This window comes from Lygodium microphyllum, chromosome 9 (genome assembly GCF_053477565.2).
Source record: "Lygodium microphyllum isolate KBCC chromosome 9, Lygodium_microphyllum_v1.1.10, whole genome shotgun sequence".
In the NCBI taxonomy this organism is placed as follows: Eukaryota; Viridiplantae; Streptophyta; class Polypodiopsida; order Schizaeales; family Lygodiaceae; genus Lygodium; species Lygodium microphyllum.
This window is the reverse complement of record NC_141143.1, coordinates 25,206,086-25,278,174: the sequence shown is the minus strand read 5'-3', so window position 1 is coordinate 25,278,174 and position 72,089 is coordinate 25,206,086.

Below are 72,089 nucleotides of genomic sequence, written 5' to 3'. Positions count from 1 at the left end.
AGAGTTTCTTGGCATCATCATTATTATCTTCTGGCAGGCTTCTCTAACTGCCTCACTACTAACAAGAACTCCTAGAACGGCTGCCTAGCAGGCTAGCAGGACAGGGCCACTAGGACTTCCTTCTAAAACAGGTCTTTCGGTGTCTGACAATGTCTTTGCAGGAGGCAATGACTACTCCGACCTCCCTCAAACATACTCAACCTAAACCTGGGACTTCATGCCTTGGTTGCCGGTCCCCAACAAAAATGTATCCCCTCGACAAGTACAAATACACATATAACAGGAAAGAAAGGTACTCGTAAAGGAGAGGTATCACCTGGATTGGCCACAAGAAGCTTCCATCGCAGCAAAGGCTCCTCCAGGCTCCACCAAATTCCACAAACCACGAAACATGTCCAGTGCAATACTTAAAAAAACCCGATTAAACGTACCTGCACTAGACAAGGAAATGGCCCTCTTGGCCTAATGAAATGAAACACTTCACTGCAAAACTGAATCGGCCCTCTTGGCCTAATGAAATCAAACAATACTACACATAATATCCTCCTGGAAACAACTATGATAGACATCAAAGCATACCATTCCCAGGGGAACAAAGGCTCGTAGCCCTAAACTAGGTGCATTAGATTATGACCTATACCTCCTGCGTATATTGCAAGAGGTGTTCGCATCACATGTCGTCTAATCAGTCTATGGGTCCAAGATAATAAAGGCAGATGAGTCTTGCTTACCCTCTGCATCACCCAGATCAACCATCGCCTGCCAAAGAGGGCATGTTCAGAAAGCATACCCCACAAACGACCAGGTCCTGTCTCACCATCAATAGATATGTCGGGACAAGGCCCACAATTAAAGAAGAGGTCTTCTTCATACGCAAAATTAGCCAAAGAATCGGCAAACTGATTCCAATTCCGTGGAATCAGCTGAAAAGACACTCTATCAAATTCGTCTAGCAGGGCTATGGCAGTATGATGGTACATGCAAAGGATGGGGTTTCGCACCATGTACATCCCATTGAGTTGATTTAAAACCAACTGAGAGTCCCCTTTCACCAATAACTGGTGGATACCACCCTTCTTGGCAATATTCAAACCCATAATCAGGGCTTTGTATTCTACCATATTATTGGTAAAATTCGCCCCGAGATAAGCAGCTAACTTCATGACAATGCGTCGTCGGGGGTCTCGGATGACAACTACTACACTTCCTTTTTTGCATGCACCCCTGGACGCCCCATCAAAGTACAAGGTGTATGTCCATAAAGGGTTTACATATCCCGCCATCTGGAACTCTACTCGTAATTATGGTAATCGAAATTCAGCATATTCAACAGGTGGACTGTAGGCTCCATCCCTCCATCATCATTGAATTCAATAGGGATGCTCGTCAAAATTTGTAGGCAGTGATGGCAGAAGACCTTGATCTCCCAAATAAATGTCCCACCTTCTTGCTCAATCACCTTGTATCCTTTGCTCCACCAAATGAGCTTTCCCTGATGATACCTCTGTTCTAAATATGGGTGTTCTAAATAAGGGATCAGACGACCCATCAACCTCTATCACGATTTCCTTGCAGATGTTTGATCGATCTCACCTAGACCTGCAAGGCAGTCATATCATTAGTGCAATCAGAAGTAATAAGGTTTAATCTTATTAAGATTAACCTTATTTTTAAATTCTATCCCCTCAAGGTCAGCTAACAAGACTGTGGATTTATTCTTTCCTATTCTAACGATCCTATAGGGCCCATCCCATTTGGGCTCTAGCTTGCCTGGAAATAATTCACGTCATGCATCATAATACAGAACAAGCTATCCTTTCTTAAAGGTGTATTTCTTGGCTTTGAGGTCGTGTAGCTGCTTCATTCGGCGCTTCCCCACTTCTTGATGCAATAAGCTCTGCAACTTAAGCTCATCTAAATGTGCCAGTGTCGTCAAGCGCTCAAAAAGTGCGTCTTCATCGCTCAAAGAATGATTGATGGCAAACCGAATAGTCGGTAGCTCAATTTCTAAAGGCAAGACACACTCCTCCCCATATACTAACTTGAACGGGGTATGGCCAGTGGCTCGTTTGAAAGTCGTATTATAGGCCCACACTGCCACCTATAACTTTTTATCCCAATCCCGTTTCTTTTCCGACACAATTTTGGACAGGATGCCCACAAGCTGCTTGTTGGTGCTTTCAACTTGCCCATTGGCTTGCGGATTATATGGGGTTTTCTTGTTATGCTTGATTTGCCACATCTTTGTCAAACCTTTAATCACCTTATTCACGAAATGGGTTCTATGGTCCGACACTAATTCTTTCGGCGGACCAAACTGGCATATTATCTGCTCTAAAAGGAAACTAGTAGTTTCTTTAGCATCATCTTTCCTTGTTGCACGTGCTTCTGACCACTTTGTGAAGTAGTCAGTTGCTACAATAATGTACCTCTTTTGTGTAGTCGACGACGGAGTAATAGGACCCACAAAGTCTATTCCCCACTTCTCAAATGGAAGTATCGCCATAATAGGGGTGAGTGGTCGTTTCCTATTCTCTCGACTATCATGTCGTTGGCAAATATCGCATCTCTTAACATACGCAAACGCATCCTAGAAGATGGCAGGCCACCAATAACCTGCTCTTAAAGCCTTTTGTGCTGTAAGTCATCCTGCAAAATGGCCACCGCAAGCAGAATCATGGCACTCTTCCAAAATGAATGGCACCTCGTCAGGCATCACACATCGGCGATAGATATCATCAACCCCTTGCCAATATAATGTACCTGCGATCAAAGCAAACTTTAACGCTTGCTGCTTAATTTTCCTTCTCTCAGCTTTAGATAATTCGGATCCCGCCTCTCCTGTTGATAAATAATGCGTTATTGCAGCATACTAGGAGGGAATAGATGTCGTATCTATTTTAAATAACAACTCCATGTCACTACCTTCAGCCCCAGATTCTTTCGGCTCCCCAAAGTCCACAAGACATTCCACGATGCCTTGCAACCTTGGTGGCTTACTCCTGATTTCATAATCAAATTCCTGCAAAGTGATCAACCACTTTGCTAGACAATCAGGCGGCCGTAGCTTATTCATCAATAATCGAAGCCCCTCTGCCTTCGTATAAAGCACGACTTTCTCATAGAGAATATAATGCCTGAATTTCTTGGTCCCAAAGACCATCGCTAGACACAGCTTCTCCATGTAGGTATAATTGATTTCGGATACCCCCAGCTTCTGACTAGCAAAAGCAATCGGATGGTACCACTTCTCTTCCCAAATTTGGGCTAAACAATAGCTGATACTATACATAGTGGCTGGTGAAAATATATTAAACACCTCACCTCTTTTAGGTGCTTTTAAAATGGGCGCTCTTGCTAGCTCTTGTTTCACATCCTCGAATGCTACCTTACAAGGGTCACCCCATACAAACGAACAGCTAAAGGACAATAAATTTGTAAGCGGCAACATTCTTTCTGCTAAGGCATTGATGAATCTACGGTAGTAACCAACTGAAGACAGAAAGCTATGAACTTCTTTCGGAGTGCGTGGTGGACCCATGGCAACTATAACTTTAACCTTCTCGGGGTCTGTCGCAATTCCTACCGAACTGACCACATGACCCAGCAACAGCCCATAAGGTACTCCAAAAACACACTTTCGTGGGTTTAGAGCGATGCAAAATTGTCTACAGCACTCGAAGCATTTTCTTAAAATGATCAACTGCCTTCCTCTCATGGTGGCGGCCCCTAAGTCATCAATAAACACCTTCAACTCCTCAGGGGATATGTCACCGAATGTCTTATCTGCTGTTCGTTGCCACGAACCAGGCGCATTGCATAAACCAAAGGCCATCACATGGTACGCAAAAGTACCAAATACAGTGATAAAAGTTATTTTCAACTTATCCTCTTCTGCAATTGCCATTTGGTTGTATCCTGCAAAGCAATCCATAAACGAATATATCTCCCTACCCACTAATTGATCCAAAATCTAGTCAATAAATGGCAACGGGTAGTAGTCCTTAACTGTCTGCTTATTCAGCTCCCTAAAGTCTACACATAAACAGATTTGATTATTCTTCTTCTTTCTAATCACAACCGGCGAACACCATTCCGTGTGTTGCACAGGAAAAATCAAACCCGCTTTTCGAAGCTTCTGAAACTCTTCAAACAGGCCGTCCCTCAATTCGAAAGGCATACGCCTTACTTTCTGCCGTACAGGATGACTGCCCTCTTTCAACGGAATTGTATGAACAGCAAGACTAGGAGGGATGCCTCTCAACTCATCATCACTCCAGGCAAAGATATCACAGAATTCCTGGATCAAGGCCACATAGTCCTCCCTTTCTGCTAAGCTGAGCATAGAACCTAATTTGATTGGCCGCGAATCATCAGGCGTACCAAGGTCTAGCTCGATAACATCTGCATCTCTTATACGATCTTGGCCCTCTATCGGCTCATTCAAAGTGATCTGATAGATGTCTTCCGTGGTGGATCCCTCTTTGGACTCATCACTCGATGATGTCTCACTGGTAGATAAATCTTCTAATGTCTCCAATTCTATAGAAGATAGAGGAGCTTTCTCACTCTGCGGGGACTCAGGATAAGCATCAACTACCACACGCTGGGAACCTCTGCCGAATATTAGCCGACCGGCGGGTATATCCACTTGGCAGTCCGCTTCCAAGATCCAAGGTCGTCCGAGTAATACTTGGTAACTTGGACGGCTTGCAAAACGAATCACCCTAAAGTCCAACAGGCATTCTACATTTGCAACAGTGACATGGACCTTAGTAATGCAGCCTTCCGGTTGTCTCAAACTATCATCTGCCATTCTGAGAATTGTGGAGGTATCTTTCTGGATCGCAAGACCCAACCTTTCCATCAGTTCAGAACTCATAATGTTAACAAATGATCCCGTGTCGACAATGGCATAATCTACTAATATCCCATTGACATAGGCTACAACCCTTGGGCAATGCTTCTCAGCATGCTCGAACCAGTCATCACCAACTCGTGCAATACCCAAAGGTTCTATGATATACCCGGTACGTAGAATCTTTCTAAATTCCTTACGTACTCCTGGGGAAAGCTTAATAAGCTGTAAAAGATTCACATCCGGCTTGACTTCGCAAAGAGAGCTCGCCAAATCGAATTCATGATAGTTTGATAGAGCTCGCTTTTCACGCCAAACCATCCGCTCTTTAGGTCGCCGAACTGGCTTCAATGCCTCCTTTTTAACTTTCACCTTCTTCTTTGGTGGTTCCTTATCGACTTTACTTTCCACGGGCTTCAAAGGTCTCCTTCCATGGAAGGATCCAAAACTTGCGTTTCTTTGTCGCCTTGTTTAGGGTTTCCGTCGACAGGCTTATCCTTGTCGGCTTCTCTACCCTTTTGACCTCTTGTAAGAACAGCTCGCAGATTAGAGGTTTCAGCATCGTTCACTCGTACAGCCTCAATCAAACTAACCCCACTACCACTTGGTAGCTCCTCCAATGTAGTCTTTGGTCGTTGAAGTATTTGTTTAGGCCCATCTTCTCACTGGGAATCATTTCCTTGGGCACGATGATTAACAGGCCCTGGTTGCCGACTACCTCGTTGGAGGGAACTGATCTTACTCCAGCAAGTAGCTGCTAAATGGCCGGATTTTCCACAAATGTCGCACTTAACATTTGGGCAATTTCTTGGATAGTGCTGCCCACCAGACCATTTGCAACTAAACCTCGAAGGTGCACCCTCCTCTGGGTATCTACTTCCTATCAAATTTTGTTGTTTTTTAAGGAAGTTGACATCAACGGCTATTTGTTGATACTGCTCCATAATCATGTCGGTATAATGCTTCATCATGTCCTTAACCTCGCCAAGAACATTGGAAGAACTCGACTCATAGCCTTGGTCATTACCATGTCGTTCCATCGGCCTAACAATTCGATTAGGCACAGGTTGTTGAACCACAAGCATGGTGTTAGAATTGACCGCCTAGCCTCCACCACGTGAAGCCATTTGACTGCCCGTAGGCATCGACATGCTAGGGGGAGCTGGTAATAAAGGCACATTCTGTATCATGTTCTCTCTCCCATTAGGGTTAGCCATCGCTATCCCTTGACCACTACTGCCATTGGCCATTGCCATATTGTTTCCCAATACTAAACCCATATTTGAATTGCCTCGAGAAGCATAGGCTGCTTGTAGTCGGGATTCCACCTCTTGTGCTCGTGTAATGGTAGTATCTATATCCCCCAAGGGGACACTACTCAACTGCAATTGGATATTAAAGTCCAAACCATGTAGGAAATATTGCAATTGGGCAGCTGCGGGGATGGGAATAGAGGTGTCCAACTTACGGAAAACCTCTTTTATTTTCTTCGCATAAGCACGAATATCCTTGTGTGGTTCTTGACGGGTCACATTGAGTACACGCAACCAATATTGCCCACCCCTTTCGGGGGCAAACTCCCTTCGAAAAGCTCCATAAAATGCATCAATATTCAATATGGTTCCGGCTTCTAAACCATGATACCATATAGCGGCTCTTCCTTTGAGAGTCATATTGAAGAACATCATTAAATGTCCTTCTTCTTGAATGCGATAGTTGAACATCAGCTTTTGAAACTCCCTAATGTGGAGTTCCGCATCTTCCTCAACTAGCCCATTAAAAATGGGTAGCGGGTAACCTAGAGCCGGTAAATCCATCGTTCCTGCTGGAATTGCAATAGGCTGCGCCATGACGCGGATTGGATTTGCACTAGGAATAGGGGACGGTGGGGTTACACCTCCCGCAATTGACATGGACTGGCTTATGGCAGGAAGGGGAGCACTAGAGCTTCCACCTTCTCCTAACTTGCTGCTTGTGGCCCCAAGACCACTAGATCCACTCCCTCGTAAGGGTTTAGCACCGCTACGCTTAGGGGAATATCTCCTAAAAATTTCAGCACGTCGCCTAGCTCTTTCGTCTCTTTCTTGCTTTTGGATTTCTGCTAGACGATGCTTATCAATAAATAACGGATCAATCTCAGTATCCTTTGGCATAAACTGCTAGTTGGTCCCTAGAAAACCAGGATTCGAGGACCGCCACTTTTAAGCGGCTCCCGGCAGACGCACCACTGATGGACCTAAAAACGGGCCGGCACTGGCTCGTGCACTAGCCGGACCTCTATCTCACGCGCTCAACAACCCCACGGCCTCGTGGCCAGGAGCGTTGATGGCACATGCATTGCCTTCCTAGACATCTTGCGTTTGTATTACGTTGTTTGTAGTCCACTCTTCTCTCACCCACTACTCCTCAGAGGGAGTCCCTTACACATAGCCAAAAGGCTCGAATCACATACACATGGGGTTCCTCCTACGACTGAATGCCGTCAACCCTCTGCAACTCTCCTACACCTTGGGGATTGGCCCCTCGATGCGTCGCTCAACATATAAACATTTCGCACAAAAGTCCACTCAAGGCACCATTTAATCGTATACAGGAATGTACCATTGTCCTTACTTCTCTTTTCCCTAGACCCCACGACTAGCTTATGGCTTAGGGTGTCCTGTCTCTCACTCAACGTAGGTCAAGGTCCTAATGAAAACAATTGTTGTGCATCCAGGATTTCTGATACCTTTAAATATTTCCATGATTTATGCATAGTGTGGATGCCAAGTGCTCAAACAGTTATGGAATCAATATTGTGCACATGTGGAAAACATCCTTTTAATGACTTCCAACTACCGTTCTTATGCGGCGTTGCACAGACCTAGCACCGAGGAAACCCTCGTGCTACTAGGCCCTTATTTTATAATTATTATCTGTCCTAAATGCTATGCATAGAAATAAACAACGTTTCCATCATCTCACACAGCATTTAGACATATTTCAACTACTCTATCCTCCCATCGATCAAATGTTGCATTGTTGTATAGATTTATAGGGTATTTTGCCATCATTTTATGTGTAGAAAGCGGGAAAAATACACTAGAACAAGAAGGTGGGGTTGAATTGAGGCAAATCCTCATGCTTCAGTCCCCACAAACATTCACAAACATTGCTCTTAATTTTCATTAATTTTCCGCACCCAAAATGCATTTTTCTCCTATTTTTAGTGATTTTTCTCTATTTTCCTTATTTTTTGCATTATTTTATTATCAAAAATTCAAAATAGGTTATGGGCTGTGGCCCTTAGTTCCTTCTTGCAGCAAAAATGAAAATTTAATTGGTGTTCCTATTCATTTTTCCATTTTTATGCCCAAAAATATCATTTTTCCTTGATTTTCCATATTTTACGTGTTTTAGTGTATTATTTTGAGCCACAAGATGCATATTTTTCTGATTTTTTGATTATGATCAGCAAGTACTCATGGAAAATAGCAATATAAACAATTTTTAGCCCACATAAACAACATTTTATCAATCAAAAGCCATAAAATCTCAAATTTCCTTTGAAAAAATTGAATTACCGCTTATTTGCGTGTTTCGGGTTTCATGTCCATGGCTGCAAATCTGAAAATCAGCAGCACTTCATGTCCAGCATAATCACAAATCACCATTTCCAGCCCGTGGAGCAATTCGATCCATGCCAGACAAGCCTCCATCATTCTTTCTTCTTCCCACATGAATTCCCCCTTAGAAGAGAGAGAGGGAAGAGAGAGAAAGACTAGATTTCTATCTCAGCATTCAGGCCATCAATTGAGGAGCGAAGGACGGTGATAAGATCCACAGACAGGAGGGAATGAAGCCCCATAATCCATTAGGCAGGGTGTTTGTAACATCCATGATGCCCTCTCTCCATCCATGGCGAAAAAAATGGCGCTCTCTGTTGATCACGTTTTTTCATCCCTCTTCATTCTCTCTCCACGTTTTTTTGCTCATAAGGTGCATAAAATTTTTTTGGGGGGGGGGGGCTCCAAACTCAAAAGGCATGCTCAAATTTGGCCTCCCAAGTGTCCACCTTTTCATATCTTGACCATTTTGTGGCCATTTCCCCGTCCGGACTCGGAATTGAGCTCTGAAAAATCCTGGGCGTCCGGCTTGGCATCCCGCATTGGCCAGTAGCTCGTGTCAACCCGCACGACTGTCTGAAAATTTATGAAAAATCAACAAGTGTCGCTCGGGCACCTTTAAAGCACTTTGACGCTTAAAATCGTCCTAGATCGAGCCACCGCCTTTGATATTGAATATTTTTCCCTTGATATTCATAATTTTTAGCTATTTTTAAGAACTTCCGGTCACCTAAATTCCGCTCTCAAGTTTCGAGGGTTAGGACCTTTTAGAGTGTGTGCCATCAGTAGGACGAGCAATGTTGAACTTGAAACACTGGAAGGCGAGGGCATAGGCTTTTTCAATGGCAGTTGCATAAAGAAGTACTACCCTCCCACACATCCTTTACATGAGCCCCCTATGATAGAGGCCCCTGTCAATGTCTACGTGTTGCAACCATCACCGAGATAGAGGATGACGAGAAGCTATTGCTCTAGCTTATTTACGAATCATGGCCGCAGCCCAAAAGATATATTCTTTTGATGCTTTGATGGAGCTGACTTCAATATCCTAACACATGCTCATTGGACCCTCATTGGTCAACCCCAGATGTAGCCAACTAACGCTAAACTTAGCCCATTTGGGGGCGAATCCTATGCACTCCTTGGGAAGTGCAAAGTTGTTGTCTCTATTGAGTCTGAAAGTTTGCCAATCATCTTCTATGTGTTGCCCACCAACACAAAGGAGGCAGGCAAGGCATCGCTACTAGGACACACTCTCAAAAAACAAACCCATTGTTACGTCGATTACGACTTGCATTGTATCCACCTTGCCATAGGAAATTTATTTTCGTCGTGACAACTTTCAGCAAGGGCAATGCGGGTCCCTCCAAGACCGCCACTCCACCAGTAGAGAAGACCATGCCTAGGGCTAAGGAGGGGGGTCGTGATGTGTCACACCTCGCTCAGCCCACAAAAAACCTCCCCACCAAACCCACTCCTAAGGTTAAGCAACCTACATTTCAATGGGTACCTAAACATCAAGGCAAGCATTCCCACAATAAGCAAACACGACCCCGCAGACCTAGGAACTCTCATGCAAAGCCTAGAAAGCAGCCTAGATGCCAAAGCCGTAAACCCACCCTTAAGTTGCGATGGGTCCCCATAACCCTATTACGTGCTCAAGGATACGATGAGGGCAACAACTGGATCTGGGTGCCCAAGACATCATTCCTAAGAACAAACCCCTTACATAGCTTGCAGCCACACTTGCTTCAAGCAGTGTGTTTACTAAACAACCAGCCATAACTAAGACCCAAGCTGTCAAATCTATGACAACCACAAAGGCTGAAGCCCCGAAACCTAAGCCCATCTATCGGCCAAAGCCGCAACCCGTTGGTTCTAAATCAGCCACTACTGATGCTAGAGCAAAGTCTCTCGAGACTCGACCAATCAGTCTCATGCAGCCTGAACCCACTATGTCCCTCGAGATCTCACAAACCTATCAACTTACGCAATAGGTAGATGTCCCGCAATCATCTAAGGTGACCGAATCTTACATCTAATGCGACCGACTCTTGCATGCTCAAAGCAGCTCACGATGAAGGTTGCACATCTTCCAAGCCACAAGAAACACAACTAACCTTCCAAGCGGATGCTCATCCCAAGGAGCAATTTAGCGGAACATCATCGCTAATGCATCCATCTAGTTCTGTTCCACCGTAGCCACTAGCAAGTCTTAGGCCTTCATATGTGCGATGCTCATTTCTTGCTATGGCCAAGGACCTTGCTGCCAATTCAGGTGATGTCTTGGTTAGTTGCATTAAAATACTGGATATCACATTCATGACCTTCGCTGAAGTTATGAGTGGCTAGACCTTGGCCTTCTTAATGAGCCACTTGCTTCTGAAGTTTGTGCTTTACCATGCACCTCGGAAGAGTACGAGCTCATGACCATCAAATTTCCCAAGGTTGCAGCTGAGCTTATCGCTAGCAGTGAAGTCTCAAAGGAGCAAGCAATCATTGGCAGGATGCTAACCTCATAGCGAAAGCCTGTCAGCTCTCCACCAATCCAAAAGCTTGAAGAGCTCGTGAGTCTTGCAAACTCTACCTCTTCATTCTTACAGCAATGATACGCCTTACGCCTCTAATGGGAGTGAAAAGATTGCCAAATTATGACAAATGCCGAGCAAAGATGCGCAATCAAGGCTATGAAATATGACCCCATGTACGTAGCTCCTACTTCTTTTAGGGTTATTGACCATCATGCATAACAAATTGCTTGATGACCATTTATTGGCCCATCCTTACATCAACCAAGTCCTTACAGAAGAAGAGCTACACATTGCTAGCTACCTCAAATTTGGCGATTGCTACATGATGTCCTAACGTATATCATGCAAGCATCCATTAGATCGCATGAACTTGATTGTCATGCCCAATTGGAATACAACCCAAATTTCTACCAGTGATGACTGTTGTCAAATTAAACACACCACGATGTGCTTTAACGCCCTTGCCTCGTCCTATTCAATCCTAGGAAGGGTTTTCATCTTTCCACAAGGGGGAGGGGGTAAGGTGATAAAAAAAACATAACAAAAAGGAAAAACATAATGAAAAGTTGAACTACGCATAGAAACTTAAGAGCAAAGCACACTTGGAAAATTCATGTCTTTTCTTTCAGGTTGTTATTTCTCAAATTTCACGTTCTCCTGCAGCTTTTCTAATTGTTCAATTCTTTCATAATGCCATAATTCAGTCTTTCCTACCCCATCAATACTAATTAAGGGTATTGTTGCATGGCAGGTACCCACAATGGTAGGATAGGAAAAAGGCGGTAAGCTTCCGTTCACGGAAGAAGAACAAGCCAAGTATGGGATAGGTGTGGAGACACGAGGATTTAATCAGTTCACCTTCAAGCACACTCTCAACCTGGACGAAGCCATCCTAGAGGAGCCCGCAGTAAAGTAGTTGGTGGACAAGTGTACTCTTCGGAAGTATGTGGAGAAAGTGCGACAAGCGGTGGATTACAATGCTTGTGTAGAGTTCCTGAGTTTTGATGCTTGTAGGAACTATGGCACAATGACAGTAAGAAGAGGGGATGTTGCCCACCAGGTGGAGGTACTGCTTAACGCTGGTGGTGGAGAAGGCCCTTGGCTTGGCCCCCAAGGCTGTGAAGCATCATAGAAGAGACATATATGTCATGCTGGGGATGAACAGGAGTGAGATGCACACAGTGGATGGAGTAAGTTTGGCAGACATCCCAAACTCAGAAGTAAAGATGGTCCACACCCTCTTCTCAAGACAGAGATACAATGCTTTGATGAATAGGATCAGTGTCCTGGTGTTGGAAAGCATAGCGATAGGGTTCCTTGAGGAAGTGGATTGGAATAGGTTCGTCATAAAGACTATCGAGACAGCAGCAAAAGGCCCTTGCTACAGGTGCAACAACAGTTGGAGGAGAGTCCCCAGCCTCTACATCGAGATCAATCGGCAAGAAGTCCTCTCTGCCGCCAAGGATTCTACATCAAATATGGTGGTGTACTGATGGACATTATTCACGGGGCCACCAAGAAAGTAGGGGGAATTGAAGAGATAGTAGCACCCTCCCAGCCACTACACCATGAGGAAGATAGATCCAGTGAATGCACTATTAGTGATTGAGAAGAGCCTGAAGCACCATCCACTCAAGCTGAAGCTAGGGCACAAGGAAGGGCGAAGACTGCCAAGATCCAAAAACAGAAGAAGGAAAAGTTAAGCAAGGAAGAGAAAGTTGAGTTGAAAAGAGAACAAGAAGAGTCCAAAAGAATAGAGGAGGAACGAAGGAGAAAAGAAGAGGAAGAATTTGAAAGGATCAGAGAAGAGTCAAGAAGAGCCGAGGAGGAGAGGAAGAGAAGAGCTAAAGATGAAGCTGAATAAATAAGGAGGAAGGAAGTTGAGGATTTGGCAGAGGCAACTCACAGGTTCGTGGAAGAGACCCATGGAGAGTGAGAGATGAGCTCACTGAGCCCGCATCATGAGATTGGAGTTGGTGGTAGTGTAGAAATAGGCCCGGTGGTTGCAGGAAAGGGCAAGGCCCCACTGCACCCCCTCCCCTCTTCCCTTGTGCCACTCCCAACTGAAACCACACCCACCATGACATAGGAGTTGGTGCCAGTTGTGGACACAGCTCAATTAATGGCAATGATACAACTCCTAGCTAACAAAGTGGCAGAGATTGCCCCCAAAGTAGGAACAAAGAGGCCGGCTGCAACAGATGCAGAATCATGGCAAGAGGCCAGCCACAACAGATGCAGAATCATGGTAAGAGCCTAAGTGACAGAAGCTGGAAGCATCAACCACTACGGCCCCTCTCATAGTGTCACTAGCAGCAGACTACAATGCATATGTGGTTGAACTCCTCACTTAGTTGAGCAATGCCAGAGAGGAAAAGAAAGTGGCCTTGGCAGAGCTAGACATTGAAAAGGAAACCTTGGCAACTTTGAGGCTCAATGTGTCCAAGCAAGCCGTAGATCATCAAAAAGAGCTTAAGGCCCTAAAAGAGCAGTTGGATGCCAAGACCAAGGAAGCTCAAGAGAATGAGGATCATTTGAGGCAAAGATTGGAAGAGGAAGAATAAGATATACTAGCTCATCTAAAGAGTCAAAAAATGTTAATTCAGCAGTATGATGAGCTAATGGAAAGGATTGCTCGCTTGGAGAAGCACTGATAGGAAGAAAACCAGGAGTCGAAAGAGCAATTTCAAGAGCAAGAGGACACCTTGGCATTCTGGCTGTGGTATGAAATAGAGGAGAAAGAAAGACTAGAAAGAGAGATCCAAGTCCTAGAGCAAGAAATGTAGGATGCCACAGGAAGAAGCACACAAGAGCTGAAAGATGACTTGGAAAACAAAAAAAGAGATATGGAAGCTCTCATGGCTATGGCACTAGCAGAAAGAAGACTGCATTTTGCAGAGTTAGAAAGCCGTGAGCAGATTCAGGAAGAACTGTCAAAGAGATTTGTAGAGGCACAACTGCAGCTTACCATTGCAGAACAAGGAAGGAAAACAACAAAAGAGTAGCTGAACCGCCACAATAAGGAGAAGACGCAGATGCTAGACTTAGTGAATGAGCAGCAACAGGCGGTAGTGATGTTGTCTCGAGAAATGGAGGAGGGAAGGAAAAAGATGGAAGAGAAAGTACGGCAATGGGAGCGGCACAACTTCAAAAGAGTGTGTGGACTAATAGAATGCCTGGCAATGAGTGAATGCGAAAGAGTGTTCGTGGAATCAAGAGCAGAAGCTACCAAAGTGTGCTCAAACACTCAGAGACAAGCCTTCTTGAGCACGGTGCTGAATGTCACCCAAGTTGAAGGCGAGGACTCAATGGAAAGGATGAAGAAGAAGTTAGAATTGACATCTCATGCCTTGAGATATGACCTTGAAGAACACACCCTTCTAATTGGCATAGGTATTACTGCAACACAACAATAAAGCTACCTACGGCAAGCAATCCTTTCCTTGACGAGCTCAGGGAACTAGGGTTTGAAGGACAAGTGAAATAGCCACCACCACCTAAAGACTAGTCGGCGGTAGAGCAAGAATTTGAGGAAGAATAGCATAGAGAGCCTAGTCGGCCCCTACCTGAATTGTCACAAGAAGAGCCAGAAGGGGCACAAATTCTTGAACATATGGTAGTAGCCCGTAGAAGAAGGCAAGAGCTTGCGGAGCAAGCCCAAAGGAGAGTGAGAGTATGGCCACAACAACTCCCTGAAGAGCCCATGCCGATACACGAGGATCCCCATCCCATCAGCTGGTCTCAAGAGTTGACTATATGGTGATAGTAGGAGTTCCAGACACGACCATTTGAGCTATCCTTTTCTTATCCACGAGCTTTGGATCGTGTTCTACCCCTAGAGATGGTGGCAAGAATCAACAGAATGGCTAATGACCTCTCCAACATATGGATAGAGGAGAGAAACATCATATTACCAGATGGAGGCAAGAACCAGTAGATTATTGGCAGGACAAGGTGAACCAGGTTTCCAAGACTGTCCAAGGCTACGAGGGGTAGCTGAAGTGGAGGATGAGGATATGGGATACCAACTTTGATGCCTGGACTACTTTCTGTAGCTCATTGCTTGAAGAGCGAAACGACCCCATCTACATGCCTTACCCCCGCAGACATGGAGTCGACCATGACAGGAACCTGCATGGGCCCCTTGACTTTCCAACAGTCTACAATGTCAATGCACGGACTCCCAATGGATGCTTGGTTTTTAGATTGGAGGATATCCTTCCATCCATCAACCGCATCCTCAAGGATTTATCCTCATGTCCAGACCCATCATTTATAGTAACCTGTAATTACCTTAGGCTCATTAAGTTCTTGCTTAAGCAAAAGCATGCAGCTGAGAAAGCCCACCTTCCCCCGCTCTTTTTTGATATCAACTTAGGCATCAATAGTCACGCCATGACTAGGTTCATGATGAGGGCGACCTTACTCCCCTCCTTTTGCATGAAAATCCTAGAGGACATGAGCGATACCTGCTTCACGAGGTGTAACCATCCCTTTTTGTCATCAACACCTCTGAAGGTAAGAGCTAGCATCAAAGAATATCTGCAAAGCCACACATTTTTGACTAAGTGCCTGAGGCCACCTCGTGGACCATCCTAGAATGATAGGAATACAACATAAGAACTCTTTTTCTATTCCAGTTTTGCAACCATGATCAATAAGTCATTCAAAAAAAAAAAGAGAATGAAAAAGAGAGAGAGAGAAAGAAAGAAAAATAAAAGAGGCCATTACCGGGAATGAAAAGAAAGAGGGTACTAGAGGACAAAAAGATGCAAGAAAGAGAAAAGCAAAGGTTTGAGCTCCCTATGAAACATCTTGAGTGCCGCATTCACTGCACCTAGGGTTTCCACCTAGCCCCTTCCCCACCTCATGCTTAGGGCACATCAAGGGAAAGACTACTAGACATGCCACCCTAAGCTCTGCACCGCACCCATGATGATGCGCGAATTGGGTCCTCAAGTGTGAGACAACACTGTGGGCTTGTCCAAGGTTCGACCCAACTCCCAATTCCACCGCCACGTGCACTGCATGCACCACGGAGAGGCAGATACACCCCTTAGGAAGTGCACAACTTTTCCTTGCAGGTTAAAATCGAGCCGTATCAAGGAGAAAGCACATCAACCAATGGATCTACCTCAACACCATTTTCAATTTCAAGGGCAGATCTTTGTCAAGACAAGGTAGATCTTTGTTAAGACACCTTTTTGGAGGGACCCAATTCAATATAATTTTCAATTTCAAGGATGAACCCCTCCAACACCATCCTCGACAAGGGCATGTACTTCCAAGCTACCACCCACATCAGTGCCATGGGATTGGCACTCAGCTAGGAGGGGGTAATGTTTATTGCAACTATTTACTGCAACACTAGCAACAGGAAAAAAGCAAAAAAATAGAAAAATTTAAGAAGCAGGAAAAGGTGTAGGGTAGTAGGCATGGAGAAGGTGCCTAGAAGAATAATAAGTCCGGAAAAAATCCAAAAGCATGGGAACAACTGCCAAAAGTCCAAGGCACAGCCGTCGAAGTTTGGAAGAGTTAAAAGCAAGAAAGCGCACCTTTAAATACAAAGGCTCTCTCAAATCCTTGTAAAAGAGCACCAGGCTCCCTCCTGTGCAAATTGTAAACTTAAAAGGGCGGTAGGACTAGCTAGGAAGTGAAAGAATGGAGAAAAAGGACCTAAGCCATGGCCGGCCATGTAAAAATTAAGGATGACCGCCCGTGGAAAGTAGGGCATGTATATAAACTTGAAAAGTGAACGAGAAGCTCATTCTTGTGTGTGGCAAAATTTTTCTTCTTCTTCTTCTCTTCTTCTTGCCTTATTGCTTGTGCTTGAGAGAGGGAGTGAGTGAGTGTGTAAGAGTGAGGGACTGAGGAGAAGAAGCTCCCCATCTCCTCTCTTCATCTTCTTCTCTTCTCTACTCTTCTCTTGTCTCGTGAGGCTATGGAGGATGGAGCTTGTTGGAGAGGGATTGAGGTTGCTTGAGCTTGCCTCAAGGATCATGGAGCTATCGGTGTGCACGGTAGAGGAGGGTACTCAATCGGGCATCAAGGTAAGCTCACTACACCCCATAGGTAGGGAGGGTGTGTCAGCTATGTGAGAGGTAGCCATGGTCGCTTGGCTTGAAACTCTTGACCAATAAGTGGTCCATAGGTCTCGGGGGTTGAGCTTGTAGCTCCTTTCATATGGCTTTGTGTTTAGGGTTTCACGACATGGGCTTGATTTTTCACTTATTGCAGCTCACAGAGATGACCATTTTGAAAACCCTTTGAGTAGGAGAGATTTTAGGCATGGAGCTTCACTCGCCCTATGAACTCGGTGAGAATAATGATGTGTGTAGGGAGAGCAGGGCATATGAACAAACACATGCACAAACCAGGAAATGATGACAAATTCTAGAAATGTTGGAGCATAGAGTGCTCAATGTCATGAGCTATTGTGGCAAGAAGTTGCAACTTGAGTTGCTGAACAACTCCTCAGAAGAAATTGTAATGAGATATGGCCTCTACTATGAGATCTAGGAGCTCAATTGGCTGCAAGTTTTGTTTGGCTATGGAGGACACATAGAATGGAAGTTGACACAGTTGACAATGCTCAGATACAGATGACCTAATGTTGAGCTTTGAGGTGACAAAGAGGAGCTCCAGGAGCAGAAGTAGAGATCTCCAGAAGAAATCTTTCAAGATCTTGTATGGTTGAAGAGATCTAAGAGCTTAAAGCAGGGCGGCTACGGCTGCCAAGCAAGGTAGTGAGAAGAAGGAGTAGGAGATGGGGTTCTAGCTGAAGCTGAGCTAGATGAGAGTGAAACAGAGCTAGAGGAGTAGTGCCATGCCTGACTGAGCTTTGATACCATGTCAAAAGTGTGGATCTAGAGCATGCCAGGAGCTATGGAGGATGGAAGATGAATATACAACTCATGATAGCATATACTTAGATAGAGTAAATGTTACACAAGTGAATTAGGTTCCAAGATAGATTAGCTTGGATCCATAAACACATTCTTATGTAAGATGGACAATGACAATGACTCAAACTGATAGTTTCGTTTCCTTGTTATGAGTGTCAACCAAGTACATGCCTTTATAGATTTTTTGATAGCACCACTCTCCTTACTGTGCATATGGGATTCACGACATCTCTTTCTAAAGCATACATCATTTGTCTATCTTCTAGCCTCTTCAGGGCATACATCTAGCCTCTATGGGCAAGCATAATTTGCTATTCTCAACATAAACTTCCTAAAGAGCCCATAATCAAGACAAGAAGGCCTACAAATATTGGATAAGTAAAAATAAAAATGTTTTACATTGGATATCTATATGCATTTCAGAGTGGCACTAATTCCACACATTAAGAAGGCTAGCACATGTAAAGATGCTTGGGAGATAATTGAAATCATGTATGGCACTTATACATAGGCAAGGAAGATATAACCAAAGTAAAGATTGCATGGTGCATGGCATGGAAGTCAAAGAATTAGTAATTATTATGTTGTAGAGATAAATCAGATTGCAGAGGATCTTGCATTGATTAATGTATGTATGGATGATGATGATGATTTGTTTTTTGTTACTTTTAATGGACTTGGACTTACATGCAAGTCCCTTGAAACTTCTATTTTTGTGAGAGGTGGTTCTATGTCTAATTTTGAGGAGTCTATTTCCTTGTTGCTTATTGAATAAATTAACTTGGGTCTTAAAGCATTTAGTAGTGAGAAAAATGCTAGTCAAGATATTGTATTCTACCCCATCAAAGAGATTGTGGTAGCTCATCCAGAGCTATAGGATCTTTGTATGGTCATGGAGATAGCTTTACTTATGGTCATAACTCTTTTGGTCATAGAGAAATTATTCCTAGAGAGGTAGAAGGAGATTCCTTCCAGAGGTAGGTCAGTTTAGTAATCATAGAGATGGTACTTGTCATTATTATGGATAGCTTGGCCATTTTGAGAAGGAATGTTGCCATAAGAAGAATGCTATGTCTAAAGGTCATGGAAGGACATAGTATGGTTACTATGCATGTGTTTATGGAGGCACAAGCTATGGTTCTAGAGGTTGGTCATCACCTAGAGGTCATGCTTTTTCTATGGAGTGTACTTGGTAGCATAATACCTCTCTCTAGAGAGGATGATTGGTTTTTGTATTCCAAGAGCTATGAATCATATGACATATAATGCAGAATGGTTTGATAAGAAGGAACAAATACAAACTAAAGAGTATGTGGCTATGGGAGATGATACTTTGCATAAGATAACCCATATTGGAAGTGTTTCTTTAGTGACTAGAGATGGGATAGAGAATAAGCTTGGAGATGTCTTGGATGTGCTTGCCATCACTAAGAATTTGGCTTCAATTGGACAAATGGTTGCTTAAGGGTTGCAAATAAGGTTCAATAAATATGGTTGCTTCAATGAAGGGTTTAGAAATGGAAGACTAGGTAGGTTGATTGCTCATGCCCAAAGAAAGACATGTTGTTTGCTTTGGATACAAGTGCTCCGTCAATGTAGGTGAAGATTAGACATGGACAATATAAGAATGTTGAGTTATGGCATAGAAGAATCGGGCATGTTAACTTGCAAATCTTGAAACAAAAGAAGTTTAGATAGGTTGTTCATGGCCTTCCCCAATTTGGCGATGTCAATTATGATCATGTATGTGAGGCATGTTAGTTTGGCAAGCTTGAAACAAATGCAATTTAGACAGGTTGTTCGTGGCCTTCCCCAATTCGACTATGTCAATTATGATCATGTATGTGATGCATGTTAGTTTCGCAAGCAATCTAGACTGCTATTTCCAAAGAAAGAGAGAATTAGTACTTATCCTTTGGAAATGGTACATTTAAATATTTTGGCTCCATGTCAAAATTTTTCTTTGAGTGGGAGATGCAAATTTTACATTACTTTTAGTAGGATGACATGGGTCTATTGATTACAACATAAAGTTGAGGATCTTGAAAAGTTTTTGGAATTCAAAGCTATGGCAAAAAGTAGTTTGGGAGTTACATAGAGTGCTTGAGATCAGATAATGAAGATGAGTACATGTTAAATGAGTTTTCTAACTACTTAAGAGATCATAAGATTAAGAGACAAATTATATGTACATATACACCATAGTGGAATGGTGTTGTAGAAAGAAAGAATAGGATCATTGCTAAAGTTGCAAGAGCTATGATGAACTAAATGTATATACCTTTGACTAATTGGGTTGAGGTAGTACATACTGTAGTTCATATTGTAAACAAGACTTTTTAACATTGACTAATCACATGTCACTATATGAGAAGATGCATTGAAGAATACCTACCATTGCATATTTCAAGGTGTTTGGTTGTGTGTGCTATATTCATGTTCTTGATGATTTGAGGAGAAGACGAAACCAAAGACTATCAAATGTATATCCCTTGGCTATCTAGATGAGAAGAAGGGTTATAAATGCTATGATTATTTCATTGCATAGGTCTACATAAGCAAAGATGTAAGGTTTAGTGAATATGAGTCATGATATAGATCTACATCTACACTTAAGATGGATGCTTATGAGAACAAGGATGATGATGGCTATGGGAAGGAAATTGTAGCAAACAATTGTCAAAGAAATGAGCATATTGTAACGTACCCGCCTTAATTACGTGACGAGTAACGTTTTAGTAGTCACCTAGAGTTTACCTTCTAGCCGCCGTCGCCATCCATACTCTAACCAAAATGATCGGATTTTGTCCTTGGCTAGTTAACCCTAGGTCTACCTCGTAGGGAAAGTGTCCTGTTGTTACCCATTGAGGACTGACCTAAAGGTTCCTAATTGATCTAGCAATCACCTATCAACAACTAGCTCAAATCCGGAGGTGTCCTTCGAGAGGCTTCTTGTCCGGAAGGAGCGATTGCCATGACCCTTGGTTCATGGAGTACAACACCTTTTTCTAGTAGCAGACTAAGGCTTTATGAAATCCCTCGCAATGCTTTGGTATAGCCACCGTACCTTTCCCCTAAGATAATTTACAATTTGGGTTCTGAGACCAAACCCTAGGTAAGTCAGTGAATCGGTCCTTCCTAGAGTTTCTTCCTAGCATTTGTTTTTGGGAAAACCTCTCGACTAACCTAGATCACCCTGCCATAGGACTGGATTCGTCGGGAATCCATCCACCCGCTTCCCTGAATGGAAGTTCTTACTTAACTAATTACCTACCACATTACGTGAAACATATAAAAACAACTTTATTAATTAAAATGCCTTTATGCATAGTTGTTTGTTTACGTAATTTACTCACATACATACAATCAAAATAAAACAAATTCATTGATTATGTTCCATAATACGTGTTCTCTCGCCCATATAGAAGAAAAATTACAATTTCACATGCTACCTCATCTGACACATTTGCATGTCACCAAGATCAAATCCACCTATAGCTAGAGTTTATAGGTGTCCCAAGTAGAACTCGGGCCATATAGGGGACCAAGTAGTTCTTAGGTGCGAAAATGATTTACTAGCCAAAGCCCCTTGGCACCCTAACCATCTCCTACTTAAAATGATCCCTACTAGGAGACCTCTCACCATCAGAGCCGTGTCCATGCTTGCATGGTGGTAAAAACATCCCCTCTTGGTATGGGGATTCAACGCCTATCCTTGGGGAAGGTATATGGCTCCTCAATTTTGATATGTTCCAATACTTAATTCAATCAGGATCTAATCTAGAAAATCACAAATAAGATTGATGTCTTCAACCAGTTATGACTTCAATCAATCATGCAACTTTCAAGTGATGATTAATCTAGTAGCAATCGACACTTGAGTTTCATGTAATGGACTCTTCCCCTTGGAATTTAATTAAGGGTATCTAGATTTTGGGGTCTCTAACTTCCCAGTTCTTGTAACCAAGTTTCTTGGCCTTAAGTTCGTTTCTTCAACTGAGAGATCTTTTCGGCCTTTAAAATCTTTTATTAGAGCTTCTACATTAAAACTATATCCTTGGCTAGTTTCTTCATGGTTTCATTCTTAGTAAATTCGTCTTGAATTCACTAGTCTTCTTTTCTATGGGGTTAACCTTAAAATTCCTCATGATTTCTCTTGAGTTCTAGGTTTTCATAGTTCCCCTAACTTTTTCTAGCCTATAAGATATTCTAATCTTATTCCTATTGAATTTGAATGTAAACTTTTTTTTGAAAAACCTGTGGTATCGCGATTGGTAAAGAGTTGTTATCCACGTCTATGACTCCGTTAGTGAATCATATGCTTGCAACTCCAACTGTTGCTTCCACGTTAGTAGGGTCATTCACGATTTCCACTTTTGAATTCTTTTTCTTCGGGGCCATGACAAAAATATGATTCGTAGAAGAAGAAGAACATGGCAACAATACCAGCTAGCAAAGGTGTAAGACTCACGATGATGATGATGGTTATCATGGGATTCGATGATGTAGGCCTCGAGGATGGTTCTTCTTGCTCATGAAGAGAAATAATTCTATTTCTCTAGTAGATGGAATAGGGATGAGAGTAGAGGCATGACTTCTAACCCGGATTGATAAAATAGGATGAAGTTCTTCGGTGTCTTCACTTCTTAGATTAGAGTAGAAGAGGATGAGAGATCTTTAGCGTATCCCCTTCCTTGGGTTGAATAGAATGATGTCTCTTCGTCATGCGGAATAGAGTCTCCTCCTTCCCAATTGGCATCTCGTCCTCGTCAAGATTGCTCTTGTCTCCCTTTCTTGGTATGGAGTCAGATGTCGCACGGAAGTTGTGCGGGGCTTGGTGAACTCGCTTGTTGTAGGGATATGAATTTGTTGTCGATCTTCAAAAATAGGCAAGAAGCTTTAAGCTCAACTCAATCTCCATAGCGACTCACGATGTTGGAACTTTGATGTAAGCGAGGGGCTTAAAGCACATCCTCAAACCTTCTCTTCGAAATTCAATGGCAAGATCAAAGAAGGCGAGGGATAAAATCTCAACCTCAAGCCTTACACACACGTGATTTTTTTTAATGGCCATTCTCCCCTCCTTGTTCTCCCTTTTATAGTTTTTCTCCTCTCATGTGTATTTTTTCTTTGCTTTTTCATACAAGCTTAAGGTGTTTAGCTTTAAAGCTTACACTTTTTTTTTTTTTTGCCTTATTTGTTGTTTCCAACTTATTTGGATCATAACTTCATCATATGAACTCTGAATATAGTCATCTCGGTACTCAAAATGATTGGAACACAACTGGATGACAAGGTAGCATAGACAGAATTGCAAAAATCCATAAAAAGTAGGCAAAAATGACAATTTTTTAAAATCGCGTCATTTTTCTTTATCTTTTGTCTTGGATGACTTACTCCCTTCAAAACAAGTCACAGTATATGTTTGAATCCATCTAAAGTGGCAATTAAGTCATCTAAACATGATACGAGAGATTTCAGACTATTATAGTAAACCAGTCCTGCTTCCTATAAATCATGTAGAGATTCTGTAGTTTTTCCATATGTGGACCTACAACACCATGTACACGCACATTAAAATAAACTAAGTAATGGGGACATTACACATATTAAGGACATGTTTGATCCTCAAGTCCATGAAGAAAGTAATGGGAGTTATAGTCCATGGAGTGGCAGGTTAAGGAGTGTACAAAACAAGGAAGAAATAACATAAAAAAAGAAGCCTATGGGTGAGATTTCAAAGGATGAGCTGATGGATGACAAGTTTGGGTACCTTATGTTAGAACTCCATGCATAAAGAGTGCAGGAAAGTATGTACCACCACATGTAAGAGCAATTGAGACACCATCTACTATACCTCCACTAAGAATATCGGAAAGTGTAAGACATCTAGTTGACAGATTGACATACAATTGCTTTAAGTAGTTGAACAAAAAGATTGGAAGAATGCAATGGATGCTTTGACCAAGAACAAGACTTGGGAATTAATTGAGTTGTTACAAAAAGAAAGAAAAAAATTGGCTACAAGTGGGTTTATAAGGTCAAGTGCAAGACATGGATGGCTCATTAGAAAGATAAAAGCAAGATTGGTTGCAAAGGGTTGTGTGCAGACATATGGATTGGATTATGAGGAGACATTTAACCCAGTGGCTAAAATGACTACAATTAGATTAGTGATTGCCTTGGCTTTGATTTATGGTTGGAATTTATGTCAAATGGATGCCCAAAATGCTTTTTTGAGTGTTACATTGGAAGAGGAAGTGTACATGGAACAAGCAGAAGGGTATGTGCAGCCTAGTATCCACATTATGTATGCAAGCTAAGGAAGCATTGTATGGGTTAAATTAAGCACCTAGAGCATAGTGTCAGAGGATCAACAACTTCCTATGTAGCATGGGATATCAGTAAAGCATGGCTAATTATTCACTCTATGTTAGAATACAATAGATGGAATGGTGGTTATTGTCATCTATGTTGATGATCTTACCATGATAGGTACTCTTGAAAGAGAAATTGATGAAGTAAAGGATGGTTTGCATAAGGAGTTTTGACATCAAAGACATTAAATTAATGAGATAGTTTCTGGGCATTGAAGTCATTGGCGCTCCACACATGGAATTTGGTTGGTGCAAAGGCAATATTCATTGGAAATGTTAGAGAAGTATGGGATGACAACATGTAAGCCAATTGATACACCATTAGAACAAAACATAAATATGGTTGAAAATGGATAGTACGTTGAGGATATTATTATGTTTAGAAAGGTGGTTGCTAGCTTGATTTACTTAACCATTAGAAGAATAGAATTGAGCTATTTAGTGGGAGTCATAAGATAATTTATGCGAACCATGCGAATCACACTTCGATGCAATGAGAAGAGTGTTGAAGTATGTCAATAAGATAGTTAGCTAATGGCTTGTTCTATGAGAAAGGGACAAGTATAAATTGTTATGATACACATATGCAAATTGGGCTAGAAGTATTATGGATACATAAATGCAGACTGGGTAGGCATTAGGAAGATCAAGTCCACATTGTTTGAATACAAAGATGCAAACTGGGCAAGAAGTACTATGGATAGAAGACCACCAATGGGGCTATACTTTTTTATTTGGTTGGGATAGAAGACCACCTGTGGTTATACTTTTTTATTTGTTTTAGCCATGGTGAGTTGGAGAAGCAAGATGCAACCCACAATTGTCTTTTCAACCACAAAGTCAAAGTATAGAGGAATACAGTTGGTAGTATGTGAGTAGACATGACTGAGATAGATGGTAGAGTTATCATGTTTTCATATAACATCAGTAGCATTATACTTGTTGCAAAGAACCTAGTCTATCATGCAAGAACAAAACACATTGAAGTGCACTATCATTCCATCAGAGAGAAATTTATCGATGGAGAGATATGCTTGGTACACGTCAAAACCAATGAGCAAGTCGCAAATATGTTTACCAAAGTATTAGGGAAAGATAAGTTTGTGTGCTTTAGAAGTGTACTTGGGATATTATATTTGCAAGCTCATTCTAAGGGGGAGTGCTAAGAAATAGAACATAGGGTAGGTCATATCATATGGTTGTATTAATAAGAAAAAGAGACTGTGTAAACTTTCCTAAGGTCAAACTTTACATTCGCTTTGGGAGATACTCATAGTGTGTGTATTGTGACAAGAGAAGAATGAAGAAGAAGATGGATTGAGCATCGGTAACTTGTGCCATCTCCCTTCTATTACTCATCTAAATTAAATCCTTTCAAGTAGTTGGTTCTATGTGATCAATCTTGCATCCAAGCAACCATGGAAGCTTGAAATAATAGAGTAATCCCACTCTATGACGGATATAGAAGATTATTTCTATAAACCTTGATGCTTTTTTTGATAAATCTTCAAGTATACATGAAGATTCAAATGATACTATGCTATCCATACATGATTCAAGAGAGGTAGGGCACAAAATGAGAGAAAGATGGTTCAATCTTGACTCAAATGCTTACCACAAGGTTGAATATCACTCGTAGGAGCTCAAAAGTAAGAAGTCCCCTTCAAACATGAAAGATTTGAGCAAGTATTTAGAGTCACCTTGATTCTGTTATAGTTAGGATTTGATGGAAGAGAAGGAATAGCCAAAGGAGCATATGAATACCTCTTAGGATCACAATGGAAGCTCTCGATGGTGTTGGATAGTAGAGAATAGAACCACATTAAAGCTCAAATCATGGAGAACATGTAGGGTTTTTGCTGCTAGCTAACACAAGTTGAATTCAACACAAAATATGATGGAAAAGCTACACTCATGTGGCTCAAATGACCATCAAAATGGCTCTCTACAACAAACTAATGTGAGTTAGAATCCAATAATATAGGCCTTTTTTTAAGATCTATGGAGATAAGGAAACAATACACAAATTTTAGGCCACCAACTCCATGAAAGCCTTCAAGAATCTTGAAAGAGGAAACGAGAAATCCTGTTTCAAAAGTAGAGATGCCTCTAATTGTCTCTATTCTCTTGTAGCTCTTCTTTTGTCCACTTGACAACAAATGTGGCTTGTAAAGTGGCATGAACTACTAAAATGGTGAAGCCTTTGTCATTCTTTCCAAGAAAGGCTTCAAACGGCTTCAAATATGGTCACAATTAATTGTAGAAATTTGAGTCTTATCATAGCAACCAAATTTTGTACCTCTAGTTACTCTGCATGAACTATAATAACTATATATAACCTTGAAAATGACCTCATAGTTGAATCTAGAAAAGCTCTGATACCAATGTGATGGAAGGGACTTCAACTAAAAGAAAATTAATCTATAACCAAAAAATACAAGTCATATTTTTATGAAACCATACCCATACCATATATTTATAGTGAAAGTGATGGTGAGAGAAACAAGGAGAGACAATGAGACAAGGAGATGGAGAATGAATCACACACTTGTATTGCTCACTTATATTACGATAGCTCAGAGTACACATATATATACAATAAAGGTGTGAATATGGTAGGTTGTCTTAGTGAAGGATCCTCCACATATTCTAGATCTATCTTATCTAATTCTCCTAAACATCTAGATATTATCTTCCTAGATATTCTCTACATGTTCATATAAGTACATTCTAACATTCCCCTCTCTAGAAAATGATAAAAATATATTCTAACATTCTTCCTCCTGTATCAAAAGAAAAAACGATTTTCCTTTTTTGTAGTACAAATACTTTTTGCCAATCATCTTGGCTACAATAGTAGTAAGATTAGAATGATAAGTATAGTATGAGACCTTGTCCTTGTTGTTGCAGAAGATATACATCAATCTTTGCTTGCAATGATTTAAGGGATGTAAGTTGATGATGAAGATATTTGGGCTTTGGTTGATGGATAACTTGATGAAGAGTTGATCACCATAGGTTGCTTCATGATAGACTTGATAAGAGATAGGCTCATCACGTAGATAAATGATGTATTGCAATTGGAACTTGATGGTGGTGGAGTGAAACAATGGCGACATCATGTTTCTGGATGGAGATATGATCCTAATGTGACTAGATATCATAGCAAGAGAGAGATTGATAAGGTGCTTGTGACTTGATATTTTGGAAGATTATTGATGAATAGCTAGTTATTGATGAGAGGAATTCCAAGCATGTTATATTTGAGAGGACTCCAAGAGTTAGATATAAAATCTTTAATGATAGAATACTTCATATCATTGTGCTTTGTTATCCATACAAAGTAGTTTGTGCAAATGTGCACGTGTTTCTTTGTACTTTATCCAATCATTTTCTCCCCTTTGGAATGCCAAGATAGTTGGCCAATTTAGAAAATATACAATTTGTGGGTGATGATTTGGCTAAGGTAGGAGATAGACCATTTCATAATGAGATTGATAAAAAATTGGAAGAGAGAGTACTTGTGATTGTGGATGAGGTTATTGCCATGTAAGGTAGAATGATGATTGAGATTTGAAAATACAATTAGAGCAACATGATTGTAGGATGAAGGTAACTATGTGAATGGTTGGATAGGGTAGGATAGAAAGAAAATGATGATTTGATGGATTGGGGTGATTGGAGATAAATAAACAAAACGTGGATGGAATGTGATGGTAGAATAAGGTCATGTGTAGGGATTCGGGGTTGCACATTGAGAAGAAATGATGTGATAATAAGAAAGTCAAGGAGATATGATTTTGATGTACACTTGGAAACATTGTGAGAATCTTGAGTGTGTAGGAGGAAGCCAAGAGTGTGTTTAATTGCGTTTGGTCAAGAGATTGTGACACATAGTTGAAGTGGAGAGTGTGTGTGACCATAAGAAGATGAGGATATTGAGTGCACACTAGAGAGAGTGGAAGATAAGGACCAAGATTTGATCTTGAGATTGAGGTGGATTGTAGATAGTGAGTAGATGTGGATTGAAAATTTTAAAGGAGTATTATAGTACTTAGAGATGTGTAAGCGATGTACCTGATGAGGGAGTGACCTTGAAGATTGTTAGAAATATTCAATAAGAGTTGATGAGGAATGGTAGGTGTATCCACATTGTCAACTGAGAGAGTGACGAGGTTTTGCCATCTTCTTGCCACTAAATTACCATCCAAATGTGTTGAAGAACATAGTCCAATAGAGAGGCCACAGAAAATGTCTTCTTGGGCCTCGAGATGTAGGGTGTGAAGGGTGCCCACTTCTTCAATGGTTATTCCAATGATAGAGCCTTCTATTTAGGATTCAAGAGGAGAGACTGACAAGGGTGAAAAAAATTATAGTGTTGAAAGTGAAAAAGGGAGGAATAACATTTTGGGATGGATGAGTTGAGAGCATGAGAGCACAAAATAGAAGAGTCAAGAAAGAGAGGTGGATATTGGGGACCTTCATCTGGTAGAGTGTTAGGGTCATCCATCAAAGGTTTTTCTATGTATTCCACTACTTGATAAGAGAGAGCAAAAATTGGACTTAATGAGGATACAAGGATGGAATATATGTGTTGCATGATGTGATAGAGTTTTTTTGTGATGAGAGAATGACTTTAGATAAGGGAGAACATTCAAAATTTAATTAAACAGGAGACATTAAACACGTGACAAGGGCAAGCGATATGGAAGTGTGTGAAATATATATGTGTCCTACCACAAAGTAATAGGGTAGTTTATGTGAGTGAGGACAAGATTAGAGGCAAGGTTTGTAGATAAGGATCAATAAAAGTGGAGGATAACAGAAGTCAATGTAAAGGCTTGAGGTAGATAAGAAATTAGGGAAGTAGACGAGAGTATATGTGGATAGCTGAAAGCCTCAAGGATAAGAGGACAAGGTTGGTCTAGAAAAGATAGTGTTTGGGTGGATGGGTCCAAAAAAACTAGGTAGTATGAAGGTTTTAATACCTTAATGAAGTTTAAGATTTTAAAGATTTGATAAAGAAGAGGAGCACCCATCTTTTACGGTGTATGGAGCTAGAGCTTGGAGAGTACTGGCTACCTGTTGTGTTGGTGAAACTGGGTTTGTTACTTGCTTAATCAACGATGCCATTGACTAGGGTGGGGGCATATGATGCTAAATTGTTTGATGTGGATACAATTTGAGCGTGTGCATGTGGAAGGCGCTGGTGAGTACAGTTTGAGGAACAACCAATTGAGGTAGAGGCAACTTAGTCATTAGAAACAAAGGGATAGGGACAATGTTGGGGAGTAGGGGCTATCATGACATGGAGATTGCTTCAAGTGATGAGTGATTGGGAGAGAGTCGTAGGACAGAGGTTCTTGATGGCGACACCTTAGAGGTGCTCTTCTGCCAATTGGTGGTTGGGTCAATTGTTGGAGTTGGGCAGGTGCTATTGTGGGTAGTAGTGCAACAGCATAGAAAATGAGCGTTTAGAGCGATTGTGATGTTGGGTCAGCAGCAGGCGATATTGGCACAAAAGCAAAAGGTTACCGAGTGTAGAGATCGGGAGGCACAAAGATCAAGATAGTCAGTGTTCATTATGCGCAGTGAGACAGAGATTGAGAGAGAGTAGGTATAATGATGAGTGTACCTCTTTAGGTTTTTTTAGATAGATATATATGTGTAAGTACAAGTGCTAAGGGTGTGTTCACACCCAAGCACATTAAAAGGCATGAGGCCCTTTATTCCCAACAACCTTCCACCTAAAGGTAATGTGCCTTAAGAGGAGAAAAGAATCACCTAAGTCTAGGTATGTACAAAGCTGAAATATATATATCTATCCAACTCCCATCATATGTCGGCAATGAGAAAACCACTCTGCTCTGGAAGACCCTTCGTGAGAAGGTCTGCAGGATTATCATCTGTATGCACTTTGACAAGCTCAATGCTCTTGCTATCAAGTACATCTCTAATGAAGTGGTACTTCACCTATATGTGCTTTGTCTTTGCATGAAAGATGGGATTCTATGCTAGCATGATAGGACTTTGACTATCACAATGGAGAACATGTAAGTCTGTAATTCCAAGCTCTCCCACCATATGTGAAAGCCGTTAAGCCTTATTGCATGCCTCAGTGGCAGCTACATACTCTACCTCTGTAGTAGACAATGCATCACACTTTTGTAGCCTGGAGATCCAAGAGACTGCTCCTCATGTGAAAGTAAACACATATCCAGAAGTGGACTTTCTGTAATCCGCATGACCAGCATAGTCTGCATCCATAAAGCCAACGATAGATGCCTTCTACTTTCCAAAGAAGATGCTGTTAGAAGTCAAGCTCCCCGTGTCGTGTGTGACTGTCGTTATGTACTACCGACATGACACCTAGTGTACAGCTGTCTCTTGCATGTGACTACATTAAATAAGTCGGTTAGCTAGTCGGTGACCTGACTATGGTTAGTCTGTCTAGTCAGCATGTCACTTACTCTATGTTACTCTTGTATGTGGGTTTTTACTCAATGATGAAATAATGAGAAGAAGATGATGGAACCTGAATGGTTCAGACATTGCTCAACCCTGTCTCTCTCTCCTCTTCAAACATGGTATCAGAGCAGGACTTGGTGGATCTCTGAGAGCTGGAGAAAGTGAAGATCTACTTCCAGGAAGTGAAGACTCATTTTTCCTTTGTGCAGATAGGCTACCATTGTGGACGGCAGGTAGGTATTTGTTCATTACACACTCCAGGGTCAAGATCAGAACTTGTGGCTTCTTGAGAGTCTTGAGGAGGCTGTTTAGAGTGCATTTGGGTGTGGCATCAACACCACCATCATCATCTTCATCAGCAAGAATTGAAAACAGGGGTCTGCAACCAGCATGATTGCGCCTGTTTGGGCTGAAGGCCTGCACTATCTACTGCACTCAATGGTGACCATAAATGGGTCATGAGAAGCATGTATGCTTACTGAAAAAGGTCTTTGTAAAGTACATGGAGTAAGTACTTGTGGTTGAGCTCTGATATGAGCTGAAATAGAGTGGGCAGAACTGTGTAAATTGTCTGCACTACTATATACATAGCATACATGGAGTCTACAACACTTTGAAGAGCATTGGAAGCTCCTGAGTATGCCCAGAAGCACCTGTGAAGTATAGGTACATGCTGGAGGCTACATGTACTTGTCTTGATCAATTGTAAGCTGAGTTTGGTGGCTGAAATACACAGATCTAAAGTTTCTTTTGTGGCTGGAAACTGTCTTGGATTGTGGGCGGTAAGCATTTTGCTTTCTATTGAAGCACAGAGTGACAGATGCAGACATATGAAAGACATATATGCTGTCATATGCATGTTAGAATTGTCTTGGGTTGAGAGGAGCATCAAATGCCACTGAATACTGGAAGTTTGCAGCTGAAATAAAAGAAATCTTGTCTTCTTGGGATGAATATAAATTGCAGACATTTTGTTTGACTTGCTTGTCAGATGTAGACAGGGTATTGTCACTACATAGTCATGTACTGACGGTGACATACTGAAGCAAATGTATGGTCTGATTTAAGGACTTTTTTGAGCTAGTTGAAGCAGGTTATGCTGGTTTATTGACTACAATCTTTACATAAACTGTTGGCATTGGTACTTGTTAAGAATACACTGGCTGATGTCTCTATGCCTATGTCTGAAGTGGCATATGTACCAGCAGTCAACTAAGCAGCTTTGGAACATGCATTACATGTATCCAGGTGGAGTTTGACTTTGGAAAGGCTGCTTAATTGCAGTTTACAAGTTTGGACTACATGCTTTTGGACCCTGGCAGTGGATCTGCATGAGTTAAATCTGAACCGAACATCAGGCATATGTATTGGCAGTTGTCTTTATGAGTTGGATCAACCGATTGTGACTTTGTTTGGGCTGATATTTGACTGAAATTTACTGGTTTTTTTCCTGCAATTAATTGCAGAAAAACTGTCATAAAGTCTTACGGGCTGAAGGTAGTCAGGTTGTCATTGGCTTGCAGTAGTCAGGCAGTGTCTACGACATGGCAAATGCAGATAGAACTGATAATATAACCCAGATTGTGGGGGAGAAGCTTGACAGCAATAATTATGCGATATGGAAGTTCCGCATGGAGAACTTTCTGATAGGCAAAGGGTACTGGGACCTAGTAACAGGTGTTGAAGCTGAACCAGAGGTTGCAGATAGGAACCTCACAGCTGATCAAAGACGAGCGCATCGAGCTTGGACAGAAAGAGCTCGTAGAGTGCTACACTGGCTCTCATTATGTATCTCAAATGCTATGGTGATGCAGATTATGAACTGTAAGAGTCCGGCAGATGCATGTAACATATTGGTCAAATACTATGGCACAACTACGAGTGCCAGGAAGATACAACTGAAGCAAAAATTCAACAACATAGAGAGGAAGAACAGATCCATACATGACTATGTCACGGAGATTAAAACCTTAGCAGATCAGTTCTCATCTGTTGGTTCACAAGTTGAAGATGAAGATATGGTTGCAGTGACTTTGAATGGCTTGGGTCCAGAATACAAGTCATTTGACACATCCATGTCTGTGAGGGCTGAAATGCCCGACTTTAACGAGCTGGTTGCATTGTTGATTCATGAAGAGGTGAAGCTTGACTTGGCTACAGGGTCAAGCATCTCCAAGAATAAGGATGCAGTTTTTAACTCGAACCAGCGTGGTCGTGGCAGCCGTGGCAGGGGTTTTGGATCTGGCAGAGGAAGCCAGCAAAATGCATCCTTTAACAGTAGCAATTAGCAGTCGTCAAATGCCAGAGGTGGTGGAAACTTTAGAGGCAGGGGGAGCTCTAACTCCCGTAGCAGAGGCTCATGGGAGCAGCAGCGTCAGTCAGACAATTCGAATAACGACAAGGATTGTCATTATTGTGGGAAATATGGACATATTGCAAAAGACTACTGGAAAAAGCAGGGGAATCAGAAGGGTAAGTAGCATGGACACTATGCCACGTCCAGTCAGGCAGATGACTCTGGTGACAGGCTGTTTGCCATGCAATATGTCAAGGATAAGGCTACTGCAAAATCATCTAATGATGTAGTATGGTATATTGATTTAGGGGCATCAAACCATATGACCCCACATGGTGACTGGTTCACTGAGATGGTTGCAGATAAGCATGGCTATGTTTGCACATGAGATGATATGCAGCATAGCATAGAGCACAAGGGGAAAGTGCCGCTGGTTGTACATGATGGCAGGAAGAAGAATCTTCATGATGTTTTGCATTTCTCTTCGATTACGAAGAACCTATTGTCTGTGGGCCAGATGACAGAGCAGAACTTGCAGGTTCGCTTCAATAAGCATGGTTGCTTTATTGAAGAGTTTGGCAATGGATGCAAGTTGATCGCGAAAGGCCACAGAAATGGAAGAATGTTCACTCTTGATGCTACACTACCAGAGCTGAACTCCGCTATGTTTGCCCAGGGTTCTGGCACGATCATGGACTTAGATATTTGGCACAAGAGAGTGGGGCATGTCAATTTGCAGAGGCTGCAGACCATGCAGAAGAAGCAGCTGGTAACAGGGTTACCTAGATTCCAATATTCAGATATTAGTCATGTATGCGAGGCTTGCCAGTTTGGTAAGCAGTCACGATTGCCGTTTGTCAGGCATGTAAGACAGAGTACATGACCACTGCAGTTAGTGCACTCTGATGTTTGGGGACCAGCTCATAATGCATCTATGGGGGGTTCCAGATACTATGTATCTTTCATTGATGACTACAGTCGATATACCTGGCTTTACATATTGAAAACAAAAGATGAGGTCTTTGCTGTTTTTCAGAAATTTAAAGCACAGGTTGAGAAGGAATTTGAATGTTACATCTCTTGCTTGAGATCTGATAGTGGTGGGGAGTATGTCTCCAATGAATTTGCTGATTTTTTGGCTGAAAATGGCATTCGTAGGCAGCTAACCTGCAGCTACACTCCGCAGCAAAACGGAGTAGCTGAAAGGAAGAACAGGGTTCTGGTGGAAGCTGCTAGGGCCATGATGAATGAGAAGCATATGCCACTTTACTATTGGGCAGAGGCTATTGTGACAGCCGCATATATTCTGAACAGGACTCCCACTACAGGCATTCATGACATGACACCGTTTGAGAGGCTCTATGGCTATAAGCCGGATGTAAGACACATGAAGGTCTTTGGCTGTCTTGCTTATGTGCACATTCCAGATGAGAAAAGGAAAAAGCTGGATCCCAAAGCGCATAAGAGTGTGTTCATTGGATACTCGCAGGAGAAGAAGGCATACAAATGTTATGATCCCTCTACCAAGGAGACTTTGGTAAGCAGGGATGTCATCTTTGATGAGTTGGGCTCATGGTATGTATCACCAGTTGCAGTGCCATTGGATATGCCTTCCACTCATGTATCTATAGTTGATTTGCAACAGAGCACTGATATGACAGGACCTAGTAGTCAGCAGAAAGTATCCCCATGGATAGGGAGATTGCGACACTCATCGTCCACTAACACTGGTATGTCAATGAGGGGGAGATATTATGATGTCTTGGACAGCAAAGGAAAAGAGAAAGCTACTGAGGATGGTATGACGCCACCTGGCAGAATGACTTCTGGATATGAGTCTGCTGATATGTTAGACAGTGAACTTGGCATTCCGACTGTCTACACGCCTGGTACGAGGCAGAATAGGTATATTCCGCCTCATGAGAGAGGGGAATCGAGCAGTGCACCACAGCCTAGACGATCGCAGAGGGTCAGATACCCTGTTGACAGGTTGACGTACTCTGGTTATTCTGCAAAGCATTATGCCTATATGACAAAAGTGATGGAGATCAAAGAACCAGGTACTTATGCTAAAGCAGCAAAGGATGAAAATTGGTGCATGGCTATGGACGAAGAGATGAAAGCCTTGCTGAAAATCAGACTTGGGATTTGGTACCACTGCCTGAAGGGAAAAAGCCTGTTGGCTGCAAATGGGTTTATAAAATCAAATGTAAGTCTGATGGCAGTGTGGAAAGGTACAAAGCAAGGCTGGTCGCTAAAGGATATGTTCAGCAGTATGGCTTGGATTATGATGAAACATTCAGCCCGGTTGCAAAAATGGCAACCATATGAACTGTTATTGCCTTGACTGCTGCAAAAGGCTGGAAATTGCAACAGATGGATGTTAAGAATGCATTCCTCAACGGTGATTGATGTATACATGGTTCAGCCGGAAGGGTATGAGCACCTTGATTTTCAGCATTATGTGTGCAGGCTGAAAAATGCACTGTATGGGCTGAAGCAGGCTCCAAGAGCCTGGCATGCTAGGATCAACAGTTACTTGCAGAGTCTTGGATTTGTTGTTGGCAGGGCTGATCACAGCCTATTTACAAAGAAGACTGACAGTGGCTTGGTAGTGTTGGTCATATATGTTGATGACCTGATAATCACTGGAGATGATGACATGGGAATTCAGCATGCTATGAAGATGCTGAAATCTGAATTTGACATGAAAGATTTGGGAGATCTGAAGTATTTCTTGGGTATTGGGGTTGTACCAGCTGAAAATGGCTTATGGCTGATGCAGAAGCACTATGCCATGGAAATGCTTAAGAAGTATGGCATGGCTGAATGCAAACCACTGGATACACCTCTGGACTAGAATGTAAAGCTAGACATGAACACTGGGGCTGAAGTAGAAGATGTGACTATGTACACGTAGATGGTCGGCAGTCTAATTTACTTGACCATCACTAGGCCTGACTTGAGCTATGCAGTAGGGCTGATAAGCCAGTTTATGCAGAAGCCGAGAAAGCTGCACTTGGATGCAGTTAGACGCATCATGAGGTATGTTAAGTCCACTGTAGACTATGGGTTGTTCTATGTCAGAGATAAGCCCTTGACACTGATTGGATACACAGATGCAGATTGGGTAGGATGCTCAACTGACAGATGATCTACGAGTGGCTATGCCTTTGGCTTTGGTAGCGGCATGATCAGTTGGAGCAGCAAGAAGCAGCCTACGGTTGCTTTATCTAGTACTGAGGCAGAGTACAGGGGGGCTGCATTGGCAGCATGTGAGATTGCTTGGCTGCTGGCTGACTTGGATATTCAGGTTGATGCTCCAGTGAAACTGTTATGTGATAATCTGAGTAGTTTACTCCTGGCCATGAATCCAGTTTACCATGCCAGGACAAAACACATAGAGGTACACTACCACTTTATTCGTGAGATGGTCCTTGCAGGAAAGGTTGATCTTATGCATGTGAGGACTGATGAGCAGGTAGCAGATATCTTTACCAAGTCTCTGGGTAAAGATAAGTTTTGTGGTTTTAGACAGCTACTTGGTGTGCAAATGCTGTCTCGAGCTTGAGGGGGAGTGTTAGAAGTCAAGCTCCCCGTGTCGTGTGTGACTGTCATTATGTACTACCGACATGACAGCTAGTGTACAGCTGTCTCCTATATGTGACTACATTAAATAAGTTGGTTAGCTAGTTGGTGACCTGACTATGGTTAGTCTGTCTAGTCAGCATGTCACTTACTCTATGTTACTCTTGTATGTGGGTTTTTACTCAATGATGAAATAATGAGAAGAAGATGATGGAACCTGAATGGTTCAGACATTGCTCAACCCTATCTCTCTCTCCTCTTCAAACAGACGTACAACTCCTTTGTGCCTTTGAGGTATCTCATAATACCTTTCACTGCTTCCCAATGCTTTTTGCCAGGGTTTGCCATGTATATGCTAACCACTCCCACTACAAACGCAATGTCAGGACATGTAGCCACCATAGCATACATCAAACTGCCAACAGCTGAAGCATATGGTATCTTGGCCATTTCAACCTTCTCATCATTAGATGTAGGGCTATCCTCTACACTAAGTTTCACATATGGAGGCAATGGAACCCCAATCATTTTCCCCCCCTCCATATTGAAACGTTGCAAAACCTTGGAGATATACTCTTGCTGAGATAGATAGAGCAATACTTTTGACCTATCTCTAAGTATTCACATACCAAGAATGTGATTTGCATCACCAATATCCTTCATGTCAAAGCTGCCATGAAGACTTTGCTTTAGTGAGTCCAAGGCATGTGTATCCCTACCAGCAATTAGCATGCCATCTACATACAAAACCAAGATAATCAGGCTACCATCTGCTGCCTTCTTAGTGTACAAGTAGTGATCCACTTGACTTCTATGGAAACCTTGAGATTGCATGAATGTATCAAAATTATGATACCATTCTCTTGGCGCTTTTTCAGCCCATACAAACTCATTTTGAGTTTACATACCATATTTTCTTTCCCTTTTTCAACAAACCCTTCAGGCTCCTGCATATATCTGTCTTCATGCAGATCACCAAGTAAGAATGCAGTCTTTACATCCATTTGTATGAGCTCCATATCTTCAGCTGTAACCAAGCCCAAAATGGTTTTCAATGTAGTCATTTTGACTATAGGAGAGAAGATTTCATCAAAGTCAATTCCACGTTCCTGCTTGTACCCCTTCACAACCAATCTTTCTTTGTACTTTGGTGAGGAACCAGAAGTGACCTTCATCTTGTAAACCCGTTTGCATGGCAGCATTTTTTGCCATGTAGGCAACTGCACCAAGTCCCAAGTGCCATTTTTCTCAAGAGATTTCATTTCTGACAACATGGCTTTATACCATTTCTTGATGTCCTGTCTGTCCATTGCTCCCTTGAAGGAAGACAGTTCACCATAGTCTATCAACATGACATAATGAGCCACATTGTTTGCACTAAGAATGAATATGTCAGAATGTCTAGTAGCCCTAAATGATCTCCTAACCCAATGATCATTGTTTAGTGGCTGTTGAGCATTTTCAGCTTGATGTCCTAGCATTTCAGCCTGCATTTCAGCATTAACAGCTTGCTGTCCTAGCTATTCCTGCACATGTAGTGGCTCATTATCATGGGCAATAATTGGGTGATAATTTCCAGCATTATTTTTTGCATTTACAGGTTCATTTACAGCAAGTATTTCTTGTTGTACAGTGGGAAAATTTTGTTGTTCAAAATGTATTTCTTCCTGTATTACAACCCTACGGACCTCCTTAGTATTTTCAGGTTGTTTATGCATGCGATCCTCTTGGAAGATAACATCATTGCTACGTAATACTTTCCTTTTCTCGGGATCCCATAATCTATACCCCATTTCACCCTTGTCACCATATCCTAGGAAAATGCATTTACAGGACTTTGGCTCAAGTTTAATGCATTTTTCTTTATGAATGTGCACAAAATCCTCGTAGAAGCCAAACATTGTTAGGTGAGCATATGAAGGTGGCTTGCCCGACCATGCTTCTTGGGGAACTCTCCCCCCCAAAGACCTATTTGGTGATCGATTAATCAAGTGTATGGCTGTCATAACAGCCTCTGCCCAAAAACCATGGGGTAATGCAGCATGAGACAGCATCGTATAGACCTTATCCTGTATGGTTCGATTCATACACTTTGAAACTCCATTTTGTTAGAATATCAAGCCCCCATTACTCTTCAGTTAGTCTATCTTTATGTGTGTGACCGACATTAGCTGGATACAACTGCACATGTATGTGACATTCAATAAGTCGGTGTAGTTAGTGACTTAACCAGAGTTAGTCTTGGTTAGTCATACCTATGTGTGTAAGTCTCTTTCAATTAGTATGATGGAAGAATAATGGAAGAAGAACAATAATGAGTTGAGACTCATCTTCCACTCCACTCTATCTCTCCCCCTCTCTTCCAACACGTTTTGGGGTAGATTATGAGGGGCAGTGAGCTCCCTCTTTATCCCTTTGTTGTCACAAAATGCCTAAAAGGCCCTGGACATATAGTCTCCACCATTGTCAGAGCGAAGACACTTAACTGTCTTATCAGTTTGATTTTCAGCCCAATGCCAAGATTTTTTTAAACTTGTCAAGCACTTCATCCTTGCTATGAACAGGATAAACCCATACCTTCCGTGTAGCATCATCGACAAAGGTGACAAAATATTTCTTTCCCCCTAAAGATAATCTTGGAATTTGACATACATCTGAATGTACTAACTCTAGAGGAGATGATTTCAATGAAAGAGACTTTTTATGAGACGTGTGAGCATGTTTACCATAAACACAATGATCACAGTGCTCAAAATCAGCATAACGAAGACAAGGCAAGTAACCCAAACGAGAAAGCACTTTTATTCATGTTTGACTTATGTGTCCCAATCAGCCATGCCACAAAGAAACACTTGGCTGCTCAACCACATCAACAACATGATCACTCACACTAGATACATGGAGAGAATACAAGGTATCACTTTTACAACCTTTGGCAATCACTCTAGATCCCTTATAGATCTTCCATTTCCCATCACCAAAGGTGGTATGAAATCCGTCATCATCTAGCTGCCTAGTGCTAATCAAGGTCTTCTTGAGCTGAGGTACATGCCGTACATGCTGAAGTGTGAAGACAAACTACAACTGCACACTGCCAATACCTGCAATGTCGCATGCATAGTTGTTCCCAAGATGGATAACACCATGTCAACCCCGTGAATAGGCAGAGAACCACTCACGATGAGGAGTGACATGAAAGGAAGCACCTAAATCGAGAATCCAGGTATGCATGTCATCATCTGTATCTGCAAGTAAAGCATGTGCACCAAAGTGTGAAGAGACAAACAGTACATCATTCCCATTGTCACTATCATGAGTGACTGCATTCACCTCTTCAATTTTGACACTGCTCTTCTTAGGCTGACTCTCTTTCTTCTCTTCCTTGCTATCATTTGTCTTCTTGCACTTTCCTTTCTCTTTCTTCCATTTGTACAGTCATGTTTAAAGTGATCCTTCTTGCCACAATGATGGCATTCAACATCTTTGTCCTGCAATTTACTCCGTCCTTTGCTATCAAATTTTTCTTTCTGCTATGATTTGCCCCTAGTATGAAAAGTAATAGAAGATTTACTAGATGCATTGTTTTGCCAATTCATATCTTCCATGAGTAGAGTACTCTCTACAAAATAATCGCATTAGAATTGCTCATAACAGTCCTGAATGCATCCCATCTCTTTGGAAGAGTGCAAAGTAAGAACGTAGCCTTAAATTCTTCATCAATCAAGAACTTCAAGGCAACCAAATAACTGAAAATGGAGTTAAACTCACTCAAGTGAGTAGACATTGTTGTACCCTCTTTCATATGCAAATCCATAAGCTTTTTCAGCCAATACACTTTGCTTGCGGCACTCTTTTGTGCATACAGTTCTTCCAGTTGAGTCCAAATAGCATATGCAGAATCCAAGCCTTCAATGTTAAACAACAAGGCATAAAAAATCGATAGCTCGATTGTTGAGCATGCAAGCTTATTTAACTCATCCCAATCTTCCTGTTCCATATCTGCAAACTTTAACCCTTTGGTCTTAATCGGCTTTGCCTGCTTCTTTTGCAACATGATATTGTAGCACTATTTTTGTCGGACTACAAAGTTATATGCTCCTTCAAGCTTCTTTATGTGCACGAGATTACTACTGTCATTGCTACTAGCCATGATTTTCAGCCCAAATGTGACCACAAAATTCAACAAACATAGGCCCAACTATCACACTAGTGACCAAGGTACAGACAAGTACCGATCAACAATAAATGACCATGTAGAAGTAGAGATTTCATATCTATAATTAAATTTTCAGAAGCACCAAACCATGTGCTATAGCATTCCACAACTGATTACAGCTGTTCCAAGGGCATATACATCACATTACATGAGAAATCCCAAATTTTAGCTGCAATTTCTATTGTACATGTACCCACGGGCATAAAATTTGACACATAAGGTCAAAAGCCCCAAAATTTTTGTGCTCAAAGCATCAACCACACATCTACATTTTCTCTGTCATACATAGAACATGGCAATTTTGCCAAAATAGAGCAATTTCGGCAAAACCCCCAAATTTTTCCAAGTGTTGGATGTCCAAATTGCATGGAATTGAACCTATATGTACATAAAATGACCAAATGACGCACAAATTTTTCCCAAACTGCAAAATCCCCAAATTGCATGAGGTCCAATGTGCATCAATGTCGAGAAATTTGATAAATTTCAGCCCAATTTTTCATGTACATGAAGAGCCCTAAATGTCGGAGACAAAATGTCACAAATTCTTGCAATCTTTAAGACAAATTGTCTTCTCCTGCATCACAATCCCCGAATCTAGGAAAGGCCCCAAAATTTTGGGCTAAGATTGCACAAATTTTAGTGAATTTGACTCATCCAAGAAAAAAATTCACTTGCATTTGAGAATCCCTAAAAAATTTCTGAGGCTTGTGCATTCAATGTCTACAATTTTTGCTCTAAAGAACACTGCAATGTGTGTCAGGCACCAAATTTGGAAAAACCCCCAAATTTCAAGACACAAATTTGCACTCTGTGCTTGTAGGTGTGAACACCTGGTAACAAGCAAAGGGGGCAAAGGAGTTTCAAGAAATTTTTTTTAAAAAAAATGTGTCGGGGTTTGTTGACCCGCTCAACTGTGCCGTGTCTGTCTTTAGCGCTGTTGTGTAGCTTGTCTCCAATACCATCAGTCGTCTATGCAGCCCTACGTAAGTTGCAGTCGCCATCCGTCATCAAAGCTTTCTCGCCTCTGCTGGTGACCAGTTAGTTATTGCACCAGTCGACTATCTCACGTTTGCTGTCATCGTGGTCCACATTGGACCCCCAACCAGTTGCATGCCCTGTCACTTGTCACGCAGATCACTTGGCGCCGCATTCGACCTAGGTCGCCTTCTCACTTGTCACTCAGGGCAACCTCCTCACCTGTCACACAACTCGCGTCTATTTGTCTACTCACCATGTGTTGCCTGCTCCTCAATAGTCCACGAGACTGTTACGCGTGTTGGTGCACTCCTCAATAGCTTGTGTGAGCCATTGGCTATGATACTTGTTTGTAGAGATTTGGAGGCACGAAGATCGAGACAATCAGTGTTCGCTACGTGCAGCGAGACAGAGAGTGAGAGAGAATAGAGTAGAGAGTGTGCATGATTTGTGGGTACAATGATGAGTGTACCTCTTTAGGTTTTTTTGGATAGATATATATATGTAAGTACAAATGCTAAGAGTGTGTTCACACTTGAGCACATTTAAAAGGTACAAGGACCTTTATTCCCAACATCGAGTTGTTGACTGGTGGACTAGAGGCGTTGGGCAAGCCAAGCTAGCTGTGCGATTCTACTTAGTGTGACTCTTGAAGTCATGACTTTGTGGATTGTTGAGGGAGGCATAGTACCTCGATGGTAAAAGCAGCAATGTTGGTCAACAACAATTGATGTTGAGAAGCATGACGAGCCCAGGAGTCACTCAATGATAGTTGCCCATGTGGAGCTTGTTGGATTGTTGGTTGGTTGATGGAGATGAAGGCAATTCTGATAACAATTGCTCATAACTTTTGGACAAGTGGCCACTACCAACAACTGGACAGGCAAGGCTTTTCATGCTATTGCTACTTGCAAGCGATGATGGCCTTTACTTGTTGATGTGCTAGAAAACGAGTTGGGGGTCTTGGACCTTGCGCTCGACGAGGAGTAGATCTCAAGTTGCTTCTCCTCTTTCTTCTTCTTCTTCTTCTTCTTCTTCTTCTTCTTCTTCTTCTTCTTCGTCTTGAGATAGATGTAGTAAGCGAAAATGCAATATATAGCACTAAGTTGAAATGTAATGTCAATTGATATTGCTCTCGCTTTCAAGTGATGAGTTTAGGAGCAACATAAGCAACGTCATCTAGAAGATAGAAGCATAATAGAATCGTAAAGAGAACTAAGAATGCTCAATAATGACCAAGGAGTTTTTGATCCAATTATGACAACTCCTCAAGAGAGAAAAAAAATTCTAGGAAGCACAATAGTTGTATATATGCTCCAAATTCAACGTATAAAAATGATAGGAGTGACACATGCCTTGTAGTGGAATACCAAATGGGGCTAAAATGTGGGTTCAAGTCCCACTTCCACTTGATAAACAAATCTTAAGGATATACTTGCTCAAATAGATCACTTTCTACTCCAAGATAGATATGAAATATTCAAAATTGATGCAAAAATACTCTTTGAAGTAGACCTCCTTGGGATGAACTCTTTGTTTGTGAATCTCCACAATGAAAAACACTTTCTTGTTGATGTAGAAACTGTGTTGTTGTTTGATAGAAAATCCACCTTGAAGTTCTTGATGTAGAAATAGTTTTTGTGATAAAGAAAATCTCACAATAATAATCATGTGCAAAACTCAAGTGAATTCCAAGATGTAGCTACTGCTTCCTCAATGAGAAGCCTATCATGCATGCACTAAATTAGACAATGCAACAATTAGATGAGGTAAGCCTTAGGATGCATGAAAAATCTATTAACCTAGGACTGGCTCTAAGCTTGTAGATGATAGAGGATCCTAGGCCATTAGGAGCTTGATGTGCTATGATGCCATGTAGTGAAAGTGATGGTGAGAGAAACAGGGGAGATAATGTGTAACGTGCCTAGGTCGCAACACGTTTCAGTAGTCCATTGGGAGTCTAATCTAAAAGATGCCGCCTGGCACTCCCATGGAATGTCACAGGGTTTGTCGATTAGCGACTCTCGAGTCTATTCCACAATGAAATGTATCGGCCAACCCTATTAAGATCGACCTAAGTCTTCTTGGGTATCTAATGGTCAAGTCATTCTACAACCTTTTAGCATCGATTCGATCTACTTTGTGCAGAGCATCTAAACCAAGGTGGACTCATATCGCACTTGGTTCAAAGAGAATGGGAAACGAGAGGGATGCATCGCTCGACCTCTCTACCCATAGGGTAAAGTCCCATTCCAGTCCCCTAAAATGATATGAGCCAGGGTTCTACCCTACATTATCTAAGGTCAATACATCATCATGATTTGAATGTTGAGAAGCCTCCTAGTTTTCTTGGTTCACCTTGTTGTAGGACAGTCTCGTCGAGGGTTCCGCCCACCCACTTCCTTTGATAGCTTTAGTTTTCTACTTACCTAAGGGCACATTAATGGTAACACATACAAGCAAATTCCTTAATTAACCCGTTAGTCACATGTTCCTTTACATAATTTTATGCACTAACACGAAAACAGATCAGACAAATTCCTTAAAAGTAAACTTTATATTAAAATTTCAACTAAGATACAAATCCCATCCATGGGATGGTTCTTGCAATCCATAAGGATGCATCTTATTTTCCTCCAAGTTTCTACCCTTGCACTAATAACATGGCCTCAAGATTCCTTCTTGAGTCACGTAGATGATCTGAGTAGGATTCAAGGGTAGGAGATTTATAGCCAGAGCCCCCTAGCACCTGAGCACCCTCCTATGAATAGACGTTTCTATGGAGAGACCTCTCACGACAGGTTCGGTCCACATTCCTAATGTGGTTATCAAAAAAACCCCCTTGGATAGGGTTGGCGGCTAGCTGGGGGTGCTCAACATGCCTTTCCTAGGTGTTTCAACCTTAATCCAATTTGAAATATTTTCTTCTTATCAATTCCTCTGTTAGATGACTCCTTTTCCAAACACGTGTTCCTAAGTACAAACAGAAGCAGAAGTGCATATATATGTACTAGACAATTCTTTGTTCTTTCTGTCGAAGGAAATTTTGATTTGATGTGATAGCATCTAGTCTCGGCTTTATCCCCCATTGTCTGAGATTTCCAAAGATAACGTAATTTAATTTACTCATTCTTTTGAATGAAGAAGTATCCTTGCAATGTTGATTGCAATTTGGGACATTGGCTTCCCTACAATGAAACCCTACGTATTCATTTGAACTAGGTTTGTCACGTAATTCATATAGTTACTTAAGGACTTTGAATTCCTTTTAGCTTCAAGCAAGATGGGCCTTGAAAAGAATCCTTCAATTCTTTAGGGTTTTAAATTCATTCAACTTTCTAGGAACCCTAAGTATTCTACCACAAGTTCAATCTATGTTTTGTGAGATGTAATAGGATTGCCTATTATTTCAACCAAGCAAATGGATGCAGATGTATAAAATCTATCTGGCTCAATTGTAGTTTAATGCGTATTCTTGAAACTTTTCATATATATATTAGTAGGAAATTTTCATGCAATTTATGCACAATTTAATGGCTTTTAAGTGCAATTTTAATTGATCACCTAAGATGAACGCAATGAATAAAATATTCCTAGTATGCTCATTATCTCGAAACATGTTCAATTAAGTTGCGATAATTAATGTAAACATTCTTTTCTCCCAATTTCTTTTCCCTAATACAATGGGGTGCACCTAATTCATAAGAGATGTGTTCCCCATAGTTGCGGTCCCATTGGTTGTGGTGGGAGTCTCAGTGTTTGGAGGGATCTTTCGCTTGGGGGCTCCCTTGCAGCCTCTCGGGGTACTCCTCTCTCTCTCTCTCTCTCTCTCTCTCTCTCTCTCTCTCTCTCTCTCTCTCTCTCTCTCTCTCTCTCTCTCTCTCTCAAGCTCCTTCTTGCAATCTCTCGGAGGGGTATCCTTCTACCTCCCTCTCTCAGCCTCTTGGGGTCTCCTTGTGCTTTTCTAACTGCTCCCCATGCCTCATATTTATAGCTAAATAAGAGAAGAAGGGTTGTGGCTGAGAAGAAGAGCTCTTTATGGAGGGCATCTTGGAAAAGTCTGCAATCTGATGCTCAATCTGATACTTCCATTGGCTCCAAAAGGGGCGTAAAACAGCAATACACTTGGTTAGAAATCTTCCAGATCACTCCTTATTCCCCTTATTCAAAGTGATATTTACTGCATGTAAATTGTGATCGTGATGCACACGATTTCACCAATTCTTTTTTTGTATTAAATCTCCAAAACAAGCTCAAAAAATCACTTACTTTTTTTCACATGACATCCTGCTCTAGAAATCTCCATAGTTTTTTAGGATATTTACAATAAGTAATATCTAAAATATGCTAGTTTAGCCCAAAATCTAATATTTTTGGACGATCCATACTATACACATTAACACTAGTGATTAATATGGCTCATAACTCTCGTTCATGTTGTAAATTCCGTGGAGGGTGGCTATAGTCCTTGTGAATTTGAAAAAAATGTCAAATTACGACTCTCGATTTTTAAATATTGTAATTAAATAAAAATTGTTAGTTATTAATGTTAGTTAATTTTTTATTTTAGTTAGTCTTTAGTTAGTAACCTTACTAACTTATTAATTAACTAACTAGCTTTCGAACTAACCAATTAATTTTTATTGTGTGGAAGTATTACATAATGAGACAATGAGATGGAGAATGAATCATAGACTTATATTTCTCACTTATATTATAGTAGCTGAGAGTACACATATATATACAATAAAGGTGTGGATATGGTAGGTTCTCTTAGTGAAGTATCCTCCACATGTTCTAAATCTATCTCATCTAGTTCTCCTAAATATTTAAATATTGTATTGATCCTAGATATTCTTTAAGTACATTCTAACAATATTCATGTGCAACATATGGTACAATGAAGCCATAATTGGTATGAAAAATAAGTACATAGAGAATTTGGTAGCATGATACTCACTTCATGCCATGGTGTCCAATGAGTACATACCAATGGTTAGTGGAAGCTTTAAGTCTCAAGAGCTCCAAGTTGGATTGCTCAAGTAAAAATGATCAAAAGTTCCTTACAAGGGCAAACTCTTACCTTTTATATGGACTCCTAATTCTCTAAGGTTAATATAAAGCCTCTAAAAAACTATGGCTAAATCTTACTTTATTAAAACAATCAATAAGAAAAGCAAATCTTTTTAATCAGGGTTCAATTTCCTTTAGTATGATCCCTGCAAGAATCTAAACTTTCGTGAAGCTGTCCCAGTCCCCTGTGAGGAATCTCAATCCCCTCAAGGTCATTCCACCTCTTAACTAGTAATTGAGGTCATCCATTCCTAATCAACGATTGGGATCACAAAGCTCTACATCCCTACCATAAACCATCAATTTAGGATTTACTAGCTCAAAGCCCCTTTAAGCTCCTTTATCTAAGTGGATGTGGTAATAATATGTTTGGCATTTTTTGTTGCACAGATTTGATGCAAGACTTGCGCGTAGCGAATAGAAGAAGCTCTCTCTTACTCTCTTTTTTTTAAAAAAAAATTGAAAATCATGACTCATAAAACTCAAAATAGACTTAAATAAGAGTAAATCAAAATTGAGTGACACACTAGTTCATGTAATTTCTCCCTTGTACATGGAGTGGGCATCTCCTCCATGCTATATTTATTAAAATGAATCTTGCTTTGTTGGCCAAAGATAGGCCCTTTACAATCACTCTTTTTGCAAAAGACTTGAGCTAACTGAGTAGATGGTTATAATCAATTGCATAACTAACAATGCTGAGAGCCATAAAATATTTCTAAAATGTCTTCATTATATCTTCTAAAATTCTCAAGTATCAAAGAGGATGCATGCATGCCTTAGAATAAATGGTCGTGCTGAGAGCCATAAAATATTTCTAAAATATCTTCAATATATCTTCTAAAATTCTCAAGTATCAAAGAGGATGCACGCATGCCTTAAAATAAATGGTCGTGCTGAGAGCCATAAAATATTTCTAAAATATCTTCAATATATCTTCTAAAATTCTCAAGTATCAAAGAGGATGCACGCATGCCTTAGAATAAATGGTCGTGCATCTCTTTAAATAAATTAATGAAAAAATCTTTGAAATAAATTACACTTGCCATGTATATCCAATTCATCTTGCTCTACACATCAGCTATAATAAATTTACAAAATCATATTACTAAAATAATTAATTGAAAAAAATATAGCTAGCCATAATAAATCAATTAATCATTGGAAATCTATTAAATAATGAAATCATGTAGACGTTAATACTTGAGATATGAATATTGTGGCATCACCCACGTAATGGCTTTACTTGCATTCACACCTGCAAGTCTCATGCCCAAAAGGATAGGTGTCCCCATTAACCTTTTGCCCAAGATGAAGAGTAATTTGCTATTAAGAATGTGCCCACGCTATCGAAGAACCATTCAAGGCACTTATCACGTCAATGTGCACACAAGGAAGAACCATTGAAGGCACTCATCCCCTTGTATAGGTGCCTCCCGGCAACATACTATTGGGGTGGGATAGCAATTGTCCTCAATTGCTATTGGTTCGATGTGGAGTCAATAAATGTGGAGAACCATGTAAAACACATGCATTGCATGGAGAACCACACAAAGCACATGCAATCATCCATTACAATTCCTCAACATGACGGTTTTGAAATTTTATATGATAGCGAGGATAAGTACTACCAGTGCGGGTGGTCATATAATCAATATCAATAATAGATTCAGGAATTAAAAATCCACGATCATCTTTAAACAATGGTGGATAATCATGTATGAGATGGGCAAATAATGAGTCTTTAAATGTACAGAGAAGACTAATATAAAATGTATTATGAATTTTCCAAGCAATTCTAATCTAAAAGCATTAGCATTGATACAATGAAGAATTTTGAATGGGCCATAAAATATAGGTGCAAGTTTAACATTAGGATTCTTCTCAACACTATGCAATCTACATTTCTCAATTCACAACCAAACATGATTACCTTCTTTAAGATACATAACTTCACATTTCTTATTAGCTTGCTTAACATAGGGTTGCTAGGCCTTAACAAAAATTAATTGTTTAACTTGTTCAAAAATAGTGGAATAAGTATGGATCCAATCATTAGCAGAAAGTACTTTCTGACTTAAATGAAATGTTGGTATTAGCATTTTGCGACCATAGAAAGTACTTTTTGACTTAAATGAAATGTTGAGTTATGGCATAGAAGAATTGGGAATGCTAACTTGCAAAGCTTGAAACAAATGAAATTTAGACAAGTTGTTCGTGGCATTCCCAATTTAGCTATGTCAATTATGATCATGTATGTGAGGCATGTTAGTTTGGAAAGCTTGAAACAAATGCAATTTAGACAGGTTGTTCGTGGCCTTCCCCAATTCGGCTATGTCAATTATGATCATGTATGTGATGTATGTTAGTTTGGCAGGCAATCTAGACTGCTATTTCCAAAGAGAGAGAGAGAATTAGTACTTATCCTTTGAAAGTGGCACATTTAAATATTTGGGCTCCATGTCAAAATGTTTCTTTGAGTGGGAGCTGCAAGTTTTACATTACTTTTAGTAGGATGACATGGGTCTATTTCTTACAACATAAAAGTGAGGCTCTTGAAAAAAAGTAGTTTGGGAGTTACATAGAGTGCTTGAGATCAGATAATGAAGATGAGTACATGTCAAATTAATTTTCTAACTACTTAAGAGATCATAAGATTAAGAGACAAATTATATGTACATATACACCATAGTGGAATGGTGTTGTAGAAAGAAAGAATAGGATCATTGCTGAAGTTGCAAGAGCTATGATGAACTAAATGTATATACCTTTGACTAATTGGGTTGAGGTAGTACATACTGCATTTCATGTTGTGAACAAGACTTTGTAACATTGATTAATCACATGTCACTATATGAGAAGATGCATTGAAGAACACCTAGCATTGCATACTTTAGGGTGTTTGGTTGTGTGTGCTATATTCATGTTCTTGATTATTTGAGGAGAAAGACACAACAAAAGGCCAACAAATGTATGTCCCTTGGCTATCTAGATGAGAAGAAGGGTTATAAATGCTATGATCCTTTCATTGCAGAGGTCTACATAAGCAAAGATGTAAGGTTCATTGAATATGAGTCATAATATAGATCTACATCTACACTTAAGATGGATGCTTATGAGGACGATGATGATGGTTATGGGAAGAAAATTGCAGCAAACAATTGTCAAAGAAATGAGCATATTGAGGACATGTTTGATCCTCAAGTCCATGAATAAAGTAGTGGGAGTTATAGTCCATGGAGTGGCAGGTTAAGGAGTGCACAATTAAGGAAGAAATAGCATAAAAAAAGAAGCCTATGGGTGAGAGTTCAAAGGATGAGCTGATGGATGAAAAATTTGGGTACCTCATGTTAGAACTCCAGGCATAAAGAGTGTAGGAAAGTATGTACCACCACATGTACAAAAAGTTGAGACACCATTTACTATACCTCAATTAAGAAGATCGGAAAGCGTAAGACATCTAGTTGACAGATTGACATACAGTCACTTTATGAAGATGCATTATGCATGCATGGTATCTTGTGTGCAACATGTAGAGCCTATTTGCTTTGAATGAGTAGTTGAAGGCAAAGATTGGAAGAATGCAATGGATGCTTTGACCCAGAACAAGACTTGGGGATTTAGTTGAATTGTTATAGAGAAAGAAAGAAATAGACTACAAGTGGGTTTATAAGGTCCAATGCAAGACATGGATGGCTCATTCAAAAGATAAAAGCAAGGTTGGTTGCAAAGGGTTATGCGTAGACATATGGATTGGATTATGAGGGGACATTTAGCCCAATGGCTAAAATGACTGCAATTAGATTAGTGATTGGCTTGGCTTTGATTTATGGTTGGAATTTATGTCAAATGGATGTCCAAAATGTTATTTTGAATGTTACATTAGAAGATGAAGTGTACATGGAACAAGCAGAAGGGTATGTGCACCCTAGTATCCACATTAAGTATGCAAGTTAAGGAAAGCATTGTATGGGTTAAATTAAGCACCTACAACATAATGTGAGAGGATCAACAAGTTCCTATCTAGCATGAGATATCAGTAAAGCATGGCTACTTATTGACTCTATGTTAGAATACAATAGATGGAATGGTGATTATTGTCATCTATGTTGATGATATTATCATGATAGGTACTCTTGAAAGAGAAATTGATGAAGTAAAGGATGGTTTGCACAAGGAATTTTGACATCAAAGACCTTAAATTAATGCGATAGTTTCTGGGCACTGAAGTCATTGGCGCTCCACACATGGAATTTGGTTGGTGCAAAGGCAATATTCATTGGAAATGTTAGAGAAGTATGGGATGACAACATGTAAGCCAATTGATACACCATTAAACCAAAACATAAATATGGTTGAAAATGGAAAATATGTTGATGATATTATTATGTTTAGAAAGATGGTTGCTAGCTTGATTTACTTAACGATTAGGAGACCAGACTTGAGCTATTTAGTGGGATTCATAAGATAATTTATGTTAACCATGCAAATCACACTTGGATGCAATGAGAAGAGTGTTGAAGTATGCCAAGAAGATAGTTAGCTAATGGCTTGTTCTATGAGAAAGGGATGAAGTATAAATTGTTATGATACACATATGCAAATTGGGCTGGAAATATTATGGATAAATAAATGCAAACTGGGCAAGAAGTAGGAAGAACAATTCCACATTGTTTGGATACACAGATGCAAACTGGGTAAGAAGTACTATGGATAGAAGACCATTAGTGTCGCTATACTTTTTTATTTGGTTGGGATAGAAGACCACCAGTGGTTATACTTTTTTTTTTGGTTTAGCCACCATGGTGAGTTGGAGAAGCAATATGCAACCCGCAATTTCTTTTTCAACCACAAAAGCAAATTATAGAGGGATATCGTTGGTAGTATGTGAGTAGACATGGTTGAGATTACTTCTATGTGATATGGGGATTGAGATAGATGGTAGAGTTATTATGTTTTCAGATAACATTAGTAGCATTATACTTGTTGCAAAGAACCTAGTCTATCATGCAAGAACAAAACACATTGAAATGCACTATCATTTCATCAAACAAAGTCATCGATGGAGAGATAGACTTGGTACATGTCAAAACCAATGACCAAGTCACAAATATGTTTACCAAAGTATTAGGGAAAGATAAGTTTGTGTACTTTAAAAGTGTACTTGGGATATTATTTTTGCAAGCTCGTTCCAAGCTTGAGCGGGAGTGCTAAGAAATAGAACATAGGTCAGGTCATATCATACGGTTGTATTGATGTGAAAAAGAGACCATGTGTAAAGTTTCCTAAGGTCAAACTTTACATCCGCTTTGGGAGATACTCATAGTGCCTGTATTGTGAGAAGAGAAGAATCAAGAAGAAGATGGATTGAGCATCTGTATCTTGTGCCATCTCCCTTATATTACTCATCTAAATTAAATAGTTTCAAGTAGTTGGTCCTATGTGATCAATCTTGCATCCAAGCAACCATGGAAGCTCTAAATATTAGAGTAATTCCACTCTATGTGGAGGTAACTTTCTAGCTCAACCTCCGAGACCTACAGACCGCTTATTGGTCAAGCGGTTCAAGCCGAGTAGCCATGGGTACCTCTCACATAGCCGACGCACCATCCCTCTCTACGAGTGCAATGAGCTTACCTTGATGCTCGATCGAGTACCCTCCTCTCTCTTGCGCGCCAGTAGCTTCACGATCCTTGAGGCAAGCTCAAACAACCTCAATCCCTCTTTGTCAAGCTCCACCCTCTGTAGCCGCACGAGATAAGAGAAGAGAAGAAGATGAAGAGAGGAGATGGGAATCTTCTTCTTCTCGATCCTTCACTCTCTCACACTCCCTCACTCAAGCACAAGCAAGAAGACAAGATAAGATAAGAGAAGAAGAAGCTTTTTGCCACACGCCAAGAATGAGCTTCTCATTCACTTTTTCACTTTATATACAAAAACCTAAATCCCTTTTGGGCAGTCATCCCTTTATCCCCTTTTTTACATGGCCGGCCGTGGCCTCGGCGTTTTTTCCCATTGTCCTCTTATCTTCCTAGCTTCCTTCCTATTGCATGTTCATGGTTACAAATTGCACAAGAGGGAGCGTGTCACTCTTTTATAGAGGTTTTGGCTGCGCCTTTATATTTAAAGGTGCACCTTCTTGCTTTTGGCTTCTTGCACCTTCCATGGCTGTCTTGTACTCCTGATGGTTGTTCCCATGCTTTTAGATTTCTTTCAAGCCCACTTTCTTGTAGGGTGCCTTTTCCTTTTTTTTGCCTTGCATTTTTCCTCTTGATGCCTTGTTTTCCACTTCCTTCGCTTTGCAATAAACATTATGACAAATATAAAATATTATTTCTATAAGCCTTGATGCTTTTTTTGATAAATCTTCAAGTATACAGAAGATTCAAATGATACTACGCTATCCATACATGATTCAAGAGAGATAGAGCACAAAATGAGAGAAAGATGGTTCAATCTTGACTCAAATGTTTACAAGGTTGAATATCACTCGTAGGGGCTCAAAAGTAATAAATCCCTTTCAAACATGAAATATTTGAGCAAGGATTCATAGTCGTCTTGATTCTACTATAGTTAGGGTTTGATGGAAGAGAAGGAATAGCCAAAGGAGTGTATGAATGCCTTCAAGGATCACAATGGAAGCTCTCAGTGGTGCTAGATATATTAGAGAATAGAACCACATTGAAGCTCAAATCATGGAGAACACGTAGGGTTTTTGTTGGAAAGGCTATACTCATGTGGCTCAAATGACCATTAAAATGGTTCTCTATAACAAGATAATGTCACCTAGAATCTAATAATACATGCCTTTGTTTAAGATCTATGGAGCTAAGGAAACAATACACAAATTTTAGGCCACCAACTCCATGAAAGCCTTCAAGAATGTTGAAAGAGGAAATGAGAAAACCTATTTCAAAAGTAGAGATGCCTCTAATTGTCTCTATTCTCTTGTAGCTCTTCTTTTGTCCACTTGACACCAAATTTGGCTTGTAAAGTGGCATGAACTACTAAAATGGTGAAGCCTTTGTCATTCTTTCCAAGAAAGGCTTCAAATGGCTTCAAATATGGTCACAATTAATTGTAGAAGTATGGCCCTAGATAGTCTTATCATGGCTCAATACACTCACTCTCCCACCCCCAGTACCTACGATTCCCTTTCGTGTTATGTCTCCTAGGGCTAGGATAGGCAAGACTGCGTGCGTCTCAATGCCTTCCCAAAAGGCATTGATGTGTAGTGACTTTGGCACCGAGTGTAGTGTCAAGTTGGGTATTTGCATTGATGTGTAGTGACTTTGGCACCGAGTGTAGTGTCAAGTTGGGTATTTGCATGACTGCATCGTGATCCTACAAGTCAATTACAACATGCTCCATCGGTTCTTCCACCCAATGTTTCAACTCTTGCCATAGCGTGGGGTGCTGCCTGAGCATGTCTCCTACACATAGAGTCAGCGGGGTGGTTACCAATGTCACGAGGAGATTGTTGATTGCTTGCCTCTCTCCTAGTGTTGTGCATCATGGCCATTGGTCTTAACTGATTGGCTGGTCCATGATGGCATCTAAACTTGGCCTTGGAGGGGCCGCCTGTGGCATGGGTGCATTTGTCAACCTTGGTCATGCAGGTGAGATTGGCATGCTCATGCTAGAGAGATCCTCGATCTTGTTCTCTAGGATAGGCTCAGCATCCTTGAGGTGCTCCTGGGCTTCCTTTACCCACTCTTTTACTTTGGCTATTGCTTTGAGTTGGCACCTAGGATGAGGATACTCCCCTACCTTGGCACTTCCTTTCTTTGCTATCTTTGGAGTAGTAGTCTCTACCTCTACATCCGTGATCTTCTTGCCGGTCACTAGTGTTGTCACATCCTCAATCTTAAGTGTGACCTTTGTGTCAGTCTTTTTCTTCATTCTCCTTCAACTCTTCTTTCCTATTGAGGCTGCATCTAAATAGTTGGGACTTGGCAGTGATATGCCTATCTGCTTCATCTATGCTCTGGTCATGACATGCAGAGGGATGGGTGTATCCTTGCTGTCAAATGTCTTGACTCTGAAAAGCCCCAAGGGTACTGATGGCATGATTTTCGAGCTAGGGGATGGCTTCCGTATAGGGCAATTTGCAAAGAGATGAGTGATGCTGCACTTTGAGGTCAGTTTTTCCTTATTCACTTGTTCTCTCTCTAGACAATGCTTTGAGATATGACCCGGGTGACCCAAGTCCAACACGAGATTGGATCTTGGGTCGGCCATGCAAATCCTCTTCCCCTACTTCTACTTAGTGTCATCACCTGTACTGGTTGAAAGTCCATCAAGACTGGATTTCCCTCTTTGTCATACGAGATGTAAGGGCTCACGTAGGCTTCGTCTTCATTAGGCTCCTCCGTGTAACGGACTGCAGCGTCACTTGGTGGATGGGTCACATAGGGTCCTGGTGGTCTAGGTATGCTTGTCGGGTTGATCTCCACCATCCTAGGGATGATTGTTTTTGCATCATTTGGTGTTGGGAGCACTAGATGGATTCCTCTTCCAAAGGAATTTGGCGGCCTGTTCCCTAGGTATGATGGATTGTAGTACTAAACATAGGGGATACTCCTAGGCAATCTATAGTGCATGGCATCATGGCCGAACCTACCACAATTCGTGCAAGGCCTGGATCTAGGATCCTGGCACTTAACTAGAAGGTGATTGCCACCACAATGCACACATTGGACATGCAGCCGTGTTGGTTTCCTCACCAATTCCTTCAGTCGTGCTAGCTCCATTCTCACCTCCTCTAGCTCTTGGCCTTGATCTACACTCTTCCCCATGTCTTGTGTGCTAAGGGTTGGCCCTTCGCTAGAGGTTTTGGTCCTCTGACCGGGGTGGTCACCATTCAAACTTCGAGAGCTTCTCTCTCTCAGCTGGTCATCCACCCTAATTGGTTCGTTAAAGACCCTAGCTAACATGTCTCGCTGCAAGCTAGAGTTATGTGCCAAAGCCTTGTACAACTCCTTGCTGTAGATTCCGTTCATGAAAATGGTGGAGATAGCTCTTTCATTGGGTTTCTCATTCGTGGGGATTCTCTTGAAGAGGTTGCGCACATGAGTGACGTAGTCTCTTATGTCCTCCTTGTCCTTTTGATTGACATTCATTAGTTGGGGACTATGAGGTTATCATAGCATCCTACTTCCGAGAATCTCTTAATGAAGATATATTTTAGTCAAGCAAACTTTGCTTGCTCCGCTATGTCTAAGCTGGTGTACCATGTTCTATATTTATCACCTAAGTAGAGCCCAAACGCCTGGGAGCATTGTGCAAGGTCCGTGAGACTGTTGGCCTCACAAACTTGCTCAAGCTGCTCTATGAAATTGTATAGGTCGCTGCTAGGCTGGTACTTGTCCAATTGCTTAGCTACTACATGGATTTTTTATTGGCTCTTTGCCCCTTGAGTAATTCCTAGGCCTGAGAGTAAGAGGTTGCTAGTGCTGATGTACTTTGCTCAGCAGCCATGTTGTCCATGAGCTGCTTGGTCACAAGCTCACTCAACGTGAGGTGTGCCTCTCTCTCTCTCTCTCTCTCTCTCTCTCTCCCCTGCATTTTGTCCCACCTTGCTTTTATCGGCTAAGACTAGCACGTGTTGCGCTTTGTGCACATCTATGTCCTGCTGTAGCTTCCTAGCTCTCAGCTCATGATTGTAGGTTGTTATGCACTATAGCGCTTTCCTAACTACTTTCCTCTCTTCCTCTAGGCTTCCCACTACCTCCTCTACTGGCCTACTGTGGATTACTATTTTGGTTAGCAAGTTGTATCCATTGACCATGTCTTGGACCGTGACTGGGAACTCACCCAAGTCCATCTGATTGTCTCCCTGATCTGCATTTGCTCCTGACATTATTCCTACTTCCTGCTTCATGAGGTTGTCAATCAATCTGAGCAGTTAGCTCTAGTAGTGCTTTTCCCTCAATCTTGATGTTCTTTGTGTCCTATCGCTGTCTTCAAGGGTTCTATTAATGGGGCTCTAAGACACCTGATTGTGTTTTGGGGTCTCCTCCTATTGGTGGGTTTCTTTGAGTTATTACGTCTGAGTGTGTTCCTTGTTACTGAAAACATTCCTCAACTTGTGTACACTCAGTGTTGGGTGCTCTATTATTGTTACCATGTTTCCCGCAGAACAGAGGAGCAAGAAATGGAAAAAGCAGGATAAAAGCAGAAAAAGGTGCCTTGACCGATAACCAGACCTTGAAAAATTTAAACGTTTGGGCACGGCCCTCAAAAAGCTTCGGTGTCGCTCCGAGACAACAAAAGGATTTAGTGCACCATTTAAATGTGGGAGCACCCTCGAATCTTTGTAAAAGAGTGACAGGCTCACTCTTGTGCAAAGTGTATGCATTAGTCGGGAATAGGATAAATTAGAATGGTGGGAAATGGGAAAAAGGGCCTAGGCTACGGCCGGCCATGTAAAAAAGGGAAAAGGGGATGACCACCCAAAAAGGATTTAGGGCTTTGTATATAAAGTTGAAAAGTGAATGAGAAGCTCATTCTTTGGTGTGGCAAAAAGAGTCTTCTTCTTCCTCTCTTCTTCTCTCCTTCTTGCTTGTGTGTGCTCTTGAGAGAGGGAGTGTGAGAGTGTGAGGGAGTGAGTGTGTGTGGGAGTGAGGGATCAAGAGGGTGAAGCTCTTCACCATCTTCTCTTCCCTTCTTCTCTTCTCTTCTCTTGCGCGCTCGGCTATGTAGGATGGAGCTTGGAGATGGAGGAGGCTTGAGGATGCTTGAGCTAGCATCAAGAATCGTGGAGCTACCGGAGTGCAAGAGAGAGGAGGGTACTCGATCAAGCATCAAGGTAAGCTCACTACACTCATAGGATCGACGGCATGTCGGCTAGGTGAGAGATAGCCATTAGAGCTCGCTTGGAATGCTTGAAGTAATAAGCGGTCCATGGGTCTTGGCGGTTGAGTGAAAGCTCCCACATTTTGGTTCCATTTTCGGGACCAACGGATTCAAGCTTGCGCACTTGTGTGCCTCATATTGAGCATTGAAGTAGGGTACTCATCCCCGAAACAGAGCTTGAGATAGGTAGGAAGTTAGGTGTTTTAAATCTTCAAAACAAGTAAGTATTTTGGGATATTTTGGTTGTTTGATGACTGGAAAGCATGGAGAACCTATTTCAGTTTTTTGCCTTCGATCTTTGTTGCATTTAGCATAGGTTAGAGTTAGGAAATCGAACCGGAAAAGGGTAGGGTTTACTGTTTCAAAACAGGGCAAAACAGGGAAAAAATCGTGCAAAATGTGTAAAATGCTCGCTAATGAGGCCTAAGATCGGCAAGTGAGTGATTGGGGGCATCAACGCCACATTTGGGAAGGCATATAAGAGCCAGGAGGCCAAAAGAGAGCTCATTTGTGCCATTTCAGTGTGAGAGAGAGAGAGATAGAGAGATCCAGCCCGTGTTGATTCAATCGCATCACCGACGCACTTACCAGCCCGTTCAGGTATACAAACCTCTCCCTCTACTTCCCTAGATAGGATCTGGAAGTGCATGACCATGGCACCGGCCTACATTGGGTGAAATGATCGAAATCGCATTCGCGCGGGTTACGTGCGTCGCATTCGGCCCGTCCAAGTGGCCTCCCTTGGGCAGAGTCCCAGAATCGGCCCTCGGCCCTTGTCACTCGGCCCACCTAGCCAAACCCTAGTCGGCCCTCGGACCAGACCGCCTATTTGAGGCAACTATTCGAGTCAACCCACTCGGCCGTTCGAGTCAAAGCTCTTTGCCACGTGGCACATCTGCACTCGGCTCGTTCAAACGACCCGTCTGAGTCTCAAATTCGGCCCTCGACCACACCCGGGATTCGGCCCTCAGCCAAGCATCGTTCGGCCCATTCGAATTACCCTCTCCGAACCCGCCATTCGGCCCATCCGAATCAAAATCGTCTGAGTCAAATCCAGAAATTCAACCCTCGATCCGTCCGAGTGACCTACTCAGACCTTGCAATTCGGACAAGTTGGTCCAAGTGCAACTTTTTGTCAAATCTGTCAGAAATTTGACCCGATCTGGTAAATACGCATTAGCGCAAACTATCGAAACCCTTTGGGCGCTCAGAACTTGATTGTGGCACACGTGACAAGAGGGATTGTGGTGCGCAACCGCTTAGCGGCTAGAAGTGGACAGTTGCAGGACCCAAGGACTTGGACGCGAGCAGCTGAACCGTAAAACCTGATTGACCGGAAGCAAACAAGGCAACATACAAGGAAACCCTGAACCCTAACTAAATGGCCAGAAAATGGACCTACAAGCCTATCAGGCCTGAAACAAGCGATAGTGTGTAGGATGCTGAGGAATTGGTCGCTGCACTCACATTGAATTTCCGCACTTGAAGTACACTTAAGAAAGCTGAAAGTATGATTGGGATCAGTGCACGAGAAACGACACACTCATCGAGTGACCATAAATTGGGGTTTGCATTCAATAACCAAAGGTACTCACTCAGATAAATCGCTCAAGGAACCCACCAATAGGAGAGGACCCAAGATATAGACAAATCGTCAAGCATAGGGTAGGACCAAGCAAGGAGCGCCAACGACGAGGATCTGTCAAGACTATTCAACCTGATCGACACCGCAGTGGGGCGCAAGAATTCGACCATGACGGAAGAAAGGTCAAACCATCGGTCTAATGAGGAGCTCAATTTGAGTGTATTCCTAGATGCTATACAATAGATGGTGAGCAGTTACGACGCACACGCCCAGTACGAGCACCTGCGGCAGGACAGCAGACGCAATCATTGCAGATCTAGAGGAGGAGAGAAGGCTAGCCCGCAAGGCATTGCAGGGAATAGTTGATTATAATAGGGATCAGCAGGCGAGGAGCCAAAAGCAAAGCATGGACCTGCATGAGGTGCAGCAAGTGCTGAACTTGGTTGGCCGAAGCCGAACAGACCATGAGAGAGCACTAGAGGGAGACTTGACATTGAGCAAGCTCCTCATGAAACGGCTGCTCGATAACACCGAAGTAGAGTAGAGTGCCACCGCACTAGCAATGTCATTGCTCGTAGGATTAGGGGCAAACTAAGGCTCAAAGAGCCAGGCCAAAATACCCATTGTTGCCAAGCAACTCGATAAGTACCAACCTCATGACGACCCCTACAGCTTTGTTGAGCAATTTGAGCAAGTCTGCGAAGCCAACGGCCTCAATGACCAGACTCAACGTTCCCAAGCATTTGGGCTTTGCCTAGGCAACAAGGGTAGGACGTGGTATACAAGCCTGGATGCCGTAGAGCGAGCCAACTTCAATAATCTCAAGGATCTCTTCGTCAAGAGATTCGCCGAGCCCGGATACTCTGATAATCTGCTCGTGCGCTTGATGAACATCAAGCAAAAAGAGAAAGAGGACATCCTCAACTACGTGACCCATGTGAGGAGTCTCTTTAAGAGAATCCCTCTAGGTGAGCGACCGACTGACAAAGCAATTTTGACTGTATTCATCAGTGGAATTCGAGACGGGGAATTATATAAGGCATTGGCAGGCAACTCAAGCTTGCAGCGGGACATGGTGGCTAGAGTTTTTGAGGAAGCCATCAGAGTCGATGACCAGCTGAAAGAGCGGAGCTCTAGGAGCTCAAATCTAGAAGAGACCAACCCGTGAAGCTCAGAGAGAACGTCGGCCTCTAGTGAGCGGTCAATCCCACCATCCCAAGATAAGGGGAAGGCCACCGAGACAGACCAAGGCTTCGCTGAGGTTAAGATGGAATTAGCCAAGCTACAAGACATGTTGAGACGACCAACGCGCCCGCACATCCAATGCTTATACTGTGGCGGAAACCACTTGCCGGCCGAGTGTCAAGACCTTGTGCTAACTGCGGTAGGTTCGGCCATGATGTCACACATGGTAGATTACCAAGAAGACTTCCATACTTGCAACCTTACGGCTAGCCTTATCTAGCTAACAGGCCGCAGCCATTCTTCGGAAGGGGAGCCCCATTGGCTCTTCCACGCCTAACGATATGAAACCAGCCGTCCCTAGAATGGACATAAATCCTATAGGCATTCCTAGACCGCCGGGTCCTTACGTGACCCACCCACCGAGCGATGCTCCAGTACACTACGTGGAGGAGCCGAATGATGAGGAGACCTACATATACCCTTACGTCTCGCACAACAATGAGGGCAATGCGGTCCTCATGGATTATCGACCCGTGCCAGTGATGGCATTAGGACGAAGACGAGGTAGAGGCCTAGGAGGGCAGTCGCAGGATCCAGTCACTTGTTGGACTTGTGGACACCCCGATCATGTCTCATCACGTTGCCCTAAAAGAGAGTAGCAAAATAGGGACAAGGTTGACCAAAGGTGTGCAGAGTGCGGAATCACCCATCTTTTCATAGACTGCCCAAAGCGGAAGCCACCATCTAGCTCAGCCAACTTGCCCTCCATCCCATTGGGGCTATTTGGTGTCGAAAACCCTGATGGGGAGGCCACACCTATTCCCTTGCGGGTTATGACCCGAGCCCAAATGAAGCAGGCCGGCATCTCTCTGCCAGGACCTAGCAATCTTGACGCAATCTCGATACGAAAGAAAAGCCACAGGTGGAAAAAGAAGAGATCAGAAGCTAAGGTTGCACTAAAGACCGAGAGTACTACGACTCTACCTACGGGAAAGAAGGTCTCCGATGTGGAGGCAGAGACTTCAGCCCCTAAGACAGCCGAAAAAGGAAGCGTTAAGGTAGGGAAAATACCCGCATCCGAAGCGACACTTAGAGGCCATAGAAAAGGTGAAGGAATGGGTGAGGGAAGCTCAACAGCATCTCAAAGACGTTGAGCCCATCATAGAGGATGAGATTGATGATCTCTCCAACGTAAGCATGCCAATATTGCTGCCTCAACCTAAGTCCGCAGAAGCAACTGTGCCACAAGCAGTGCCGCTGAGACCAAGCCTAGACGCGACAAAGCCGCAGATTGACCGCGGCCATTGGCATGGACAATCTAGGCTAAAGGAAGGACGAGTATCTAACGACCTCCTGACCACGCTAGTGACCACCCCTGTAACACTTAGCTTGGGAGATCTGCTTAAGTAACACCCTACCCTATGGCAAGACCTTAAGCAGTGGGTCGAAGGATCACAAGAGCAGGTCACGGCAGACCCTCGAGACCAGGATGTAGAAACGCAATTGCCAAGTTTGAAGCTGCACTCCGTGCCTGAATCCTTACACATCAACTCCTTTTGGGAAGGCTCTGAGATGCACGCGGTCCTACCGGTCCTAGCCCTGGGTGACACAACAAGGAAGGGAATCGTAGAATGGGAGCTAGGGTTAGTGTGCTTAGCCACGCAGTGCTTCAGACTTGGGGAAACCCGCCTGTCAAAGCTGCTAGGTTTAATGTCATGCTAGCAAACGGTATGAGAGTGAAGACATTTGGGGTACTGAAGAATTGGCCAGTGAAGATCGCAGGTATCCAGTTCTCTCTCAACTTTATAGTCATGAAGGGAGTGGACTACGATGTCCTATTAGACCGACCCTGGATACGCAACGCTAGAGTCATCAAAGATTGGGGTAACGGCTTGATTTTCCTTGGCAATAGAACGAACGCTGTAAGAATAGAGATGGACACTTGGAAGACCTCACCAGTCGACCTGGACGCCATCTCTACTATGCTCAAGGGGAACACTCAGGTCAAGAAGCCCTATGGGTCCTTGACCAAGTATATCCCATGCCTAGAGGATGAGCGGGACTGGATGCATATTCTCGCTACAATCGACCTGCCATTCTCACACCATGAGGCGTATGAGCAGGCCATCAAACGATCGGCAAGACCAACGAAGCACTCTCTACACCAATTAGCATGATGGCAGCAAGCCTCCATGGAAAGCCTAAGCCTGTCACTTTCCATGTACCTTCCAACAAAAGGGATCTCCAAGGGGTATTGGAACACCTAACAGACCAGCTAGCTGGCAACCCAGCTGCTAACTTCAAATCACTCCTAGATCTCTTAGAAGATTCCGAGTGGCAATGGACCAGGGTGCACGAGTTAAACCTCATGTATAACTGGGCCCTGGTTCCTGACCAATGACACGAGGCATACCAAGCCCTAGGAGACGACGAGCAGTCGAATGACAAAGATTCCAACGACAAATACGAAGACTACCAATCCTTCAGTAATGAGAGCGAGTGTGAAGTAGACACCATAGAATACGACACTGAAGGACAAGAAATTGAGCAGATACGAGCAGACGCCAAGCCGCAGAAAAGGCAGGCCCTTAGAGTAGAGTGAAGAGTCATGCTTACGGAATGTGATCGTGCTTGGTTGGAATGCATGGGAGCCATAGACCTTGAGCAAGCAGGCCTAGCCCGGTCAAGAACGATGTCAATACTTAGGACTGAATCGCCATCTGAGCTGCGGCCACCAGGGGAGACCACCTCTTCTAGCAAAGATAGAGGGTTTGACTTCGAATCGGAGGTTACTTCGGATAGTGACCCAAAGATCTCTAGGCCGCCCATGACCAGATGCACCAAGGGGGACTTACTTGTCCACCTGAGGCGTAGACGGTTAAGGCAGGATAAGGCAAAGCACCCCAGGGATACAAGATCAGAAGAACAGTAGAAGCCACAGGACCTCCCTAAACGCTTCACGAAATTCAAAAAAGGGGATAGGGTAGTAGTTCTGTTAGGTGCCAAATGTCAAGGGCAGGCGAGCGAACCAATCGAAGGACCATCCAAGGTCAAGGAGGTGGACCTATCCCAGGAAGGGGAAATACCCCGACCAATGTTCATTGCTCATGACTTGACTGGTAAAGAAGAAATGAGTCTTGTCGCTCTCTTGCCGGAGTACATAGACGTGTTTGCCTGGTCCTTGGAAGAGCTACAGGGGGTAGATCCGAGTGTTGTGACTCACAACATACCCATGACGACGGACGCAATGCCAGTCAAGCAATGATCGTACCCTATGAATCCAAAACATGCTCATGCTGTCAAAGAGGAAATTGACAAGCTGATGAGAGCTGGATTCATTTACGAAATTGAGCGCACAGACTGGGTATCACCCATAGTCATTGTGATGAAGAAGAACGGCAAAATTCGAGTGTGCGTCAATTACAAGAAGGTGAATGCTGCTACGAAGAGAGACAACTATCCCTTGCCATACACCGAGCACATGCTTGAGAGGGTGGCAGGCAAGGAAGCCTATAGTTTTTTGGATGGCTTCTCAGGGTACAACCAGGTGCAAGTGTATCCTGCAGATAGGCATAAGACCGCCTTTGCCACGGAGTGGGGTGTCTTTGCATACATAGTCATGCCCTTTGGGTTGACCAATGCCCCCGCCACCTTTCAATGCCTCATGTGCATCATCTTTAAGGACATGCTCCGCAAGGAGTTAGAGGTCTTTGTCGATGATTTGTGTGTCCATTTGACCTGGATTGAACACTTGGACAAACTCCGCGCAGTCTTTGAACTGTGCCACTTATATCGTCTCTCCTTGAACCCCTTGAAGTGTCAATTTTGGGTAAAGCACGGATGCATCTTAGGACACGTGGTGTCGAAGAACAGCATTGCCACTGACTTCTCAAAGATCAAGGTTATTGTTGACCTTCCACCCCCAATTAATTACAAGGGAGTTCAATGCTTTTTAGGCCATACAGGATACTATCGGCAATTTGTACTAAACTACGCGCTGATCGCCAGGCCGTTGTACAAGCTACTGATTGTCTTCGATTAGACTGAGGCTGCCAACAGGCATATGAAGAATTGAAAGAGGCTCTAACAATAGCACCAATTCTAACAACAACACCAATTCTACGAGCCCCAGATTGGACCATTACCTTCCACGTGCACATCGATGCTTCTAAGTTTGCCGTGGGGGCAGTGTTGTGCCAACCTGGTGAGCATAACTTAGATTACCCAGTGAGCTTTGCTAGCAGACAACTCACTGAGATGGAGATGAATTATTCGACACAACAGAAAGGGAGGGATTAGCCATGGTGTTTGCCGTGAAGAAATTCCGGCATTATCTATTGGCCACACCTTTCATCTTCTTTGTGGACCATCAAGCCCTTCTCTATTTAGTGAACAAACCTTGTGCTACAGGGCGCATAGCTCGATGGCTCCTCTTGCTCCTAGAGTTTGATTTCTTCGTGGTGGTACAAAAGGGAAAATAGCATTACATGGCTGATCACATGTCCTGCATACCCACAAGAGAAGCCGCTGGACAAGGCATCATTGACGAGTTACCTGACGCCCACTTATTCCACCTGTGCAGCGAGAGAGATCTATTTAAGACTGATCTAACACCATACTGGGCAAACGACATAGCCCAAGTGCTCGAGCATGGACTACCTGAGCGACCGATAGAAAAGGCACGACTTAGGCACTTGATCCTGAAGATCCAACCCTACCAGCTGATTGCAGGCCAACTCTATAGGCTGGGGCAAGACGGATTGCTGCGTACGTGCCTGTGTGAGCATGAGATACACGATGTGCTCTCGGAGGCACACAACAGCATTGCGGGAAGACACTTTAGCGGAGATACGACAGCATGGAAGGTGCTGCAGTCTCAACTATGGTGGCCCACACTTTTTCGCAACGCCAAGCGATTCTCAAGCATTGTGATGAGTGCCAACGGACAAAAGTCCCGATTCGTAAGGATCAAATGGAGCTAACCCCAATTATTACTCGCTTGCCAACCCTTCAAAAAATTGAGAATTGACTTCATAGGACCTATCAGCCCTGCAGCGCAGTACTCACAAGCCAAGTACATCGAGGCCACGGATTACCTCACGAAATGGGCAGAGGCAAGAGCCACACGAAAAAATGATGCTAGGACGACTGCCAAGTTCTTATGGGAGCAAGTGATCTCACGCTTCGGTTGCCCCATCGAACTAGTTAGCGATCAAGGCACACACTTCATCAACGAAGTGATAGCACATCTCCTATCCACCTTTCTCATCATCCATCGCAAATCCTCACCATACTACCCTCAGGCTAATGGCCAGGAAGAATTGACTAACAAGATTCTTATCAACATCCTGACTAATGCAATCTCAGCCTCACGAAGCGGCAAGGACAACAAGTTGATGGCAGCCTTGTGGGCCTACCGCACAGCTTATAAAATGGCTGTCCGCCAAACCCCCTTTAGGCTGACCTATGGGACTGAAGCAATTCTACCATTAGAATTCTTTGTCCCTAGCCTGAGAATAGCACTCCAAGAATGATGGGAAGGGAAGGAAGCATGGACGCAATGCCTGGTCGAGCTGGAACGCCTATCAGAGACTCGTCTTCTAGCCACCCATGCGCTTATCTGTGAGAAAGCTTGACGCAAGAGCTGGTTTGACAAGCATGTCAAGCAGCACGAGTTTGAACAGGGTGACTTAGTGCTCCTCTACTCAGTTAAAGGACATAAGCAAAAGATGAAATTCAGAGGTCTCGGACCCTTCAAGGTTCGGGCAATCAGCCGTCGCAATCAGCTAAACCGGCAATGTCAAGCTCGAGACCCTAGACGGTGAAGGAATAGGCTTCTTCAATGGCAGTCGTGTCAAGAAGTACTTCCCTCCCACTCATCCTTTGCATGAGCCACCAATGCTAGAACCGCCGATCAAAATACGGATCAAAATACAAGCAGCCACAATCACTGAAATCAATGATAATGATGAGGAAGTTGTAGAACCCGCTTACCTTTGTGTCACGGTCACTGCCAAGCAAACATGCACTTTCAACGCCTTGATTGATGAGGGAGCAGATTTCAATGTATTAACGCACAAGCATTGGATCCAACTTGGAAAACCACTACTTCAACCCACAACTGCCAAATTAAGCCCATGTGGGGCTCAATCTTACGCACTTCTCGGCAAGTGCAGAGTCGCCATTTCTATCGAGTCTGAGACTATTCCAATACTGTTTTACGTGTTGCCTAGTGCTACAGGTGCAGGCATGGAGTCACTGCTCGGGCGAACCTTCAAAAAGCAGACTCACTGCAATATTGATTATGAGTCGCAGTGCATCCACCTAGCAATCGACAACGTGCGCATTGTCATAGCTTTCAGCAAGGGCTGCGCGACACCATCACCGTCTGTAGGGCCACCGATAGAAACATCCGTTGGCAAGATTAAGGAGGAGGGTAGTGCGCGTCTGCCACTCCCCGACTTCCATAAACCGCAGACTGCAGCAACCAAAGCAAGGGCCCAACAACCTCGCTTTCAATGGGTACCTAAACAGCCTCAAGAACTGCCTAGGACTAGACGCGCCTATCCTCATAAGACCCAGCACTCTAAACCTAGGAGGCCAATACGCAATCACAAGAAGAGCCGCGTGATTAAGCAAAGATGGGTCCCTAAAGCCCTCTTGCATGCGCAAGGCTACTATGAGAAAATACCTCACTGTGGATCCCCAAAGCCCCCACGGCCAAAGGCACTAGTCGTACGCCACCCTCAGGCTCGATCAGCCCACATCCCTCAACACCGCGATACCATAGGCCACAGTGCGTTTCGGAGCCCCAACCATTTGACTCGTTTACGCTTCGGCCACTGTCATAGGAAGCAACACCCGACCAAGTCAATCCCACTCCCCAAAGCAAAGTTGAATGTAACCATCCATCTATTAGGGCTGACCCTAATCACCCCATGTCCCAAACAGCCCAACCACCAGCTCAAGGGAACTCCCAACCGCAACTATGTATTGTCAAGGCCTCTAGTTTTAGCAAACCTCGACCGCACGTCAGCCTTACGCCCTCCTATGAACGAAAGTCATTTCTAGCGCTAGCAACCTTGCGAAGGACACCGGAGATGATGTGGTGGACTGCATCAAACGGCTCGATGCCACCTTCATGTCGCTAGCTCTCAGCTATGACCGCTTGGACTTGGGTCTATTAGCAGAACCCTTTGCAACGAAAGTTCGCAATATGCCTTGCTCTTGGGAGACTTTTGAATTCGCCTTTGCAAAGGCTTCTCACTCTGCTTTTGCTGAGTTGCTCGGTAGCGAGGTCTCCAAATAGCAAGCCATTAAGCAACGTCTCATCACGTCATACGATCCACGAACCACTTCTGCTATCACTGACCAAGAGATCGCAAGGTTATCCCACCTTGCTAATACTAGATCACCCTTCTTGAGGCAATGGTACGCCCTTAGGTTGTAATGGGAGGTTGACGGATGTCGCATAATGATCAACGTCGAGCAACACCAAGCCATCAAAACGACAGAGTATGATCCCACCTACATCGCACCTACCTCATATAGAGTGTTAACCACTCTTCAGGGCCGACCCATGGACGAGCATATCAAGGGGCATCCCTATCTTGACCGCCTCTTAATAGAGGAAGAGCTCCACATAGCAAGTCGGGTCGACTCTAGTGACTTCCTCACAGATGTCCTCACATACATCACACACGTAGGAATTCGACCCTTTGATCTGGACCGCACCGCTCAATTGGAATACAATCCAAATTTCTACACTTGGCTCCTTCACAAGTAACTCCTACCCCAATAGGCCCAAAGCCCCTAACCTTTTGACCCCCAATCCTAGGAAGGATTCTTTTCTAAGATGGAAGGGGAGGGGGTATGTGGTGAAGGTGAAAGGAATCGGAGGGAAAATGAATCAAAAGGAATACAGTAAAGTAAAGGTAGTGAAAAGCATAAGCATATAGTATGAAAAAATGGCTTCCTAAGAAATTCATTCAAGAGTCTTTATTCTCACGCAACCAGCGAAGTGATATGTGAAAAATGTTAATGAAAGTTACGAATTATGGCAGGAGCATAAAATGTCGCAGCAAGACCGCACCCATCGACTCCTGTTCACAGACGAGGAAAGGGTGTAGTATTGCATCCTTCTAGAGAACCGTGCCTTCGGTCAGCTCAAGTTCCGAACCATCCACAACATAGAAGTCGTGGTGGCCAAGGAGGAAGTAGCCAGGAGGGTGGTGGAACAATGCAACCTCACAAAGTATATTAAAAAATTCTCGCAGGAGCCGAATCACCTAAAGTGTGTTGAATTCCTCAGAACATACAACCCAGACCAAGAAGGTGGTATTGTAACAGTGGGCCAAGGAGAGGGTGCAAAGCATGTACAAGTCCGGTTGGATCCAACCTTGGTGGAGAAGGCTTTGGGATTGGTACCAAGGACATAAAGGAAATAAAAAAGGGATGTTTATGCCATGCTAAAAATGAAGAAGGAAGAGGTGCTCACGAATGACGGCATAAGCATCCAGGACATCCCTGTCACAGAACCCAGGTTGCAGGCCAAGTTGGTGCACGTGCTCTTCTCCAGCCAGCATTACAATTCCTTAATGCATCGAATTAGCATGCCAGTGCTGGAGAATGTAGTAGCCCACACCCTAGACGAAGTAGATTGGAATGGGTATGTGCGGAAAATGATTGGTCAAGTGGCCAAAGTGCTAGCCCTAGGAAGTGCACCAACAGGAGGAGAATCTCCAGCTTCTAAAGTTACGGAAAGGAAGAAAGCCTCCTCCAAAGCCTCCTTCATTGGGTATGGAGGAGTCTTGACTGCACTCATCCAGGAGGCAGTAAAGGAAGTACAGGAGGTGGAAGAGGGAGAATGAGAAACGCCAGAGAGTCCACCTCCTCACCAGGACAAAGACAGGTCCACTGACAGAACTGAAACAGAAGAAGAAGGGGAGGGATAGACTAGTAAAAAGACAATCAGGAAAACCAAGAAGAAGACGACGCAGAGGAAGAAGAAGAATGATGAAGGCAGGAAGAAGGAGAGAGAAGACTTGGAAAGGGCGAAGAAAGAATCCCTGAAAGAAGCAAAGGAGAGAGAGAGGACAAAGAGACAGGAGGAGGAGAGGGAAAAAGAGGAGTTACAGAAAGCAAAGGAGGTGTCGAAACAAGAAGCAAAAGAGAAGAAAAGGAGGGAAAAAGAATAGAAAGGGAAAAAGAAGGAAGAGCAGAGAAAAGATGAGGAGGAAAGGAAGAGAAAAGCGGATGAGGAAGAGGAAGAGCTACGAAGAAAGGAGGAAGAGGACCTGGCAGAAGCCACCCGCTGGTCCATCAAACAACAGAACCGAGCAGATAAACTGAGGAGCCTGAGCCCGCGTAGAGAAGAGGGGCTAGGGTCTAGCACACAAGTGCCAGAGTTTGTGCCACCTCTAGTCCCTGAAGGCAAGGGAAAGGCCCCGCTCCATCCAATCCCTACCCTCCTGGTGCCTTTCACTGAACTCACCACCATCACCCCCAACATCCCGACCAGTGCAAATGTGTCAAACTTCGTGGCGTGGATGCAGTATTTCATCAACAAGGAGATGGGCCAGGGACAGAGCACAGAGACTACGGCCACATGACAGAAGAGACCAGCCACGAATGCGGAGTCTAGGCAAGAGCCCAAAAAGCAAAACGTCGAAGCCTCAACCTCGCCCATCCACAAAACGATGACACCATTGGCTAATTACGACGAATACGTCACCGAGCTGCTCTTCCAATTGGAGAAAGCTAAGGAAGAACGCAAGATAGCCGTGGTTGAGTTGGCAGCTGAGAAGGAATCAGTGGCCGCCTTCCAACTGGATAAAACAAGAATGATAGCCTTGCAGCAGTGGGAGATTGCAGATCTCAGACAAGAACTGAAGGCTAGGGATGAGAGGGAGGAACATTGGAGGCAGCTGCTCGAAAATGAGACACAGGAGTTAGTAAAAATGCAAAGAGAGCACAAGCTCTTAATATTGCAATACTAGGAGCTTGCTATGAAATCTGCTCAGATTGATGCAGTTTTGGCGGAGCTGAATGCCAGGGACAAAGAAAGAAAACGAGGCATGGAGGAACAACAGGAGGAACTCGAGCGCCTGACAGACCAACTGACCTCTGAAAGAGAAGAACAAGAGAGGCTAGTCAGGGAATTGAAAGATTATGAGCAGAAACTTATGATGCTAACCCTAAGACAGGGAGAGGGCTTGGAAGGGATGAACAAAAGAGCAAAGGAGTGGGCTGCGCACAACAAAAAGAGGGTGAAGACACTGGCGCGGCGCCTTGCTCTGGCAAAAAAGGAGAAAATCATCGCAGCGAGCAACGCAGAGGCAGCCCAAGTGGCCTTCAGTACTCAATAGAAGGCCTTCCTCAACCCCATCCTGGACGCCACCCACGCGGCGCAAGGAGAGCCATTGGAGGTGATGCAAAGAAAGCTCGGAATGGCACGAAGAGCCCTACATGCTGGACTGCAAATGCCACCATTACCTGCAGAGGTTAGGCTGAGCTTGGATGAACAACAAAAATACCTAATGCTGGCTGGCCTAACCCCCCAGGAGATCGACGCCCTCGGATTCGAGGAAGAAGCAGCACATGCAGAACGGTAGGGGGAAGAAGCAGAACTGGAAATCGATATGAATCGATTCAGGGAGGATGTAGTCCCACAACCCCCCTCGCCGCAGTCTTAAGAGCCGCCACAAGAGGACCCAGTTGCAGAAAGAAAAGCCGTCTCTAGGGAAAGACGCAAAAAGCTAGTGGAAGAAGCCATAAAAAAACTGATAGCCAAGCCAACCATGCTACTGTCCGCACCTCTCCCACCATGCCCTGATGATCTTCCTACAGGATTCCACGCAGAACTGGTGTTGTGGGAGATACAGAAACTAGGAAAGGATCCATTCCCCTTCAGTTTCCTCCTACCCAACAATCTGCGGAGGGTCATGCCGCTCAAGGTGATGGACGAGGTAATCGCGGTCAGTGTGGCCGGTTGGGGCGAAAATGGCAGGAAGAGCGAGAAAAGACCTCGACCTCTTGGGGCATAGAAGCGGCCAACTACTGGTAAGATAAGGTTTTTGAAATCCTACACACTGTACAAAACTACAAAAGCCAACCCCAGTGGAGGAGGCGAGTATGCAACATCAGCATGCTCGCCTGGATGGCGTTTTGTAACACCCTGCCATTCGAGCGGAACAACCCTACCTACATGGCGTACCCTCGAAGGGTAGGAGTAGATTTTGATGCCACCCTCCACGGGCGGTATGACTTCCCATTATTTATAACTCCACTGTAGTATCCTTTGAGCATGCCCTTCTTTTTACCGCAAAAAGCCTAGATCAGTTTATGATGTGCTTTCTTGCGGATTTCTCCTCATGTCCTAACCTTGCTTTTGTAACAACTTGTAATTATCTTAGGTTACTTAGGCTACTTCTCAAGCAGGACCCGACTCCACAAGAGCGTGGCCTATCTCCCCTAATCTTTGACTCTAATGCTATAGACAATTGCGCCATGGCTCATCTCATGATGAGGGCTAGTCTCCTTCCCTCTTTTTGCCTAGCCCTCCTAGA